Source organism: Protopterus annectens, chromosome 5.part1 (genome assembly GCF_019279795.1).
Source record: "Protopterus annectens isolate FY-2018-M chromosome 5.part1, PAN1.0, whole genome shotgun sequence".
Taxonomy (NCBI): Eukaryota; Metazoa; Chordata; order Ceratodontiformes; family Protopteridae; genus Protopterus; species Protopterus annectens.
Window position 1 is genome coordinate 28926212 of NC_056736.1, and position 72089 is coordinate 28998300.

Genomic DNA, 72089 nt, shown 5'->3' on the forward strand with positions numbered 1-72089 from the left:
TGATGAGCCTGATCTGTAAGGCCATGGAGCGCATCATTATGGACCTCATAAACAGGGATATAGGAAAACATCAAACCTTGGACACCTCACAGTTTAGGTTTGTGAAGGGCAGATCAGGTCTGCTCAACCTGATAGACTTCTTTGAATCTGTCACCACAGCAGTTGTTGAAGGCAAGGTAGTCCATACAGCCTACCACAATCTGGCCAAGGACTTTGACACCATCCCCCCACTCAGGGATAATTGACAGACTCACTAACTTAGGCATTAACCTCTACATCATAAGATGGGTTACCAACTGGCTCACAGACAGAGCCCACATGCTAGAAGTATCTGACTCCAAATCTGACTACCTGGATTCCCACAGGGATCTGTCCTGAGTCCTCTCCTGTTTGGTATCTACTTCTCTGAAGTTCAGGCCAACACCAAGGGACTCTGGTTAACCAACGTCACAGACGACTGCAAACTGGGATCTATTATTGGCTCTCAAGCGGATGTAGACATCCTACAAAAAGGCCTCACAGATACCAATGACTGGGGCCAGAACCATGGTTTTAAGCTCAATGCTAAAAGGTGCATCGTCATCCCCTTTGGGAAAAACATGGTGCCCATTGACTACCACATCAATGGTAGCCCTCTCATCTTCTAAGGTGTGATAAGAGATCTAGGGACACAGGTAGATAGCAACCTCTCCTTCGACAGCCATGTTGCCACTGTAGTTAGAAAGTCCTTCTATGTGGCACACCTCATTACAAAAAGGTTTCTCATCCAGGAAAAAAGAAGTCATAATTCCTCTCTACTCATCCCTCATTAGACTCATTATAGAGACAAAGCCCCATTTGGCATGTATCTCACTAGACACCGACAACAACCAGAGAGGCCACATAAATTCCTCACAAAGGGGATCCTAGGACTCAAACACATGCCCTATACAGACAAAAAACTCCAACTATACTCCATCTCATATCACCTACTTAGAGGTAATCTTTGCTTGGCATGCAAAGCCATGTCTGACCCAGTGTTGCCAGACACGCTTCATCTGAAAAAGTCTCAACCCCTCCACACCACATGCTCCAAAGTCCTCAACCTCATCACCACAATAAAGAGAACCTGCTTGAGGGACAGTTTCCTAACCTGGAGACTTCCCTTACTCTGGAATTAACTCTCCATTCATGTCAAGCAGAGCACTTCACTAGCCCTCTTCACGAAAAATCTTGATGAGTGGAAATTCACCCAGGGGATCACTTCAACAGCCTTGCTTGATAGGGGCACAAGGAACTAACATCTGGCAACAGGATGACAGGGAATATTCTTGGGCTAGGCTTGTGTTGGCTCCAGGGCTATTAGCCTAGTACTCACCTATGAACCTCTGAACCTATGTGTAGTTCTAGGGATATGAACATTTATTTCTACTATGAGGACATAACATGATTTTGTTAAATATCTTATAATGCAGCCATTAAAACTATGACTGCAAACTTATAGAGCTCTGCTGGAGGAAATGAATTGCTCTACCTGTTACATTATTTGGTATGTGTTTTATTTATTATATATATATGTATTAATATTTTTGTTGTTTGGTATTTGTTTTATTTATTAGATTATATGCATTAGTATGTTTGATGTAAAATATTTCCTCTGCCTAACATGTAATAGTTGTTGTAAGATATTAATTGCTGGGGGAAGTATTTTAAAGTCAAAATATAAGTTATGTAAGTATTTAATAATGTTCATATGCACACACACACACACACACACACACACACACACACACACACACACACACACACACACACACACACACACACACACACACACACTTACGTATGCAAACATGGAAAAATGCATATACACATACAGGCACACAAACTGATAAATATAGAGGCACAAAGTCTCTCACACACATAACAGACATTCAGACACGTGGACACAAATGTAAACACACACCCAGACACAAACACACAGGCACAGGGACGCAGACCAAGACACATACACTCATATGGAAATGAAAAAAGTACATAATTATTAGCTATTGTAATACATTTTAGTTCTCTGTTGTCAGGACACGTAGTCAAGCTATTACATCCCCCTCCACCAGGCACTCATGCACACACACACACACACACACACACACACACACACACACACACACACACACCTGGAACTTTTATGGTTGCAGTTATTTGCATAACCAAAGCTCACTTTCCAAAACAACCCCTCATTATGTTCAAATAAATTGAGATATTTAACAAAATTATGTTTTGTTCTCACAGTAGAAACAAATACTCATATCCCTAGAACTATACGTGTTACTGAAGCTGTGTAAATTGCAAATTATACAGCATAAACTGACTTGAACTTTTGACTCAATAAACATTATAACTAACAGCAACGCTAATGTTCTGTCATAGCTCTCACCGGTAAGTGGAAGACTCAGGGACAAAGTAAAAAAAATGGAGAATAAAGGCCAAAAATCAGGGACAGATTTTAAATATTGTAGTTATGTACTTAGGAAGTTGCTAAAATAACAATTTTTGCATTGTCATGCACATTATAATGCATTGTCTCTAGGATATGAATTTCATATTATGAAGTCCAAAACTCAGAAGCCCATCATTATTTAAGCAATCCTCAACAGTTTGCAAGAAAAACACAAAGTACAGAAGCAGAGACCAACAATATTAGGCAACATCAAGAATAATTCATTAATCCATTAAATTCAGAAAAGGCTACAGCCAGTTTTAAGCCCTAATGTGGGCAGCCAAGCAGTCACAGATGCCCCTTCTGCTTCAGAGTCAGGCCCTCCGCAAAGATTGCACATGGTTAGTGGAATAACCGTGATGCATCATTCTCCTCCACTACCCTGCTACATGCAAATGAGGGATTATGGGGTATCCATATGTTCTCTCTGGTAATGACTGCAGTAAGGGATTTATGCAGCTGAATGATTATGAAAATTGCTCCATTACATAAATTAATATGACAAAAATATCACCTTCCCCTATTAGTTCCAAATGATGACTGCCCTGCACTACAAGTAAGTGTTAGGATATTACTAGAGAAGTAGTGTTGGGGGCTGTGAATGCATACTTGTGTGTGGCAGTATGTGTATATGTCTGCAGGTTAATGAATGGCTCAGCCAGTATCATAAACCTCCAATATTGGAGGTCCATTGGATATATGCAATTATACAACGACTCCCCATTAATATTCCAAAATGTGCACGCTGATTGGTCAGTGTGCATGTTGTAAATCAGACTTATACTAATGGAAAAAGGTCCAGTTGCCCAGACTTTTTCCATTAGTATAAGTGTTTTTTTACAGCAACGGAGAATGCAAGATCTCCATTGCATTTTAGACACTGTCTCGCTATGTTAAAGGAGTTTAACATAGCGAGACAGCTTTAAAAAAACGTAACAGAGATCTTCCTTTCTCTGTTGCTTTTTTTAAAGCTGTCTCGCTATGTTAAACTCCTTTAACATAACGAGACACTTTGTAAAAAGCAACGGAGATCTTGCTTTCTCCATTGCTTCCACACACAGCTCTGATGTACTGCGTAAGCATACGCATGCGCAGTACATCAGAACTGCCACAGAATACCAGACAGCTGCAGAAGGGCAGCATGGAGCCATTATACAATGCCATTATTTAAGAAAAGTAAGTTTTTCTTTTCTTAAATAATGTCATTGTATAATAGCAATAACCCACTTCTGGGTGTGGGTAATGCTGGATTTACCCACGGTTGTCTTTGTTTGGCCACTCGGGCTTCGCCCTCAGGACCAAACCACACCAACCATGGGTAAATCCAGCATTACCCACACCCAGGCATGGGTTATTGCTTAATTATACAATAGCACCTCATTAGTATTCAAAAACATGTATGCCGATTAGTCAGCTCAACCAGCATGCCTGTTGTAAATCGAGTATATACGGATAGAAAAAAGTCTGTTCACTAAAGTCCGACCAGACTTTCTTCTATTAATACATACTAAGGCATTGCAGTTTTCTTGAGCTAAGAGGTTGAGAGGTACATACAGAGGGCATAGAAAATACAAGAAAAATCAGGTACATTATGCAAAGCTAAAGAAACATACCTGATTTTCCTTGTAGTTTTCCTTATCTCTCTTGTACCTCTAAACTCTCCTTCCAGATTATTTCCATTCACAATTTGTCTTTTTAAAAAAAAAAAAGAAGAAGAAGAAGAAAAAGCAACAGAGATCTTCCTTTCTCCATTGCTTGTTTTCCAAAGCACTGATGTACTGCATAAGCATGGGAACGTAAGTCCTATATACATGTGCAGTACATCAACAAAGCAGAAGAATGCAGAAACAATGCAGAACACCATGTCATCATTATACAAAGACATTACTTAATGTGGGTATATTAAAGATTTACCCACAGTTGCCTTTATTTAATCACTTGGGCTTCGTTCTTGTTATTAAACCACCCCAGCCATGGATAAATCTTCAACATACCAGATCCACTCATCAGTTATTGCTAAAATAACCCCTTGCAGACATCAAGTCTTTCAGCTATGGTCTAAATCACAGTGTTGAACTTGTATAAGTTTGAACGATGTAATATCGAACCCAAAAGTCCGAAACACAAAAATAGCGAATCCACGCCACATCAATTTTTTCCCCAGGGAAAAAAATCGGTGGGCCGTTTTCGGGCTTTGCTATTTCCTCCACTGTGGTGCGATCTCGGAGTTTATATATTTAAGTAGGGGGGTGTGGGGAGCACAGACCCTCCACATTGGGGGTACATGGGACAAAGCCCCCCATTTTAATTTTAGTTTAAGGTTTATGTTTTTTTTTTTTTTTTTTTGTTAGGGAACAGCCGCTGTTCTGTGTGTTCGTTATTGTGCAGTTTCGGGCTTTTGGGTTCAATATTACATCGTTCGAACTTATACAAGTTAGACGATGTAATATAGACCATTTCAGCTACATGGCTTCTGAATGTCCATGACTGTTTTACATTTTTATGACTTTATGGTTACATTCAGACCAATAAAGCCAAACCCCACTAGCTGTGAACCATAGCTGAAACACTTGATGTCCCTAAGGTTTATTTGCATATATTCCATGATAGCCTCGATTACAGCATATTTAACGTATAACACAGTGAATACTCTAGCTTAGCTGAGTTTTTCTAGTAGTTTTTACTCAATCGTTTGTCTGAGTGACCTTTTTACCCCTTGATTTGCAGGTTTATGAATCGAGTACAGTGTGTGTGTGTGTGTGTGTGTGTGTGTGTGTGTGTGTGTGTGTGTGTGTGTGTGTGTGTGTGTGTGTGTGTGTGTGTGTGTGTGTGTGTGTGTGTGTGTGTGTGTGTGTAGGTATGTAACAACACAAGTTTAGTACCAGGATAGGTACTAGCTCCACTGCATTCCTATAGAGTATAAAGTGTGGATTAAAAAATGTATAATTGATAAAGGAAAATGGATGGAATGTCAACAAGCATGGGGGATAAGATGAAGTGTCAGAGTGAGCACAAGTGAGAAAAACAACTCAGCATTTGTTATATAAGTCAGACATACAAAATAAATAAATAAATAAAACATTATGAGAGAAAATAAAGGAGATTGGTAAATTGCTGTTTTAGGCCACTGTAAATAGATACAGTACTCTAGTTTGAGCAAAATATTTAGATATGCACCTGTATTAGGGAACTGAAAATATATGGGAATTAAAATGCACTGCTTCAATAAAAGAAAAACAACCGGAATGTAAATAAGATAAACAGGCATACTACCTGCCCATCTGAGCAAATTTCCTGCAATCACAATGAAAGTAGGTCTATTCTTATTTGTGTATTCTATGAATGATTCAGTTTCCACTATAACATAATCAACAATGCACAGAAATTAAGAAACAATTACACTTTGCTTCACTGCTTTCTTGCTAAATAAAAATCCCATGCCCTTAGTCATAAGATAGAAATAGTACTCTAGTTTTAACAAAATGTCTAGATATAAAACCTATATTAGAGAACTGAAAAAGTTATGGAAATTAAACTGCACAGCTTCAACAAAAGAAAAACAGACATACTGCAAACAGTGGCATGGTGCTTGCCCATCAGAGCAAATTTCCTGCAATTATAATAAAAGCAGGACCATTATTATTTCTGTATTGCATGAATGATTCAGAGTTTCCACTCTTAACAGAATCAAGAAGGCACAGGAATTAATAAACATTTACACTTTGCCCCAATGTTTTTCTACTAAAGAAAAATTCCTTGCTCAGTACTAAATATGGCTTATTGTTTATCAGGGTTCAATTTATGAAAACGTTTCTCCGCCTCATATTAAATAACCCATCAAACCTATATTTTTAAATTTTTCTGCTTGATGGTCATCTGCAGTGTGATATTGCTAGGCACATTTTTTTTAACATCTTCCTTTCAGAATTATATGTATGTGCCACAGGGCTCAGTGCTGGGAACTCTCCTGTTTGGAATATACTTCTCTGAAGTCAAGGCTAATGTAGAAGGCCTTTGGCTGACTAAGTTTGGTGATGACTGCAAGCTGAGGGCAATCACTGAATCCCCCAGTAGTACACATATCCTTCAGGAGGGTCTGACTCACACAAAAAAGATTGGTGCCAGAGTCATGGCCTAAAACTAAATCCAAAAAACACATAATCATAATCTTTTGGAAGTCAAATACCCCTGCAAATTAAAATATTAATAACACACTCCTAAGAGTGGACTCAAAGGTGAGAGGTTTAGGTACCTTGACAGAGAGTACCCGATATGCATCCACAGTGATGTGGCATTCCACCTATGTGGCACAACATATTAGTAAAGGATGTCATCCAGATCCAAGAAAGTTATAGTCCCACTGTACATGGCAATCATCAGGCCAAGAATCGAGCACAATGAACATGTTGGCATGCACTCGACCATGCATTGGCAGCAGCTGGGTGGCCTCAGAGGTTCCTTACAAAAAAAAAAAAAAATACAGAGTATAAACAACACGTCCTGTGGAGATAGACAAAAATCCATATCTCTTTACTCTGTTTCCAACTATTAAAGGGTGATGTATGCCTAACCTACAAGGAATTTCCAAATCCAGCCATGATAGGACTGTTACACATTTGCAAGACAAATTGCATGAGGGCACACTATCTAGGTATCTAATGAAAACAAAAACATCCTGGAGAGACAGATACAAACATCCAATGCCATTCCGTAACTCTAATCATTGTCATAACACCTAACTATTATACTGTAGCCAAAATAAGTGAATCAGAAATAAATAAATAACTAGTTCATTTCAGTATATTATTCTGTCTAAGACCCAGACACCACTAAGTTTAAAATGTATAAAGTATTAGAAATATGTATATAATAAATATGTATAAAAAGTACTTTTATGTAGGCATGCTTTAAAAAGATTTACATACATATAAATAACAATATATATATATATATATATATATATATATATATATATATATATATATATATATGTGTGTATATATAAAATAAATAAATAGTTATATATTGCATAATAAATCATATACAACCTACAGCGATATATACTTCAAAACATATAGATAAAGACTGTGCGATACTAATGAGTGAAAAAGCAAATCTAATATAAATAAAAAAAATAGGTATAAACCCCAAAATAGGTTGTTGTTGTTGTGTCTTTCGGCTTTTCCCGGTTAGGGGTTGCCACAGCAGAACTCTGGTCCGCTAATGATTGGCAGTAGATTTTTACGTGCCGAGTTGCCAGCCCTGACGCACAACCTTCAGCGAAGGTACGCCCAGTCACGCATGTCTCCACACAGAAGACGCTTTAGCTGAGAATCGAACAGGACAACGTCTTACTGTGAGGCGACAATACTACCGCAGCACCACCACCGTATAAACCCAAAAATATACCCTATCTGGCCCAAGTCTTCACTTTAAGTAGGCAAACAATAAAACATATATCATTAATGCCTGGCCACATATACACATTGAAAGAGATTTGGCAGATTAATCCCTTCTTTCCTACATGCAAAGTCCAGGTCCCACCCCAGAAATTTATAGTCACTGTATCTATTGCTATGTATTTAAATGAATGTCCTGGTAATACATTTTTATACTTAGCAAATGCATCGATCAAATTATTTTTCTTAATATTATATTCATGTTCGTAAAAGCATTCTGTTAATTTCCTTACTTTTTTGCCTACATAAAAGCATGGGCAGGCTTTACATAAGGCAATGTATACTGCTCTTTTAGACTCACAATTGAATGTATTCAGGGGTTTATATTTATTTCATGTAATGTAAAAAAAAATATGTATGTTTTTATGTACCTGACACTTTAATATGCCAAAGGGTGAAGTAAGTGCTGTTTGGTTAAACCAATCATATGTAATGTAATGTATTTTAAAGCTAGTCTTAATATGTCCATTCATCTGCTGAAGTTTCTTATTCAATTTGACAAAAGCGCTTACCAATTTTTTTTTTTTTTCTGTTTCATGTGGAATAAAGTATATATACGTATATCTTTCTGGTGGTAATTTTCCTTCAGCATTCTAGTGTTTTTGAAGTTAGTTTATACCCTCGGTGCTGTATATACAGGTTCTGCATACTGTCAGTGCTGTATGTAGAGGTTCTTTATACTGTCAGTGCTAGTTTGCAGAGGTTTGGGATACTCTCACTGCTGTATGTAGAGGTTCTTCATACTCTCAGTGTTGAATGTAGATGTTTAGCATACTCTCAGTGCTGTATGTAGAGGCTCTGCATACTGTAATTGCTAATATGCAGAGGTTCAGCATATTCTCAGTGCTGTATATGGAGGTTCTGCATACTGTCAGTGCTGTAGGTAGAGGTTCAGCATACTTTCATTGCTGTATATAGAGGTTCTGCATACTGTCAGTGCTAGTTTGCAGAGGTTCGGGACACTCTCAGTGCTCTATGTAGAGGTTCTTCATACTCTCAATGCTGTATGTAGAAGTTTAGCATGCTCTCAGTGCTGTATGTTGAGGTTCTACATACTGTAGGGTTAGTATGTAGAGGTTCAGCATATTCTCAATGCTGTATGTAGAGGTTCTGCATACTCTCAGTGCTGTATGTAGAGGTTCTGCATACCCTCAGTGCTGTATTTAGAGAATCTGAATTGTTGTTCTGTGACAAAAAAAATAAATAAAACTTTCACTTTAAACTTAAACTAAATTGGGGGGCTTTGCCCCCACATCCCCCCTACTTAAATATACCAACTCCGAGATTGCACCACAGTGGAGGAAATAGCAAAGCCCCAAAAACAGCCCACCGATTTTTTTCCCAGGGAAAAAAAATCAGTGTGCCGTGGCTTTGATATTTTCATATTTTGGACTTTTGGCTTTGATATTACAACGTTCAAACTCCTGTGAGTTCGACGTTGTAATATAGACTCATCAGTGCTAGTATGCAGAGGTCTAGAATACTCTCAGTGCCTCATGTATAGGTTCTGCATACTATCAGTGCTAGTATGCAGAGGTTCAGCATATTGTCAGTGCTGTATATAGAGGTTCTGCATACTCTCATTGCTGTATGTAGAGGTTCTGCATACTATCAGTGCTAGTATGCAGAGGTTCAGCATATTCTCAGTGCTGTATATAGAGGTTCTGCATACTCTCAGTGCTGTATGTAGAGGTTCTGCATACTATCAGTGCTAGTATGCAGAGGTTCAGCATATTCTCAGTGCTGTATATAGAGGTTCTGCATACTCTCAGTGCTGTATGTAGAGGTTCTGCATACTCTCAGTGCTAGCTGCACGCCATCATTCTACAGTGGGTAGCATGACCTTTGCCCAGACAGCAAATCAGCCTGTTACAACTTGACACATGGATTTATCACATACAGTATTATTTTGTAGCAGACCGTAATCATACGTCTGTTCTTCCTCAACACCTATCTACATATTATCCTGCTATTTCAAATGATTATCATACTACTATGGGGCAGCTTTATTACATGAGACAAACATGAGTATAGCAAGCTTTAGGTAAGCAAATTTCCCAAATATTAATGAGTTCTTATGAACTGCATTTGAAGAACCAGGATGTTACATGTCTACATCAGCAATGCAGTGCAGAGATTTTTTGGAAATGCTGAGATATATTTTTTCATACACTAAGAAATGCATAAGGTAGGCAGCACTGATATATGTACACTGCACTAGGCAACAAACTCAATACTGTAACTGCCCCAATGCAGGCTGGCATTGTCAAAAACTGATTATTCAATAATCTCAACCTTCATCTATTCAGAGGTGCTACAAAGCTGAAATTGCATTATGAAATACTGAGAAAAAGTTTCTAAGATACTATAATATGTATATTCAGCAAAGTAATAAGCTATGATTAAATTATGTTGGCCTCAAACCAAGTGATACCATAAGAGCTCTGCAACACTAAAGGCATTCATTTCCTTGCGAGACGATCATAAACTCTGCAGAATTTTTGAGCTGGGTACTGTAGAAAGTTGGTGACAATATACTAGGACAGAGTCACAGTGGATATTGGTGGTCAGATTTAAATGCAGTTCACTGTTCTCACTCTGACAGAGTACTGAAACTGTGATTCTACTAATTCAGATTAACCACACTTTAGCTTGTTATCCCATGTGATTTTCTAAAACAAAAGTTAATAAAAACTCAGGATATTCTTGAAAAATTTATAAAGCAAAATCTAATTTTTGCTTTCAAGCTAAACCTAATTGCAGAATTTGGGCAAGAAGTGCTGCGGTTTCCACATTTTTTGTATATTTGTCACATACTATTTTACATATGTATATATATATATATATATATATATATATATATATATATATATATATATATATATATATACATACATATAGGCGTGAGTGTGTGTGTGTGTGTGTGTGTGTGTGTGTGTGTGTGTGTGTGTGTGTGTGTGTGTGTGTGTGTGTGTGTGTGTGTGTGTGTGTGTGTGTGTGTGTGTGTGTGCATACACACACCCACACACACTCACATGCACAAACGTATGTACACACAAAAATATAAATAATTATATATTTCAGCTGTGTGACCATCTATCATATGTTGTAGTGGTCAAAAATGATTGTGATCACATCAAAAAGTGTCAGCAAGTATTGTTGCAGATAGGTAATGCTGACTGTCAGGCAGGATATTCCAGCTTTTACTTTGCTTAAGATCATAGTCAAATGTGGATAGGGAATATGCCCTATTCCAGTCGCTGTGTGAACTCAGAGTTGATATATATGTGTGAGTGCCCGCGTGTGTGTGTGTGTGTGTGTGTGTGTGTGTGTGTGTGTGTGTGTGTGTATTCATATATATATATATATATATATATATATATATATATATATATATATATATATAAAATCTCTTCCCACTCTCTCCCCTCCAACTTTTTTCCTTCCCTACCTCTTTCTCCTTCTTTCTTCCTCCTTCCCCTCAATTAGTTTCCCTATTATAACTTTATTATATTGATAGCTTTCTGTACTTTATCTGCCATCGTGTTCTTCCTATCCTCCTCTGCACTGTCTACTTAACTAAATTGCCTCTTTTACTGAAACCTCACACTGCCAGTGTAATAGACATCTGCAAATCCTCTAACTGTACAAACTTCTGTTGTGCTTTTTGTATTTTAGTCTGATAAGCCTCACATGCAATTACCTTATTCAGATACTACAACTGACATCTGCATTTACTGTACAAAGTTGTACAGTTCTTTTTTTTTATGTTACTACGTATGTTGAACTTTTTTATCTAGTTAGCTTGTACTGTGAATATTTTCATTTTTTACTTGTTAAACTTATACTGTGAATATTTCACTTGTATCTCTTCTGGCTGTGGAACTTTTCTCACTGACCTCAGTCGGACTATCCCAGTCAACAAAATGTCAAATAAATAAATATAGATAGATAGATAGATAGATAGATAGATAGATAGATAGATAGATAGATAGATAGATAGATATAGATATATATTTAGATATATATATAGATGATATATATATAAGCAGGGGTCCGTTACATTTGTTTTTGAGAGTTAATTAAAAATAAATGCAATTACTGATTAATCTTATGGTTTTGCACACACACACACACACACACACACACACACACACACACACACACACACACACACACACACACACACAAAACATACATACACATTAATTTTTTTGCAAAATGTGAACACAAAAATCTTAAGGTCATCAAATCAATACATCCATTATATCATTTAAGTAATAACACACACAAGAAAGTTGGGGCATTTAGGACAGCTAAGCTGTTTGGAATGCCTCTGGGGAAGAATATGGACAGTTTGCTGTGATATGGTTATAATGATACAAAACAGATAGTGGTACAGAGCACAGAGGGCAAGATGTTAATGTGTTGTCCTCCTGGAGAAAAATACTTATGGTCCCATCCCAGCACATATAGGCTGGTCGTCCTGGATCACTGGAAAAATAAGGAGACAATGCAGATGAAGCCTGTGGGTTTCCTTATATCATAAACTTATCAGTATAAGAGGCATGGGCCTAAGAGATAAGGGCCAATGGAAGAAGTTGTAAAATGGTTATATTAGCTGGGGTGGTGGGTTCTTTAACCACCTTTTCAGGTTTATGTTCCCCTTTTTATTGTCGTATGTGTTCCTGATTACCTGACTAATGGGGCTTTCATTTATCCACTGCCTGAGCCTTTGAAATCAGTTAGGCATTGATTAAGGGCAGCTGCTTCCTATTCACAGTATATACTGTATGGTAATTCAGCATCATTAAAGTGAGATATTGACGGGTTTTGTCATGTTTGTTCTTTATATGTAGCAATTCTGATATTCTGCATAGCATGATTATACGGTTTACCTTTGAAAGCATGAAAATCATAAGTTTGAACGCTATTTAGTTGGAAGTATGTTTTCAAGATCACATAATGTCAGGTAGAAATTGTGCGGACCTCATTATAGGCGAAAACCCCATGGAATTCGTCCAATTAGTTTTCGAACAACTGAATGCGATGTATGCTGCCATTATGATAATAAAAATGGGAATGAGCTATTGTACTGCCTTTGTGTTGAACCACTGTTCTGGTACGCCAACAGGTCTGAACTGTCATGCAGGTGAGAAACATAACTCAAAACCTTATAAATGCGAAGTAAATTGCCCCAGCAGTGTGTAAATGATTGTATTTTGTGTTTTTTTAGGAAGATGCAGGTACAGTGCCGTACAAGCCCAGTGTGTTGAATGCTGTTTACAGTATGAGCACTACGCAAAAAGGGAGACAGCTGTTAGTTGTGGAAAATTATCAGTATTACAAAGAGAACGCAGTGCATGACAAGCAGTACTGGTGTTGCATTAAAAAGAGTAGAGATAAATGTAAGGGCAGGTGTGTCACTGAAGTTGACGCTGAGGGCTTCAAGCTACTAAAGAGCACAGAACACTACCATGCCCCTGCTGTGCTGAAGACAGAGGAGTGTAGGGTACGGGATGAGCTGAAGAGGAGGGCAGAGCACTCTATTCAGGACCCCTGTAAGGTGGTCTTAGAGGTACTGGCCACCACTTCCTCAGATGTTGTCCATGAACTGCCTAATACAACTGCTTTGAAGCAGAGCATCATGAGGCATAGGTACAACAGAAAGCCAGAGACTTTTAAGGCCATGAAGTCATTAAGGGACCTTAGCCCTGACATGATTCCCATAAAGTCAGAGTCCTTTATAGTGCATCACAGTAGTGTTGATGAGGTAAATCAGGTGTACGTTGTAGTAATAACCACACCTGAGAACCTGAAATGTTGTGCATTTCAGAGTACATCATGGCAGATGGCACATTCCCCATAAGTACATCTGAATGCCGCCAAATTTATAGTATCCATTGTGCTCTTGACAGTGCAAACAGCAGGAAGGTCTGCCAGTGATGTATGGCATATTGCACAGCAAGACAGAGCAGTGTTACAATCTGCTCTGGAGCACAGTGCTGCAATTGGTGGATCACAATCTAAACCTGATGCCAAATATGGTGCTTACCAACTTCGAGAGGGCCCCATTAAATTGTATTAAGAGACATCTCCCTAATTCATCAGCTAAAGGTTGCTGGTTTCATCTTTGCCAAATAGTCTGGTGACAGATCCAGAAGGTGCACTTGGCAGTGACATTTGGTAGTGATATAAGCTTTGCTATGCTCTGTAACGAGATTCCAGCATTTCCAAATTTAGTGAAACTGAGTCAAACATGCCTGAAAATGGCATGGCTCTATGCACTTTCTTTAGGGAAAGCTATATACTTGGCAGGCTGAGACGATATGGGATGAGAGGAATAGCATCTGAGAGATTGCCCCTCACATTTGAAATAACATTTTGGAACCAGTTCGATACATGCACCATGGGCTATCCACATAGCCAAAATGCAGTGGAGGGTGTCACAGGAGACTGAGAAGTTTGATGGGGAAGATGCATCTGTATTTGCTGGATGTATTGCATGCCATTCAACTTGAACAAAACCATGTGGATGCCAAGCATGTACAGCATGAATTGTGTGTTCCAGCATCACCACAGAGGAAGAGGCTAATGGACAAGGAAGCAGCCTTCGAAAGTCTGCTATGCAATAGGGCACAGTTCACTTCATGGGGCTTCATGCACTTAGTTGCCAAGCATTGCTCATTTTGAATGTACAGGGACATGGAAGGATGTACGGCTAAATCTATCTCCTTACACTTTGCTTGGATACGGACATGGTAAATGTACATCTGGGATGCATTCTACGTGATTATTTACAGCAACGGTGTTATTATACTGATGTATGTTGTTTGGAACTAAAATTACATGTTCTACTCTATGGAAATTACACAGTGGTATGTCACAGACTCATCTTAACACTTTACTGCATGATAGGGAGGGCATTTTCACACGTGTTCGAAAAACAGCAAATTCTGGATTCCGCTATGTCAATTTCGACATTTTTGGCATGCATGCACGCGGTTTTTCAGACATAAGGGTTGCTTAAATGCATGTTCATACAATTAATTTTTATTCAATCAAAGGTAAAATGATTATACATTTTTATTAGGTATGGTAATGACTTGTTGACATCTATTTACAAATGAACATGTGGCTGGATCTGCAGATAGTTTAGTTTAACTGTTTACCATGTCATGATCTTGTATGAGGTCTTGCTAAACAGTGAGGCATGATAGATATAACCTGAGAGCAGTAAAATGTTAATCATGCTTTCCACAGAATGATAATTAAGGAATGTCTCTCAAAAAATGGTGTCTATCATTATTCCACAATGAGAATAATATAACATATGCAGGTCTATATAACGTGAATGGCATTTATCTGTCCAAAATTGGTGTGATTTTATTCAGTCAGGGTTTATGAGAATTATTATTGCCATAAACAAAATATTTGAAAAATACCAAAGCCAAATGAATGGCTTGTTAGATCCCTATTGAAATTTTGGGACTTGTAATTCCAAGTCACAAAACACCAAAAATATATTACTAATAATACTACTACTAATAATAATAGCAATAATAATGGGGATACTGAAGAAGAGAGAATATGGAGCATCACTCTTCGCCTTTAAACTTTTTTTGGGGGGGAGGATTCCCCTCTGCTCATCTGACATGACAAGCAAGCCCCCAACACCCCCCAACCATAAATACCAACTCTAAGATCACCATACCTAAGACAAAATGGAATATTCTGAGAAGTTGCAGTCTCAGTCTTAGTGTGTGTGTGTGTGTGTGTGTGTGTGTATATATATATATATATATATATATATATATATATATATATATATATATATATATATATATATATAATTCCTGATTTTCAATCACATACTCTCCACATTGTGAGACACAGCATTAAAAGTCCCAACATCTTAAATGGTTACCTGTCTGGCACGTTCCAAGAAATATCATACGTTTCAAAGAAGGAACAAAAATAGAGCAATTATTTTATAGCACATCTAAAATTATATAAAAAAAATTGCAGGTGGATAAGTTACTCTGAACCCCCACCCCCCTCCCCTGCTAATAATGTATGCCAACTCCAAGATCACACAACAGCAGATAAGAAAAAATTCCCAGGCACTGCCGTAACACAATCCTGCATGAAAAGCAGCCACTAGGCTAAAAACCAAGTGAAAAAAAAAAAGGTGTTCACTATTATAGACTGCAACCATCTAGTATGTATATACAATATATTTGTGACTCAGTCTTGTTTTGTATGAGGAAGCCTTCTGTCATGGGCCTGACAAGGCTTCACTAAAGATAACTAATATACTAGAAGACCACAGGTTAACAGAAAGAGAGATAGAAATGGGATACTGGGTTAGATATGCAAAGTAAGTCATTGATAGCATACAAGTTTGTGTGACATAAAAGTAAAGCTGAGTAGATATTCCTATAGTCAATATCTGACTGGTTAATTGAAAGGCAAGAGATAATCAAACCATACATTAACATGGCAAATTATCAGATTGCAATCATGCCTAGGGTTATGTATCCTAATAGTTATGTCCCTTATTTTATGGAAGCAGGAGACATTTATATCCATGTAAAATGCATTTACCAATTTCCTTATCTTGCCTTCTCTTCTATTCTTCACCATCTAGAGATGTCCAAAGGCTCATTCACTGAAGTAAACAATTGGCCAGTTTCAATAAAGCCTACATGGTCCATTTACACAGTGTGCTTGTTGCGGCATGATACACATGTGGTAGTGCACTGTTCTGGATTTAATAAGTGACTCTACATGGTGTGTAGAGCCTTGCACAGCCAGTCAAACAAGGTAAATACTGTGGCATACAAATTACAGCATAAATAGCTGAATTGTATGCTATTCAACCAATCCAAGATGGAGGAGCTATTTAACAAGCTATAAAGTGATTATGTAGACTCAGTGCTGGTTTTACCTGTGAATTCCATAACCTATTGGAATAGAGCCACAGGAAGGAATCTGCCCAGAAACAATGTTAGCGCTGTTGTTGCTTTAATTCTTGCATATATGCAACAGGCTGAAGCCTATGCTGCTTCTGCTGCTAAAACCAAGGCCAAAAAGGTGAAGGGTTTTCAGACCCTGGGTAACTTAGCACACTCTACATGATACGGAAATTGTAGAGCACAACAGAGTGGCTAGAGACACACTACAGCAACTCTGTAACCTCTGTCATCTTCAACTCAGGGCAAGGGCAAACCAAGGGAAACCCACCCCAGTGGACACAGACATATGTGTAGCACTTAGACCATTAGCTACAGGAACCTTTCAGAGACCAACAGGAGCCATGCTGGGGGTATCACAGGCATCAGCATCCAGGATTGTCCATCAATCTCTGAATGTTATGCTTCAACATTCTAGTCACCACATATATTTTCCCCGTACTCCTGAGGATAGGGCCAAAAATATGCAGGAGTTCTACCCTGTAGCACACTACCCTGAAGTACTGGGTGCCATAGATTGCACACATGTAGAAATTACGGCACCACTTGGGGAACAGGGAATGCTCTACATTAATAGAAAGAGCTTCCACTCTATTAGCTGTCAAGTTGTGTGTAATGCCAAGGGAATCATCTTGAACGAGTGTGCTGGCAACCAAGGCAGTTACCATGGCTCACATATCTGGCACACCTCCCAACTGTATCTGATATTCACTAGGGGAGATATCACACAGGCTTATTTACTGGGAGATGCAGGTTATGCTCTGCAACCATACCTGATGACACCCATCAAAAATGCACACACACCTGCTGAAGAATGCCATAATAAGGAATGCACTCAAACCAAAAATATCATAGATCATGTGTTTGAGCTGCTGAAGTTGTGGTTCCAGTGCCTAGATACATTTGGGGGAGCCCTGCATTACAATCCATGTTTATATACTGAAATATTCACAGTATGGTCCATGCTACACAACATTATCCTGAAAAAACAGCTTCAGCAGGATCGACAAGGGGAAGGGGCACACATGCTACCACCAATGGCAAGTTCACCATAGCCACACACAGGTGGGGACTCAGACGGTGTAGTAGCAGCTGCTGTGGGTGTAGGAAGAATAGACGTGCTGAATATGCCCTTGCATTGGCTAAGAGACAAATCATAGCACACTCACCACCTTAATGGCCTAAACCTTCCTCCTACTCATATACATATAGTAACACTGATGCCAGGCAACTCTCACAAACTTTACCTAGCCATGTATTGGCTGTATACTGCTTGCATCAGACAGAGTTAGCCTTGAATTAAATCTGCTCGATTTACAAGTTAAGTCCTGAACCTGGAGTGTATTTTTTAATAATATGAATGACTGGCATATCCTTGCATGTTGTTACTTGGTAGTGTAAACAAGTAAATGGTGGGAGATTTGTACAGAAATGACCTTAACATATGACAGCAGAGACTTATTGGGCTTATATGTGTCCATTATTAAGTAGTAGGCCTCAGGCATCAATGATTCACACAGTCATACCTCTCAAAAGTAGAGATGGTCACTGCATGTTCTCAGTTTAGCACCATACGTTTGTGCTGGAGAAGTTAGAAAAGTAATGATACACATTTCAGTTTCAGACTTCACAACCCTGACAAGATCATTAACAATAAAGATGGAAACATGTTGATGCTATCAACTTTCTAACTTTCTGCCAGAAAGCGTATGTATCCCTGAATCCAAAGGATAGAAATGGCACAGTTATCATCACTTGCACAGAGTGTTTTGTAAGAAGGGGTGTCAACATAAAGATTGGTGAGTGTGAGTGAGTAAGAAAGAGAAGCAGGCAGACATCTGGATAAAGCAACAAATGGCCAGTGAGACAAAATGAGTTTTAAGCTTCACTGCTGAACCATGTAACTGTTGTATGTGTGTCTGTGTGGGTCTTCCAGGTGAAATTGGTGTGTGAGTGTCTGCATGAACACAGACAATCTCTGTGCTAGCTTTACATCTTGGTATGTTAGACAGGTGTGAGCCATGAATGGTAGAGGTGGCAGTTCATTGTTGTCATACCTGACAACAATTAGAACTGTCTCTGCCAGGAGATGCACTGGCATGTCCATGCCCACGGTCAGATGCACTGCTGCTACCTGAATGTAAATGACGTCTGCTGGATGAGCTCCCTTAATGAGGATGCCCAAGACCATGACTCCATGGCCTGCCACTTCTGGGCATAGACAGTCCAACCACTGACAGAGCAGTAGAACTACTGACACATAATCCAGCATGGCCATGCTGGCTAAATGCAGATAATATGGCTGATCTATGCTATGAGGATACCGTCCCCCTAACAACAGACATTCCATGACAGACACCACCCATTTCAACATATAATTCATCCAATCCATTTAATTAGCAACATGATGGAGGCAGTCAGATATGTCAGACTTTGCCACATCTACAAAAAAATTAAGTATTTCTCTGCAGGACCTATGGGAACATGCCTGTGTCTCCATGATGGCCCTAAATGTACATTGAGTGGCACGGGAAGAGACACCTGTATCAGGTGGAAAATTGACAGCAGGCACCCCTAACAACTCTCCTGTGTGATACCTCATCCAAACTTTGGCTATGGCCAGAGTCAACAGGCATTGAAGCCGCAGTAACCACACTTCCCCTTATCAATTGTCTTGCCCTCCAGCTGTCCAATATCTGAGGACTGACTGGAATGGGTAGGTGAAGGCCTACTGTCTGTGTCTAATGGAATTTCAGGGGTGGCTGTGTGTCAACCTCAGTATCAGATTCAACCTCTGCACTCCCGACTGTGCCTCTGTTTGGCCACTATCATCATCAGATTCTGCTGATACACTGACTTCAAGTTGTAGATGTGCCAGAGTTCCAACTTCAGGATCACCTGTGATAATAAGGAGCAAACACAGGAAAAAAAATGAATACCTATACTACTATATCCCAATATATGCTAACAAAATAACACTGGGGCCACTATTAGACAGTACAGCAATACAAGCAACAGTCCTGACATCAACATTGCACACTAAAATATTTCTTTGAAATGCTCATTAGTACTGACGTAAAAATGATTGCTTTACCATGTGCAGATGATGGTATGCTCCCTATGCTGGATGGTCCTGGAAGAAATTAAGGAAAAGGTAAGGCCATTATCACAATTAACAGTAACACAGTGGGTAAACATTTTGCCTTTTATATGTCCATTAACTATACTTTCAACAAGAACTTGGATAACAAGCCCAGCCTAAGCCCCATGTGTAATGAATTAGAATGTGTTGGTAACTGTAGCAATCTTCTCCCACCCCCCCACCCCCCAAACAATTTCTTGTTAAACAGAATTAATGTACTGATGTAAACATTTTAATGTATAACAGTATTTAACAACTGAGATACAAAAGCCTACGTGAAAGCTCATCCTGGGACATACTTACTGTCCCTGAAACAGTAACACCAATGTCAAGGACATGCTGTGCTGCACTTTTCTGGGAGCTGTCTGGAGCTTTAACAGTGGACAGGAACTCTTCATTTGCTGTTAGTGGAGGCTGTGTAGCAGGCCCTCAGGGTACTCATCTGATCACAGGCTACTGCAGCTGCTCTCCTCTATGCAGATGAAATCATGTCAGTGGCCCTATGGCACACTTGTTCATATGTCTTGTTATGTACCAACTATCTGCTGCCAAATTTGCATTCTGCCTGATATATCTCTACATCCCCTCTCCAGGAGAAAGCGCCATGTTGAATAAAAGCTTCCACAATTATCTTCTGCACTTTTGATTTAATACCTCTGTAATCTGTACAACTGTTTTTACTGTCCTTTTTGTTGTGTTATAGAGCTTAATATCTGTTACTGTTACCCTCAGTTTGCAGTGAAATCTTTTGTCTAGAGGCCTATCTGTTTTTTCTGGGGGAGAGAGTGATCAGGACTGGTTTAATCTAGCTAGGGACATTCCTGCAAAACTGTTATTGTTGACTGGATAGGTTTCTCTTCCTCTACCTTTAATAGCCAGTGTTTTAAATCAGATATACCTGTTTGCTGAAGCTGTTCTAAGCTGCAGAGAGACTGACCTACTGCCTACTGTGATATTGGGAAAAGATAATTATTTATTCTCAATTATCTTCTGCACTTTTGATTTAATATCTCTGTAATCTGTACAACTGCCCTCCCCAGCCAGTTCTTGTGGCAGTCTAAAGTCTTGGTGGCTTTGAGTTGCCCACCTCTGGTATAAAGTTGATACTGGACACCCCCTGCACCCAATCACATTACATCAGCACATTCTACTGTTTATAGTGAGAACTTAGCAATGGCCCACCACTTTAGCTTCTGAATATTGAATTATCTCTCTTCACTTTCTACTAAAAAAAAAAAAAAAACAATTTCCTGGCTTTCCTGGAACTAGTGTAGTCCAGATACAGGTTTGCCGTATCCAGGACTGTTTGTAAGCTTCTGAGCAGTGCCAAAAAGTCTGCTCTTCATTTTTTTCCCTTAGATCTGCTAGTTCACTCCTCTACTGTACTTTTACTAGCTTATTCGTCTAGCACTTTACCAAACTTCTTGTAACAATTATTGTAGCACACAAAAGTGCTACCAGCACTAAACGTTCTACAAGGAAACAGCTCCAGTACTTACTGTTAATGCCCACCCCTCCAGGCATGTTTAAAGGTTAGTTCCCTGTGCTTTCTCCTATTAACCTGGTGAGCTTGGGCATCCTGAGTTAATGTAGCAACTGCCTTGTGTACTCTGACAACCCTTTTCTCTTACATCCCAACACTCAGACTTGCGAGAGATGCACTTATATATCCAAATTGTAAGCCACACACTCTTCAGCCAAGATTGGAATAGCTGATCAAAAGAAAAATGTCAATACTTGCACCACACTACATGGAACACATAACCCTCCAGAACACACACCAGCACTGCCTTCACATAAAAACACAAACCACACACCCACCTTCGCGGAGGCTCTCAATAAAAATCTACCCAAACAGCAGAGACCTCCAAGGCAGAAACGCACTTTACCACCACAGCACAACACTAATCATGAGACATGTAACTCTCCTAAACAGTGTGCCACTCAATCAAAGCCCTTAAGGCAAAACAGCATGCCCAATGCACTAGAAATAGGTGACTTGATAGTGAGGCACACTGATGTCCCATTCACTAGGTTGAATAAGGAGAAAGTAACAGACAGCTGCCTGTCATGTGCCAGGTTCCACCACATAACGTATGCACTAAGGTCCCTCAACAACAGGTACAAATAGACTCTGTTATTGTACATGGAGATGTGAATGACCTGAGACATACCACCCTGGACTACATAAAAAGAGACATGGAAGAGCTCTTGGATTATGTAACCCAGTTGAGTATGAACCTAGCCCTGAGCAGCCTCCTATCATCACCCAGAACGATACCACAGTACAAGCAGAAAATGATTGATTTCAACAATTGGCTAATTTTCTGGGGTCATTCTAAGGGGTTCCAGCATCTGTCTGCCTTGGATAACATGCTTGACAGACCTTGATGCTTTGATAGAGATGGCCTATATTTGTAACCCCTGGGCTTCTGGATATTGGCTAAGGCTCTTGCCATGCCACTCCTATAGTGTCTTTTTTAGGCGGTGTTCCAAAGATCAAATCACCACTGTAACAGCTACAAGCAAATGCAATCTGAGGGTCATGCTGCTCAATGCTAGAAGTCTAAATCTCAAAATGCATGCACTCAAAGCACTCCTTAAAGTTAGAACATCGACCTGGTTCAAGCTAGCAGAAAGCACCCCTGTACTACCAGGCTATAACTCATTCCACACCTTTCGGCCCCAGAACTTGGACCGAAGCTCCAAAGGTGGTGGCATTTCCATAGTCATAAAGGATGCACACACCTTCAGAATGGTAGCCTAACATAATGCAACAGAGATACTTCAGGTGCTGCTAACATTGGATAAGACAGAAATTCAGGTCATAGTCTGCTATAGGTCCCCAACCATGACCCAAGACTCACACTCCATGTTCCTAATCACCCTGGAGAATATTAGGGTCCAACCCAACACTATCATACTGGGAAACTTCAACTACCCCTCCATTAACTGGGAAAACTACTCATGTACCAATACATTTGCCCAACGTTTCCTGGAATTCATTAATTCCAATGCACTGGACCAGCTTGTTCTTACCCACAATAGAGGTAGCAACATCCTTGACCTGTTCATTACTAACATGGGTGACCGTTGCTGTATATCAATAGTCAAGTCCTCCCTGGTTAGATCCGACCACAAACTAATCACCTTGGAAATCCACATCCCTCCCACCACCCTCCCTGCATAGGTAACCGCCATAAAAAACTACTCCAAATCTAACTTTGGGCTCCTAAAAACAGAGGTGGCTAACTTGACAGCACCCATGCAATTGTACAACAGTTGCATGACTGACAAAACATACACTAATGCCCTGTACGAACACGCACACGAATGTATGGATCTCACCATACCCAATAGAACCAAGATGCTCTCCTCCAAAAAAAGGAAGTCAATCTGGTGGTCCCCTGCCATAAACAAACTCTACAACAGAAAAATGAGACTGAAGCACAATAAGGTGAAGTCACAAGACTGGAAAACTCCCTTATCTACCTCAACAAAAACTTCAGATCCCTCATCAAATCCTTTAAAGCTAGCTATGAAAAGAGAATTGCAGCAGATAGTAAAGACAACCACAAGGCCTTTTATAGTTAAGTAAAGAATCGCCATGTCAATACCCTGATTTGCTCAGAGCTGTTGCACAATGGCACTTCATATACTGAGCCAACAGATATTGTCAGTATACTGGCCAACAGATTCAGTGCCAACTTTACCCCTCCACCCCCCCAAAGGACCAATCACAATACCAGTAGATTGCCTGGTGCCCAGTATTACTGCTGCACAGTTTAAAACAGCACTGTCAAAGGCCAAGAATACAGCTTCTATGGGACCTGACAATACCCCTGGCTGTGTTCTACATGAACTACAGAGTGAATTGGCACCTCACCTGTGAGCCCTGTTCAAACGCACCCTCACCTCAGGCTTTGTACTTACCAAATGGCACACTGCTATAGTCATCCCTCTCCACAAAGGAGGAGCGATTACAGACCCTGGGAACTATCACCCCATTAGCCTGATAAGTCTGATATGCAAAGCTATGGAACACATCATCATGGACCTAATAAATAAGGATATAGGGAATCTCCAAACTCTGGATCCCACACAGTTTGGTTTTGTGAAGAGTAGATCATGCCTGCTCAACCTGGTCGACTTCTTTGAGTCAGTCACCAGAGCTGCGGATGAAGGCAAGGTAGTTCATACAGCCTACCTTGATCTGGTCAAGGCCTTTGAAACCATTCCCCACTCAGGAATCATAGAAAAACTCACTAATCTAGGCATCAACCCCTATATCACTAGGTGGGTTGCAAACTGGCTCACAGATAGAACCCACAGTGTGAAAGTAGCTGACTCCAAGTCATACTGCCGACCAGTCACAAGTGGAGTCCCTCAGGGTTTGGTCCTGAGTCCTCTCCTGTTTGGTATCTACTTCTCTGATATCCCGGCCAACACAAATCAACTGTGGCTGACAAAGTTCACAGACAATTGCAAGTTGGGAGCCATAATTAACTCCCCAAGTGATGTTGACATCCTACAGAAAGGCCTCACTGAGACCAACAACTGGTGTCAGAACCATGGCCTTAAGCTCAATGCCAAAAAATGTGTCATCATCCCCTTTGGGAAAAACCTAGTTCCCGTAAATTACCACATCAATGGTAGTCCACTAAACACAGAAGGCGTCATAAGAGATCTGGGAACACAGGTTGACAGCAACTTCTCTTTTGACCACCACATTTGCACTGTGGTCATAAAGTCCTTCAATGTGGCACATCTCATTAGTAAGGGTTTTGCATCCAGGAAGAAGGAGGTCATTGTCTCCCTCTACTCTTCCCTCATTAGGCCAATCATTGAGTACAATGTCCCATTTGGCATGTTCCTCACTAGACACCTGCAACAACTGGAAAGGCCTCAAATGTACCTCACAAACAGGATCATAGGCCTTACACACTTGTCCTATATGGACAGACTCAAAAAACTGCAACTATTCTCTGTCTCAAATTGCCTTCTTAGAGGCGATCTCTGCTTGACTTACAAAGCCATGTCTGACCTAGTTCTGTTAGAAATGCTACATCTAAAGAAATCACAATCCCTCCACACTACACACTCCGGAGACCTCACTCTCATTACCACAATCAACAGAACAAGCTGGAGGGACAGGTTCATAACCCAGACACTGCCCATCCTATGGAATAGACTTCCCATACATGTCAACCAGATTGCCTCACTGGCCCTCTTCAAGAGAAATCTTGATGAGTGGATGGGAAATAGAAAATTCACCCCAGGGATCACTCCAGCAGCTCTACTCAACAGAGGCACTGGACACTAAGGTCAGGTGGCATGATTCCAGGGTAATCATATGTGCTAGGCTTGTAGAGGCTCCAGGGCCATTAGACTAGTACAAACCTATGAACTTATGAACAATGACCTGATTTTCAGGGTCACTGAATGGTTGTTTTTAGGGATTGAGATGCCTAAGTGGCATAGTCCTAGCTGCTCTAAAACAGGTCTATGTCAGATGATCAAGTTTTCAGAAGCTCGAAATTCATATGGGTGAGACCATGTGATCAAGTTTCCAAAAACCTGGACATCAAAAAAATTGACTTTTTTTACATTTATGCAGGAGGCAAGCCCCCTGCACCCTCCACACCCCCTACACATAATATATAACAAATCCAAGCTCACACTACAGTGAAGAAAAGGGTAATTTTCTCAATTCTTGCTGTGTCACAATCTGCATTCAAGATCATTGAGTTTACAAAAACGTGATCATATGATCTCAATCATACAACTTTTGAGATTCTGAAAGCTCACTCAACTGATAGGGATCTCTTAAAATGCAGTAGAAAGATAATACACATAAGTATCACATAACTACAAAATAACTGCTCCCAAATAAGACAGAACAGGTAGCATTTCAGTATTACCCACTAGAGAAACAAAAAAAGTCTAGAAATTTCTAATACTAACAGCAGGCTGGATGCCAAAAAAGGGAGAGTAAAAATAGCAATATATCCTTGTTTGTGTCATAATAGAAATTAAGCTTTGCTCCCACCACACACCAAAAAAAAAACAGAGATATGTCACATTTTGCTAACAAACCATCATTGAAATGTTAAAAGTGCTATCAAATGAAATGTCCCTGAAACATATCTACAGATTTTACACAGAGAATTTCATTTTAAGTTATTGCCAATTATGTAGAAATGCCATAACAAACATGCCCATGCCATCAGTGCACCTCTAACTAATGCATACAGATAAAAGTATAGCATTTGCTAATCAAAAAAAAAAAAAAAAAAAATATATATACATATATATATATATATATATATATATATATATATATATATATATATATATATATATATATATATATATATAAGATTTCGAAAAGTGTAACCTAACACTGTATTTTACCAGCAAGAGTTGATTTTTTTCCAGTAAGACTATTTTTAGTTAACTACATTTTTTTTAGCTAATTTTAGCTAATGTCCAAACTTTACTATTGTAGGTTTAGAGTGATTCTATTAACCACGTATGAGCTGGTTAACCATGTATGAGTATGGCTCAGGGTATCTAACCTATCAGATTGTAAGGTGTGATGTCATGTTGTCGTGCCCAATCACAATAAAGGTTTTTTCACCCACACTTGATTGGCTCCCACTGACACACCCCCAGGTACTCTTATAAAAGGAATTCCTCAGGATCACTCTTTCCATTAAGGAACTACGCTTCGATGGTGATTGTACTTCTGGTACTTTTTACTTCAATGAAGTATGACCTTCTAGAATCTGAACTTTGACTACGTTGACTTATTGCCACCACGGCGAGCAGAGCTCTTTAGCTGAGCAAAATTTATGTTGTTTTGCCTGTTTTTTCTGTGTGTTTCATCTTTGATTTCTAGCTGCCACATTAGCGGTTCCTCTCACCAGGCAACCTGACCAGCTGGAACTACAACCTGTATATGAAGCCTTTCTAAAGGCTTTACTCAGCCTTCAACCACAAGCGCTCAGGTACACACAACCTTTCTCAAGGCTTTACCGGTAGCCCAGCTTCTTCACCGACATCCCACCGTACCTTTATTAAGGCAGCCTACCTGGTCATCCATTTGTTCTTGGCTTCCCTAGGGTATTTTATTCGTGGACATATAAATATATAAATATATATATATATATATATATATATATATATATATATATATATATATATATATATATATATATATATATATCAGCATATGCAGTGTATATAGCTAAAAAGGCAACCATACCTTCTCAAATTCAGTAAACTTCTGTGCAGATATATCTCAAAGTAATAGCCTCTTTTCTGTGTTCTCCTCACCTTCAGGTTTCCTATCTATATGATTACCTTTTTATTATGTAGATTCATGGCTGTCAGTATACTGAAGATGCAAATGAGGTGTGAACTCATTAGAATTGCTGAATTCCAAATACATGGATCCATGTAGGAGATGTAAAAATAGTGCAGGCATTCCCTCAGTGTTTACTGCTAATGGATTGCAACTGTGAATGATTACTGGTAGGGAGAAAGAAAGCAAAACAGCATTGCAGACTGCTGTACCTCCAGTGAGGATGTCTGGTTACACTTACAACATGTAGAGAAGTCATTTTATTAAGTTTGGAGATGTAAGTAAGTAGCACACAATTCACAGGTTCTGTTCATTAACATCTAACCTCTCCTTCATTTGCTGACAACTGTATACTATTGCTATGTAATCTTTTCACACATTTTAAGGACAAGGGTACAGAATGACTTACAGACTGCATAACTCAGATTACTGGTTAGATAAAACAAGCATGCGCAACAAACACAGAGAGATAAGATAGTACTGCACTTTTGCAACCAATAGTCATAAATAGTTGTGTGATCAAGTAGTGCACAACAAACAAAATTAATACATGTACAAATAGCTGTTGTATGGTTTGCTAGTACTGCGGATGATGTTGCAGTTGGTTGTATGCAGAATGATTTCAGTTCCTTGCTGCAAAGCTGCTTGTGTGGCAAAGAGAGTTGAGGCACTGTGTTCTGAAGGTTCATTAGAGTGAGAGTTCAAATCCAGACATATGTAGAAATATTTCCTATGTGCTATCAGACATTTTGTAGTGTTCATTTCATAGATTGCTGTTCTTCATTTGAATTACCTTCCCCTTTGAAGTTTCAGTTCCCTGCTGCAAAGCTGTTTGTGTGGCAAAGAGGGGTAAGGTACCCTTACTGTGTTCTGAAGACTCATTAGAGTGAGAGTTAAAATCCAGACCTGTGTTGAAATATGTCATGTGTATGTGTACTAACACACGTTGTATAGTGTTTATTTGATAGATTGCATTTTTTTCATTTCAACTACTTTTCCCTTTTATTAATTTTTTACTGCCATTATTTGCATGGTGTATGTTGTAGTGCAAACAAAGAAAATGGAAAAAAATTAATTTCAGGTATGGCTGTGCTTATCTCATTTGTGTGAACTTTAGGAGTAAGCAAACTGGACTAGTGGGCCACACAGGAAGCAGACAGAACACCTGCAGACAGGGTGTCTGTTAAAGTTCAAAGGTCAAAAACAATACATTGTTTTAATTCTTGATCTCCATCGCACAAAGCCACTGCACAGTGGTTAGCAAGGTTTCCCAACACCTGCTGTCATAGAACACCTGTCTACAGCCTATAACTAAAAATGGGTGCATTCAATTAATTCTGTGGGCACTGGGCAAACATGCTAAGTGTTATTATGCTATGGTTAATGCTGGGAACTTAAGAATGAGTAAGACATTATGGAAATGTCATGTAACTAGTCCTGTGGTAGCAGGTGTAAGTGTAAGCTGAAGTACAGATGGTCCTGGGTTCTATTATAGGCAGTGAAACCTATTTTTACTGTAGTGACAGTGAAGTTAACTACAATGAGCATAAAAACAGACAGGTGTTATTTCAACAGTCTTGTGGCAACAGGTGTAAATGTAGAGCTGCCATACACATGGTCCTGGGTCTATTTAAAGGATATTCCAGACATGTTTACTTTTGTTCCACTTTCCATTATATTCCTCCTTACTTATAACACTTTAGATAGTGGAGCTGATATGAATTACAGTATATATATATATATATATATATATATATATATATATATATATATATATATATATGGGGTAATACAATACACCCTCATTGTGTTTTCAGATGTATGACTGAAGGTATACTGTCAACTATGGTTATGTGAGTATACTTCTGCTATATGGAGTTGCATGGCATTCACAATTGCAAAAGACACATACACAACTAGATGTATATGCAAGAATGTTGTCATGTCACACACATACATGTGTAACACCTCAAAATGTCAGATGTATTTATGAATGATCCCTGATTGTGTCTGAGTAGCACTTCTTCTGTGGCAAAAATGGAAAATCAACACTGTGAAAGAAAATGTTTTGTCCCTTCTGTTTAGGTTGAATCCCCCACTTTAAAAAATCAATTTTATCAGTGTATAAAGCCAAAAACAAATGTGTCAGGTTATGACATTCATTTACCCAGTGCATGTCTGCAAACATATTTCTTCTAACAGTTACCAAACAAGTTTCAATATATATTTCCAAACTACAGCAGCAGACATCCCTCATACTAAGGCCAACTGTCAGATTAACCTTCCTGTTTCAAATATTGATGTCATCTCTGATTGGCACTACTGCTGTCCACTTAAGACAGCACAAACATGGTTGGCATTAATGCTCAGGTTTCCTCACTACCAGTAAATGCAATAACTGGAATTGGTGGTAAAGCATAATTTTCCATTGCTCTAGGTCAAATGTTAGACATGGCTGGAGTTACTGTGGAAACTGCCAAGTTTAAGGCACAGAGGTGGGGTGTCCAGGAGTCCAGGACATTTATTGGACTCCTGTTATAATGCTAAAGGCTTCTGCAGGGGGACTATTCTGGTTCCAGTACAAATCTGAGGCATGGAGCAGTTTCGCTCAGGCTGTAGCCAGTGCTACTGGCATCCCTTGCACTGGATAGTAGTGCAGGCATCACTTTAATGACCTACATAGGCACAAAAGGGATTCCCCCAACTCTTGGTTGAATTAATTTGAGACTGCTAACATCCTATAGCTATGTAAGTATGATAATGAAAGAGAATTTGTAATACTTAGAAAGCTAAATGTAGGCAAGACTGGCATGCATAATGCTCTTATACTTTTTTCTGTTCTTTTCACAGCTAATGCTGACACAGATTTCAACAGACTGGCTCATGTTGCTCAATTGGAGTGACTGAGGGAAACAAGTGCTATGTATGCAGCCCAAAAGAAGTATTATTGTGGCTTTAAAAGTTAAAGATACATTAGTCTCTAGCACAAACCGACTTTAGGAGACCAATAAAATACAGTAGTCACAGGTTCTGAGTTCTAATAACATGAGTAAAAAATATACAGTATTGGATTTTTTAATAAATATTTATATTAAATTAAACTCTATACAAGCAGAATAAATGCCCTGCTGTTAACTGTAATCTGTATAATCGGAACACCCGTACATGCAATATATGCACATTTCAAAGATTATGTTCAATAATCTGTAGTTATAGTTTGGATTTTTTAGGATGTATTCTTAAATGTAATACTTTTGATAAAATAGTTGTATACTACTGTTAATGCATTGTAAGTCACATGTGAGGGTATTAATTTTATCTCTTTTTTCTCTCACCCTAACCCTTGTCTTTCTTCTTTTTTTTTTATATTATGTGTCATCAAAATGTCTCTATATCATCTATCTGTACCAAATCACTAAATGCTACACAGCACAGCAAGGTAGGCCAGTCCCCATGAATCAGCCTGCCCCCACTATACTGGCTCCAGTACCAATGCCCAGCATATCTGGGAGCCAGTCTGGCAGCACTGCCTCTGCTGCCCCTGCACTACATACGCCCTCAGGTAGTACGGCCCTGGCAGCTGGTGCAGTGGTGCCATCCAAGAGCAGTGGTGGAGGTGGTGATTTCATCACCCACCAGGAGATGCCAGGGTTGGTGTGCAGGGTTATGCATGGTACCATTGATGTATGCCTATGCCAGATAGAGAAGTGCTCTCCCTCATGGTCTATAGTCAGAGAAGACATGAATTTCTCCAGCCACCAGTGGAGTAAGCTGACAGTGATGATAGTCCAGTGGGTGAGGACTCAATTCTCATATCTCCATGTTTGATGGGCATGAGCCTGTTATGTCCCCTCCCTCACACCAATCATGGTGTCACCCAACCATTTGTGTCCCTCACCATGTTTGTCTCTTGTTTTGTTTGTTTGCATTTGCTTCTTCACCTACCCAACTTACCTGACCCAGACTACCTATGTCCCTTACCCAGAATTCGTCTCTTACAGAATTTAAGAAGAGAAAAATAGGCACCTGTCCCACAGAAAAAAAAAAAAAAATATATATATATATATAGCATCCCGTACATAGCACTCCATTTTGTGCATGTGTCTTCTTGACACATTTGATTCAGTCCAATTGGCTATTCAACATGTTTACATTGTTGTCACCCCATCCCTTTTGAGGTGACAGTCCAAATTTAGCTAATATTCTGCACATATTACCAGTTTTTACTGCAGAAGAAATGGGTACCTATGGTTCTTACCTACCTTCCTCGTGCACATTCTTGTATTGCTTTCCCTTTGTTCTTCCCTCTGCTTGCTCCCCATTTCATCACTTTCCCATGTACCCTATTTTAACACCTATAATCTGGTAAAAAAAATAGAATCACACACAACACACATACGGAGCAGAAAAAGCAATGGATCCCTTCACTTTTTGACCTCTGTACTTGAGCAGAGTTTGGCATCATGCACCAATGCCCCAATGCCAAGAGATGGTGAGGGGCTCTGTAGTGCTGCAGTTATGTCAGTGCAATGCCTGCTAACCCTGCTGTGCTATGGCAACACACAGTACTACATGCTGAATGTACTACATAGAATAATGTCATTGTATTTTCACTATTTATTTAAAAATATTAGATACACCAGGATTTGAACCCACTATCATCTGGGATAAAAAAAAAACAATGTCAATGCATTTCCACTTGCTGCCACAGAGTCAGCTAAGCAGCAGGTGTGTTTCATAATAATAGCTGTCAGACTTTTTGTAATGCAGCTCACATTTGTGCACTGCTTAACTATATGCAAACAGGAAAAAATAATGGAAAAGTGTATTTTGCATCCACAAAGACTTTCCCAACAGTTGCATAAACTTACTGCTCCCCACCTTGCTATATCAAGACACATTTAGCATGTATTAGAGCTGTTTACTGTCTATTTTACTCTTTATGCCATGGAACTACATGTGGGAACTTGACAAACTGAACAATCTGTCACATATTTACAATGCAGCCATGTGTTGCCTCCCCCCAAGCACTACAACCCTGGTGTCACCAATACTGTTTCATAAATATATCAGCTGCACTACATACATTAACATCAAATGTTGTGTGAAATGCAATGTACGTCAATCTGGTAAAATGCAGAACTACAACTATCTTCACAGTTGAGCATGAATACACATCCATCAGATGACCCTGGGAACTATTGATCCATAAGCCTAACCAGCATTTTCTGCAACACTATGGAAAGATTCATCATGGACCTTATCCACAGAGACATAGGTGACCGTCAACACTCTTGACCCAACCCATACTGGTTTTGTCAAGGCTAGATCATGCTTATGAAACCTAGTGTACTTCTTTGATAATGTCCCCAAAACCCTGGATGAGGGAGAACTGGACATACTGCCTATCTTGATTTAGCCAAGCCCTTTTACATAATCTCCCATTCAGGTATCATAGAGAAACTCTCCTATCTGGTGATTAACCCATACATTACTAGATGGGTAACAACAAGGTCACAGACAGAACAGACACTGTCAAAGGTGGGAAGTCCACCTCCACTAATATGCCAGTTACCAGTGGAATACCACAAGGATCTGTGTTGGGCCATCTACTGTTTGGAACTATTTATCTGAAGTCCAGGCAAATGTAGATGGCCTGTGGCCTACCAAATTTACAGATGTCTGTCAACTGGGCGGAATCATTTAGAGCCCCTCAGTGATGTTAATATATTACAGAAAAGCCTGACTCAGACAAATGGTTGGTGCCAAACTCATGGACTGAAACTTAATGCAAGAAAATGCCTAATTGCACAATAAGGCAAAAAAGTAGCCCTGTTAATTATGTTATACATAGCACCCTTCTAAGTCAGTGGTGCGAGACTTGAGAACACAGGTTGATAGTAATCTAAACTTCAATCACTATATGTCCACAGTGGTAAGACACACATTCTACATTGCCCACCTCATAACAAGGGCATGATATCTAAGACCAGTGAGGTCATAGCTCCGCTGCACACAACCCTTATCACACCACTAACTGAGTACAATTCTCCCTTCTCTATCTACCTCATCAGACACCTGCAGCAACTGGAAAGGCCAGAGAGGTTTCTGACCAAGAGAATCCAGGGCCTCCATAACATGACATATATGGAAAGACTGAAAAGCCCTGTCACTTTACTTAATGTCATACAGGCTGCTGAAAGGCAACATGTGCCTGGCCTACAGGGCAGTCTGGGACCCTGACCTAATGTAGATGCTGGACATCCACAAATCAAATGGGGCAAGAATAACTTGCTTCAGGTATCTCAACCTAGCCTGTGATATAAACCAAAGTTGATGGAGAGACAGATATATGTCCCAGTGATTGGCCCTCCTCTGTATTAGGCTCCTACTGCATGTGAAGCAGTGATCCTCAATGATCCTATTCAAGCACACATTTGACAATTGGATGGGTGAATAAAAATTCATCCAGGGGTGGCACCAATCTTTCTAATGGACAGGGGCATTTTGTGCTGATCAGAAAATCACTCTTCTAACAATGAACATCTAACTGTGTTCAATAAGGGTAATTGGGTTTTTACATAGCTAGCCTTTTATTGGCCTTAGGGCCATTAGCCTAGTAACCTCCCAGGAAACTATGAAGCTACGAACCTAGCAGGCCTCACGTCATGTTCTCTCTTATGTCCAGTGCTAATGCCATGCACTATGAGTTGTCCTGCAGCCTTGTAAAAATCTGACTTGAGCCGTGGCATTTGCATAAATTACTGAGTTCTGCAGTCTATGTACTTAGATCGGTATGGGATTTTCTGTCACTGCAGTTACGTGTGTGTGTGTGTGTGTGTGTGTGTGTGTGTGTGTGTGTGTGTGTGTGTGTGTGTGTGTGTGTGTGTGTGTGTGTGTGTGTGTGCATGTGTGTGTGTGTCTAGCCAGAAGAGCAAAAGTGTGAATTCTATAGTTACTGCTCCAATCCCATGGACTGACATTATTTTGATACTTGCACATGCCGACAAATCCATTTCATGTAGGCCTCCCAATATCTTCTCTCCAACATGCCCTGCTGATGTCATGCACTATAAATTGACCTGAAGTCTTGTAAAAGTCAGATTTTTGCCATGCTGTTTGCATAAAGTATTGAGTTCTGTAGTCTTTTTATTTAGATAGGTAGGGGGTTTTGTTCTCATTGCAGTCAAATTGAGTGTGTGTGTGTGTGTGTGTGTGTGTGTGTGTGTGTGTGTGTGTGTGTGTGTGTGTGTGTGTGTGTGTGTGTGTGTGTGTGTGCACGTGCACCACTTGCTTGACATAACATGGAGCCTTTTACACTAGCATGTGGGACACAACATGTGACACAAATCCACACAGAGGTATTCACTCAGCCTTAGATGTGGCATATACACCTATATCACCTAGTGGACAGGCCACTGTGTCTCATACGTGGCATCTAAATATGTTGAAATGTGTGAAGTGACCTATATCTCAGGTCTATTGATCAGGTCTGTACATCATCCTATGTCCAAACAGCTGTCTGAAGGAAGTCTAAATATTGAAAGGGTGCCCATACGTGTAACACTATCGCACTACACCCCCCCCCCAAACAACAATGTATTCAACCGTGTGTACGGTGTGTATTTAATATTTTAATATTTTCTAATAATTTAGATATATTATACATAACTGTAGCCCTGTTCAGTACTTCACATACAGGCACTGACAACACATTCAACATTAGCATTTGTATGTTTTCATATGTTAATGCTCGTTGATATAACATCCTGGTTTGTACTAATACACATATACACTTCTCGCTTTTGAGAAGTAGAGTGTAAAATAACTAGAATGTAATGCATGAAACACATTGGACCACTGTGTTTAACTCAAATTACTTGTTGTTAGGTTTTCTTGATTTTTGCATATTGTCTTTTTCTTTAAAAGGTGAAAAGCAAGTCAGCACTGCTCTGACTCTGAAAGAGTTAACTTTAAGTAACATCTGTCATGTGACTATTTGTGCTGCATTTAAATTCCCTTTGACTTACAGAGTGCATTTCTCTGAAGAAGTCTGTTTATATTAACACACGAAAAGCGCTTTACACTTGGATTTGTTGATTCTAGTTTTTTTGGCTTATTTTGGACTTTTTTCCATCACAACATTGGTTTTTAAAGGACATTGATTTTATTAAATACTTGTTTGTGGATCTGGCATTTTTCCTGAGCCATTTTTCTTGTTTTTCACATCAGTTTTTTGTTCTTAGTGGTCGAAAAATATATATATATATGGATTCACTTCATAACATTGAAATATCAAAATACCGAAACTCAAAACACTGAAATCAAAATAATGAAAGCTCAAAATACTGAATACTCAAAATACTGAAACTCAAAATACTGAAAACACATATTATGCGTAAACTCAGCTTAAACAACATAAATCATAACAATTTCTACCAAATATATGCAGGGGCAAGCCCCTGCACCCCATGTGGGGGCTGCTTCCCACCCCTCTAATTAAATATATCAACTCCAAGATTGCACATAGTGTAGTTAAGTGCAATCTTGGAGTAGATATATATAATTAGCAGGGGGTTGAAGTGCAGAGGCTTGCCCCCTGCATATATTTGGTAGAAGTTGCTATGATTTATGTTGTTTAGGCTGAGTTTACGCATAATATGTGTTTTCAGTATTTTGAGTTTTAGTATTTTGAGTATTCAGTATTTTGAGCTTTCAATATTTTGGTCTTCAGTATTATGAAGTTTTGTCATTTTCAGTATTATGAAGTTTCAGTGTTATGAAGTGAATCCATATATATATATATATATATATATATATATATATATATATATATATATATACACATATATATATATATATATATATATATATACACATATATATATATATATATATATACATATATATATATATATATATATATATACATATATATATGTATGGGTCTACCTGATAATGCCAAAACTGCAAAACGCCAACGATGAGAGCACCGACACCGGAAGATCAACAACGGAGATGATCGACAGTTGAAAATCCCGACGCTGAGAACACCGACATGTTAAGGTAAGTGTGGGGTTAGGGTTAGGGGCGGATTAAGTAGTTAGGGTTAGGGCGTGGGTCAGGTGAGTGTGCGATAGTGACAGACTGTAGGGTTAGGGGCAGGTTAAGTGAGTTAGGGTTAGGGCGCAGGTTAGGTGAGTGTGCGATAGTGGCAGACCTTAGGGTTAGTGTTTGGGTTAAGGTTAATGCGTAGATAGTTCTGTATGTAAGGTTAAGTGTAGGTTTGTAAGATTTTTGATGTGCTTGTGTTGTTTGTGTGCTTTTTGGACAGGGAATTTGTTTTGTTTGTTGATTGCCGGGATTTTTTGTAGTGTCGGAGATTTCGTTGTCGGTGTTGGTGTTATCGGGTAGACCCATATGTGTGTATATATATATATATATATATATATATATATATATATATATAGATAGATATATTTAACATTTGTTAACAGGGAAAGTCCAACTTGGAATGAGGCCAATTTTCAGCAGAGGCATGGGGAGAAACACTCCAGACACATGTCTTTGTAAAATGGGAGGAAATCTGGCACCCAGAGAAAACCCACACAAATGCAGGGAGGACATGCAGACTCCAAACAGAAGGCACCCCCCCCCCCCAATGCTACCACTGCAGATATATATATATATATATATATATATATATATATATATATATATATATATACATATATATATTTAATGCAAGTGGGACAGAGCTTTAGCAACTGAATTTTCTGTTTTGTGCAACACATCCATTTGGTGCCTTCAACATTGTATACAAATCACAACTGTCATCAACTGTAATGACCTGTAAACTGCTTAACTTTTATAGAACTGTTTACAGGCTATTGGTAAGCAATCACAAAAACTTAACAGACAGTTTTTTTTTTTTTAACTGACAAACTTCTTCTAATTTTCAGTTTAACTACCCTAATAAATGGCAAACCTAAATGGTTGCACCATATGCAAGTATGAAATCAAACAAAAAATGGAGTAGCCAACCATTGTTTTGAATGATTTTTCAAAATCACTTTATTAACACAGTAACAAAAAGTGCTCTCATTTCACAGCAGAGGATTACAGGTGTATTCTAGGCTATCAGAGCTTTTCTAAACAATCATATCTTGTTTTGTGATTTACTGTGAAGTTGACTGGTAAGAGACATTTTATTTGAATTTGCATTTTATTTTTTACAACTATTTTTCATTGTTTGTAGAAAGGAAAGGATAGATTGTAGACAAGAAGATTTACTTTGATTTATATTTTGTTGTTTTGCCTTTAATTTTCATTGTTGGTTGTTAGAAAGGGATAGGTTATAGACAGGTAAGCTCTAGACATCCCAAGGGGCCTGGTCAGCTATAAATTCACATGGACTACAGGACAGGACAATCCAGAGTTTATCTAAACAATCCTACCTTGGCTTTTGATTTGTTGATCTTAACTGTTAAAAAGAAGTGCAACTGCGACCAATAGTGAGCAGAAGCTACTGTGTGCATTCACGCATGATGTAAAGGTTTTGTATAGCTTATGTCTGATCTTCAGAACGTAACCATTTTCCAATGTATTTACTTAGGATATGAGCTAACCCATCTAAAAAAAAAACTACATTTAGACTGATAAGAAACAAAAACCACCTGAACCCCAACTACCTTATAGATATACTTAAACATTGTAACTGGACACCACTGAACTTCTACCCCTACAGGAAGCAATTGATTACTTCAGCTCTACCTTCCTGCCTATACTAAACTCTCAAGCCCCTAGCCGAGAAATAAGTGTGAAATCAAACTATGCCCCATGGCTAACAAAGGAAACATAATCACTACTTAAATCTAGAGACAAGACTTGGGCAACCTGGAACAAAACAAAGTCAACCACTCGACAAACCTACCAGGAACTTAGAAATAAATCAAAGTGGCAAATTAAGCAAGACAAAATATATTACTACTCAGAAATCCAAATACAACACCGCAATAGTCCACTGAAATTGTGGACAGCTATAAACAATATACTTCTTGTAGGCAAAGTCAGTACACCCCCACCACCACCACCACTATTAATAATTCAGGCAACATTGCTACTCAATTTAATAAATACTTCACTGAAACTATCTTAGCTCTATTGAACAATGAAACCCCCTACTATCAGAATTAACATAACACTGCCTCCTCCAATACTAAAACCCCCTTCTCCCTGCAAGCTGTAGCTGCAGAGATGATCAAAAAATGTCTTAAAAAATAAAACCCATCTCTTTATCCGCAAACAACTTACCTGCCGACTTCCTCAACTAACAGCAGATGACATAGCCTATCCTTTATCAGTTCTTATCAATAGATCCATAGCAGAACAACAAGTCCTCCCATTTGGAAAACTTCTTATGTAATATTCCTACATAAAGGTGACTCATCAACAGATCTTTCCAACTACTGCCCAATCACAATATTGTCACCACTGTCTAAAATACTGGACAGGGTTATTCACATGCAAGTTACTATTTACATACATACTAACAAACTTCTAATCAACACTCCGCATGGCTTTCAATCATACCATAGTACATCAACCACTCTAATGTCATTTACCAACACAGTCACAGGAACAACAGTAATTATGCATCCTCTGTCTTCCTGGACTTATCAAAAGTCTTTGGTGTGGTTTCTCATAGTAAACTACTAAATGTTCTCTCGGAACTAAATTTCTGCCAATCTACCCTCACCTGCTTCAAGGATTACCTTACTGGATGCCAGCAAGCAGTTTCTTGGCAGCAAACTTTATCACCCCTTCTACCAGTGATTATAGGTGTCTCTCAAGGCTCAGTCTTAGATCCACTACTATTTTCAATATTTACAAATAACCTCAAAACCTCAACCCCACAAGCCTCCCTTATTCAATATGCAGATCATTTGACAGTGACACATGCTGCTTCCTCTATTCAAAAACTTCAAAACCTAACACAGCAATCCTTTCTAGCAGTTGAGACTTGGCTTACAAACTCTAAATTAATTTTAAACTCCCTAAAAAACAAACATATGATTTTCCAACCTACTAAATCAACCCCACCCACTTACACTTTCAACAGTGTATCACTATATAACACCATCATCTCCCCATCAGCACACGCCAACTTTTAAGGAGTTGAAATTGATTGCGACTTAAAATTTGATCTTCATATTTTCCAAACAGTAAAAAAGTACTACACAAAAACTCAGAACATTGCTTAGGAACAGACACTACTTCACTAAAAACATTAAAACTACCATTGCCCAATCTTACTTAATCTCCACATTGCTGTACGCAGTTCCCTTACTCATAAATCTATAAGTATCTGAGCTAGCAAAACTTGAATCTTGTTATAACAAAATTGCCAGATATACTACAAATCTACCAGCAAGAGCTCATCCATTGAATAGCCCTCAGGTAACTCAAGTGGCTAGAGCTCCCCCATCTCCTTCACTACATCCAATTATACCATGACCCCCCATTAATATTCCAAAACGTGCACACTGATTGGCCAGCGTGCACATTGTAAATCGACTTATACTAATGGAAAAAGGTCCGGTCATCCAGACTTTTTCCATTAGTATAAGTCTTTTTTAAAACACTGTCTCGCTATGTTAAAGGAGTTTAACATAGCAACACACGTTTAAAAAAATCAACATAGATCTCCGTTGATTTTTTTAAATCTGTCTCGCTATGGTAAACTCCTTTAACATAGCGACAGTGTGTAAAAAGCAACGGAGATCTTGCTTTCTCCGTTGCTTTTTTTTTAAACCTGTCTCACTATGTTAAGTGAGTTTAACATAGCGAGACAGCTTTAAAATAAGCAACGAAGATCTCCGTTGCTTATTTTAAAGCTGTGTCACTATGTTAAACCCATTTAACATAGCGAAACAGTTTGTAAAAAGCAACGGAGATCCTGCTTTCTCCATTGCTTTTTTCAAAACTGTCTTACTATGTTAAATGGGTTTAACATAGCGAGACAGCTTTAAAATAAGCAACGGAGATTCTCTGTTGCTTTTTTTAAAGCTGTCTCGCTATGTTAAACCCATTTAATATAGTGAAACAGTAAAAATCAATGGAGCTCTTGCTTTCTCCATTGCTTTTGCCCACAGCTCTGATGTACTGCGTAGGCATACGCATGCGCAGTACATCAGAACTGCCGCGGAATACCAGACAGCTGCGGAAGGGCAGTAAGGAGGCATTATACAATGCCATTATTTAAGAAAAGTAATTATTTTTTTTCTTAAATAATGTCATTGTATAATAGCAATAACCCACTTGTGGTTGTGGGTTATGCTGGATTTACCCATGGCTAGCTTTGGGTAAATCCAGCATTACCCACACCCAGGTGTGGGTTATTGCTATATTAACCATGGCCCATAAAATACTCTATGAACCTGAGAAAACACCTGCCCTGCAAGTATTTCTTCAACCATATGCCACTAACAGAACCCCAAGTTCCTCTAACAAACATCACATAAAAAAAAAAATCAGTATATCCAAAAACAAGCTGGAAATTCTTCTTAAGTTATAAAATTAACATCTAGAATGCACTACCGGAGAACATTACAATGGTTACATCACTAGCCCAGTTTGAAACAATACTAAAAAGATACTTATTCAATAAATGGATGTGTCCTTGCTCTGCACCAGACTAACCTCTCCCTCTGATTATGCTACTTCACTTACTGACAAATCCATCCCCTCTGTCTATTCTGATGACCATGTCTCTCTGTAAACTAATATTTCATAGTACTATAACATTGTAGAGCTGATGGCATATTAAGACATGACAATTTAATTTCTTAGTAAACTGTGTTTAGAATTTGTGTAACTGTCATATTGGTCTCTCTATCTTCTTATTCAGAAAGGTTTAATGATGCAACGTCTCTCTACTTATTGTTTAGTCTTCTGAGTCTATCGATTAGGTTAAGAATTATTGTGTATTAGCTAAACTTTGATATACTTTAACAACTAGTCTGTATGATAACTGCCAAACTGTCCAAACTGTATATAGATAGTATTTTAACTTCTGTGCCCTATATATTCTACTTATATATTGTATTTATGTATGTTTCAATATGGGGCTTTTCTCTCCAGGCCTCCACTGAGAAAGGACATGTGTCTAGTCAGACTTTCCCGGTAAACAAATGTAAAATAAATAAATAAAATAAATAAATTGTACAGTCAGAACAACAGCTTGATTTTTGTCATAGAAGTTGATTTAAGTTCTGTATGAATTCTGTGGTCAGTGATTCTGATTATTCTTTTCTTTTATAATATTTTATTTAATTGAAGCTGGATATGGATTCCTTAAATGAGTATGGAACTAACAATTTGCTAATGCACAAATATCTTGTACAGTGTAATAAATGCTATGCAGATTTAAAGGTAACACCTGATAACACTGGGAATCTGTGTTCCTCATATCCAAAGGTAGATGATTTTTTTACCATCATTAGAAGCAAATCTAGACTTACTGATGATAATAACACTTGTGCAATCCCTACATCTTGGAGAACTGTTGTTATATATATTAATAACCAGACTGGGGAGATAAATAATGTTAGGCAAAGAGCAAATCGAGTACATTTAGGAAATGATGTGTCTATTGTCTGTAAAGCTCATTCAAGCCCTATGAAACAAGACAGTGTCCCTGACAGCTTTGAAATTCTGGATGCAAGTATTCAGCAAAATGATGATTCAGTGTGTTTAGAAGGAAACAAAAAAAGAAAGAAAGGAAGAAGTTCCCAACAAATAACAAGGAAGAAAAAGAAACTGATAAATGTCAATAAAGTAAAGAGAATATGTACAGATTACAGGGAATGGTAACATTTTTCTATCAGACAGCCTTCAGTCTACAGAAAAAGGGATAATTTTTCCTAAAGAGAAGGTAGAGAAAAGAGGCAAGCAACAGGTGAAAAGGAAGATATCAAAACTGAACAAGGAAGGATTGAAGAACATTACATTAAGAAAAAAGAAGAGAAAGTCAGATGTTGAATACATGGCTCAAGCTGTGGAATTACAAAGCCTGATGGGCAAGAATTCTATGCTTGCACATTTAATACACAATGAAAACAGTGGGATTAATAAGACTAATGATGATGAAGATCATTCCTTTCTAACAATTAATAGAGCAGATATTATTGTATTAGACGTTGAAGATTCTTCAGATCTGGTCAGAAAAGATATTCTTGTAATTGGAAATTCAGTTAATAGAAGAACTGACAATTGCAGAGAAGATAATGAACTTCGACTAGTGCTATGCTTACCAGAAGCAAAAATAAAAGATGTGAGACAAGCCTTGGAATGCCTTAATGTAAGGAATTACAAATCTGTTTTTATTCATGTCAGTACAAATTATCTCAGCTGCAAGGACACTCTGACTGTTACTAGGGAACTTATAGCCCTCTTAGATAGTATGGCTTTTACTGATGTTAGAACGTATTTTTCACAAATTACATATAGAAATTATAGGTCATCGTAAATGAAAATATTTTTTGGGCAAATACCTAAATGGAAAAATGTCCTGTTTTAAACAATGGAAATGTGTACAGCATGCAAACTTAGTTTTCAGCACACTATGTTCAGACAGGACGGTGTGCATTTGTCAAGATCAGGGAAGAGAATTTTTGCAGCAGATATTTTCAATATTTGACAAATACTAGGCAGGATTTTTGCCTGCTCGAAAATTTTACAGTTCACATTTAGCAACATTTGATGCATCTCTGATGGCTGTTAATGCTATGAGCATTAATAATATATTTCTTTTATTGGAGAATTTGCAACATTTTCACAAGATTGATGTTGTTATTATTTGTGAAACATGGTTAAAGAACAAAGACGGGAAACCAGTTCTGCCAGGATATAAATGTTTTTACTGTACAGACGTTCTAACAGAAAATCAGGTGGAGGTGTTATGACAGGCATTAAAGATACTTATGAGACCTGTGATTATTACATGTTCAGTGATAACAACAATACTTAAAACTGTGTAACCATGACAATAAATACAACCCTGGAACATATAACAATTGTTGGAGTGTATTGACCACCAAAGTCAAGTGCAAATGACCTAAAGGAATTCATACATTTCTTACACGAATCACAGAAGGGATGAATAATACTAGCTGGGGACTTAAATTTACCAGAAACAGACTGGAATAATACTAATTCAACAATATTAGTAAGGACATTATTCACAACGTAAGTTAATGAACATCAATTGCTATAGGTTGTAAAAAGAACTACTAGGAAATGGAACATACTAGACATTCTGTTCCTAAAGACATTACTGTTACTTTATGTCAGGTTTTACCACTGTTGTTGTGTGATCATGGGGTTATAAAGGTTAATTTGTTGCTAGATAATTCTGCAAAACTGAAATCTAAGCCAATGCACAGATGATTAGCTACAGATTGTATGGAAGCAAAACAGTCACTATGTAAAACTAACTGGAGTGATGTGTTCAGTGGAAAACCTGCAGATGGAATGTGAAAAGTTATGAAAGACAAATTGTGCAAAAAGTGAAAAAAAAAGTTAACGTCAGGATTTAGGTATACAATGTCAGGGGGATACATTCCCATAAGAACTAGATACCTGATTAAGGTGAGAGACAAAAAAATATAAGAAATGGAAGAGAGGTTAACTACAACTTTGAAAACTTAAATAAACAAGATGAACTGGCAAATTAAGCATAATGTGAGACAAGATCAAGAAAAATTTGAAGAAAATGTATATAAATATATTAAACATAATAGGAAACCTTTTTATAGATACATAGAATGTGGAAGGAGTAAAGAGATACAAACTGATAAATTGTGTGTAGATTCTAAAATTTATTCTCAGACACAACAGATTATAGATATATTTATAAAATTTTATGCAAAACAGTTTCACTCCACAAAGCTGGTGATAAGTCATCCTAGTGATATTCAAGTAAATTCAGACATTAGAATCAAATTAGATTATATGTAAAAAAAAAAAACTAAACAATCTGGATCCAAATAAAGCACAGGGAGGAGACAGAATTAGTAAGTGACCTGAGAACACTTCAGCAAGATCTTATAGTACCATTATATTGGGGTCCGAATGAAGAGATGATAAGTCAGCAAGCAAAGGAGAGTTGTATCGCTGAAATGGAAGTCTTGGTGAGTACCTTCATTAGGTGGACCCTGTTTTTCACAAAATCTCACGAAGATGACACTGATATACACACGTATTTTATATAACCTATATCATGGACAGAAGTAGGTTGTTTGTCTTTCGGCTTTTCCCGGTAAGGGGTTGCCACAGCGGAACTCCGGTCCGCTAATGATTGGCAGTTGATTTTTATGAAACACTGAGGTGCCAGCTTGACCCCCAACCTTCAATGAAAGCATGCCCATTTATGCACGCATGTCTTTCGAACGCTACCCAACCGCAGGGAGGACATGCAGACTCCACACAGAAGGCACTCCCAAGCCAAGCCGAGAATCAATCAGGAGAACCTCTTGCTGTGAGGTAACAACACTACCGCTGTACTACCGTGTCATAGGTAAAAAATTAAAAAAAGATAGCTGGGTGCACAAGACCCAGGATAAAACGGTGCACAATCCTGGTAGGCACACTGGTGCCAGGACTGGAAAAAAATGGCAGTGTAGAATCCCCAAAATATGGAAACATTCCTACAATGGGGCTAGGCTAGTTCCCTATTTTAGAAGAAAGTAGCAGTCCACAAAAATCACAAAAACTGATAGGCCAAAAAAAAAAAAAAAACATAAAGACCATAGATTGGACTATTGAGGATTAGAAAAAAATTATGTATAGTTACTATTATGCAAAAAGCCCAGAATTTCCAGATACAAGAACACAAAAAGAATAAGAGAAAAATTAGAGGAAAAAAATCTTCCATAAAAGAAACTGCCAAAAGCCTCAAATAAAAATGTGTGTTCATTAATACAACATATTTGTGAAAAATATTATATAGACCAAGAAACTTTTATCTATTTGGAAAAATAAGCATCTGTGGAAGTATACAAATATAAACAACAAAACCTACAGATTTTTGAAAAGTATAAAAAAGGAATATGGACATGGGAAAGAGGGATTTGATATGGTGCAATATTTATGCAAAGGAGAAAGTCAAATTAATCAATACAAAAAAAGGCAGCCACAAAGATATTCAAAAAGAAATATAGGCAAAGGCATTCAGCTATGGAAAATGTCACAGTAAAGAAAATGATATCACAAAGTGGGAATGTAGAAAAGAAGATTAATAAAGAAGTTAAAACAATAGAAGCTGAAGTTACAGAATGCCTGCGAATTGAAGGATTTGATGTTGAAGGTCTAATACAGGTTACATCACAGCATGATGGAACGAGTCCCCAAAGTAAGGAGAGGAGAAACAGGAAGATCAGGAGACATCTGAAGAAGAAATATGGACATGGGAAAGAAAAAGGGATTTAATATGGTGTAATATTTATGCAAAGGAGAAAGCAAAACTAATCAATAAAAAAAGACCAGCACCAAAGATATTTGAAGAGAAATACAGGCAAAGAAATCTGGACATGGAAAACTTTACAATACAAAAAATAAGAAGAAAAGAGACAAAGTAGAAAAGAAGATTAGCAATAGAGAAGTTAAAGAAATAGAAACAGAGGTTCTGGAGTACCTGCAAAGTGAAGGATTCAGTGTTAAAAATCTAACTCAGAAAGCACCACAGCAGGATAGAGCAACAAACATCCAAATTCAGAAGAAACCAGTGGAATGGGGAGCAACTGCTTAATTGCCAAATGAAGATATTTTGGAGCCTTCCACAGGAAACCATTATAAATGTTCACTTGAAGGTGGACACCAAGGGAAGGAATAGGAAACTGTGGCAACTCTAGAGCAGTCAATGTTGAGGAGTGATAGGCCAATGAGTTACCATATGACAAAGTAACGGATGACACAGGATGAAATTGAATAGCATGTGCCACAGGAAGATGTTATAGAACAAAAAATGTGCCCTCAGTTTAGAAGAAAATAAACTAACAGAAGAGTTGCTTGATTTAATAGAGATTGATTGACCTATTAAGATCTATGAAAAATAGGCTGAAGAAGGTCACTAAAACCCAAAAAGTCAGAAGTCTGATAAAACGGGTCTATGACACTGGATCGAAAACTGATTTCACTGAATGGCTTTTACACTGAAAATTATGTTGATAGAAGCAGGTTTTCCGAGATCACGTTACAGTGAAGATCGGAAAATTTGGCCTTTCCTCACTCTAGCATGATCTTGGATATATATTTAGCGTGGGGTGTAAGGGGTGCAGCCCCTACAAAACTGATTTTTATCAATGGCATTTTTGATGTAAAAGCTGTTCGATGAAATCAGTTTTCGATCCAGTGTCATAGACCCTGATAAAACAAATGAGCACAGTAATTAGGACTGTCTATAGAGACCCATGCAGTATAACAGACATAAGCAGGATATATTACTGTGCAGCTAAATTAATAACAGATAAAATTCTACCACAAGAACATAGGGTTGCAAGGGAAAGGAAACGGAGAAATTGAATACCATTATGGAAGTATCGGATAGAGAAAACTATAAAGCAGTTAAGACATGAAGTGTCACTGTTAGAGAAGTATAGAAAAGGGAGCAGATCAACAAAAATACTTAGAAATATAGAAGTGATAAAAGCAACGTGCAATAATATAACAGATCAGGAGCTATCATGCACTATCACAAATAATAAACTAAAAATGTCAGCACAGGCAGAAAAACTTAGAAGATATACAGATAAATATAAAGGAAAAGTACAAAATGAGCAATTTATTGATGACCCAAATGTAGAGAATTGGGAAGCAAGGTAAAATGAATTGAAGTAGCACCTAAAAAAAAGAAATAGATACATTTTGGAGAAGTATTTATGAAGATCCTGTGGAACATAACAAAGATGCTAAATGGATAGAAGTAGTAAAAAAAGGTATAAGAAGTTCAAAGGTACGGGATATGAAATGGGATGAAGTAACTGCCAGAGAGAGTGAAACAAAGCTAAAGCTTCTAATTGGAAAACACCAGAGCAAGATGCACTAATGTCTGGTTAAAAGTATTAACATCTTTGCATGAAGAATTAGCCATGAATAAGAATTATTTATAGGCACACCCTGAACAGACACTAACCTTGGCTAACAACAGAGAAAAACAATGCTCCTACTTAATATTAAGCATGCAAGCTGCACTAAAAATTATAGACCATTAACTTGCCTTCCAACTACATATAAACTATAAACCAGAATTGATGTTGACAGAGTTTATATTCATTTAGAAGAAAACTTAATCATGGCAATAGAACAAAAGGGCAATAAAAGAAAGTCATATGGAACAAAGTATCATCTGTTGCTAATCATAATGGAGAACTGTAAAAGGGGGAAGAATCTAAGTATGGCATGGACTGACTACAAAAAAGCATTTTCATGGATAAAAAGAGTGCATACAAATGTATAAGATACATCATACACTGATCAACTACATTGCAGTGACCATGAAACAGTACTAGACTATTTTGTAATTAAGCCATGATAAAGGACAAATCACTATTCCAGGGATAAAAATCCAATGGCAGATATTTCAGAGTGACTCCCTGTCAACCTCTACTATTCTGTCTTGGCCTTTACCCATTAAGCTGTCTACTTAACAGATTAGGCCATGGCTATAATTTGGTTCCAAGAAAACAACAAACTGTAAAAACTTTTCTACTATTTGTTGATGATTTAAAATTGTATAATTCATCAGATGAGGAACTGAAAGCATAACTACAAGTAGTCAAAACTTTTTCAGATGATATAAGAATGTCATTTGGTCTTGATAACTGTGCAAAAGCAACCTTTAAAACAGGAAAACTGCAGCACCAAGAAAACATCAGTTTGGGACAAGAATGTGATATAAAAGAACTTGAGCAAGAGGGAGTGTATAAATATTTGGGAATTTAAGAAGGATCAACAATAAAACATGAACAAATGCAAATAAAACTTATTAAGGAATATTTTGAAAGACTTAAGTTAATCATGAAAACAGTGTTGACATCTAAGAACAAAATTTAAGCTATAAACTGATTTGCTCATCCTGTTCTAACTTACAGTTTTGGAGTGATTGATTGGCCCCAAAACATGTTGGACAAATTAGATAGGAAATCAAGAAGGATGCTTCATGCTCACCAAATGGTTTATAAAGGTCGGTGCATACCAATATTATATATTTCCTGTACTGAATGAGGTATGGGCCTCCTTGAAATTGATTACATGTATAGATCTGCAATCATGGGACTGCACACATATCTGCTGACCTCACAGGACCCAAACGTAGTGAAAGTTTTCAAATATGAGGAGAATAAATCTAAGATCACTTCCCTGCTTAGCCTAGCAGAAGCATATCAATGTCAAGCAAGAATGGAAATCAAACCAAAAGTAGATAAAACTCAGGTAGCAATTGAATGTGCCAAAAAACAAAAAAAGAATATAAGGTGAATGATCAGATGAAAAGGCAACAAATGTGGAAAATGCATAAATGTAGTTGCAAGTCTAGAAAACTTCTAGAAGAACCTCATGTTGATCAAGATCGAATGCAGGAATGGTTAAGGAGAGGTGAATTCAAACCAAAAGATGAAAAGTTAAAATTGGTGGCCCAAGAAAGTGGGCTGTGCACACGTTGATTTACAAAGTCCATTGAACATGTGAGAGAAACAGACAAATGTAGGTTTTGAAAAATAGAACTGGAAATGGTTGCACATCATTGCTAGTTGTGACATTCGAATGGCAGAAGGATTCTACACTAAAAGGCATAATAATATGGCAAGACTGTTGAACTGGGGATTGTATAAACATTATGGTATTGAAGTAGCTGAAAAACACTAAAAAAATGAGCCTCACAGCATCATAGAAAATGATGAAGTTTTCATCAGATGGGTTCACCCATTACCAACTCCTCAAAAGATAGATGCGAAAGAACTAGATATAGTGGTCCATGAAAAGAAGACAAAAGTAGCATTTATCATTGAAATTGCTACAACCAGTGACTAAAGTATCTTGCTTATCGAAAGACACAAAGCCGTAAAATATCAGGGTTTGCAGGCAGAAACGAGAGCAATGTGGACAAAATATTCCCATACAGTTCCAGTAGTAACAATGGATCTTATAAGAAAGAATCTACAATCGAATTTAGATATGTTACCAGTACATGTAACTCCATACGAATTGCAGAAGGAGTCATTACTGGGCACATTACGGGTTCTGCAAAGACCACTTCTGGCTGACATCAAAGATTGAAACAATACTAATTTCATGAACTTTAATCGTACTTTGACTTAGGAATAGGATCCATTCCCATCATGGTAATAGAAACCCAAAAGACTTGGAAAAATTAAAAAAGGGATATACCGTTATATCTATTATTTACTAGGTCATATAAATATGGGGCGATTCCTCACGGTTAGAGACATGCACTTAAACCTGTCTTTAAGTGGAAAGGGGACTAGGACAAATTCAGAGTCATATAGACACATAAGTCTTCTTTCATGTTGTGGAAAAATAACGGTGAAGGTAATATAGGATAAATTATTGTCAGAATTGGATAGGCTGGGACTTGAAGCCACATATCAGCATGCATATGTTGAAAATACATCTATTGCCACCTGTAACATGATGTTCTATAAAAATATAATAACAGCTATGAATGAAAAATTGCATTGTGATGTCATTTACATAGATTTTACTTCAGTATTTGACAGGGTCATACACAAAACTCCGATATTGATGCACTCTTGATAAGGTGGATAGCTGCATGGCTTACAAATAGGACATGTTAAGTATCATACAGCACTTGGACGGGTGAAGTTCTTGGTTTCAGTCAGGGTGTCCCACAGGTCTCTATCCTAGGCCCTTATTTGTTTGGATTGTATTGTTCAGACCACACTTTTTCATCTCTGGTGTTTTACAGTCTATTTGCAGATGTCCTGAAATTGGGTAAACTGATTACATTTGTTATAGATAAGACGTGTCTGCAAAAGAACTTGGCTAAACTGAACATTTGGGCACAGGAGAACAATATGCTAATAAATATTTCAAAAATCAAGCATATGAGATTTGGGAAACATAAATTGAAAGGTGAATATTTAATACAACATACAGTGATTGAAACTGTAGATTAATTTAAGGCCCATTATATAAGGGTAGATCCAACTTTGAGTTTTTCTAATTATATCAACCAATTGGTTAATGATAGTTATAGAAAAATAGGCTGTGAAAAGATTTATAAAGTCTAGGAAATCAGAAATGATGAAGTCAGTGTTTGTTAGTTACATTAGAACCAAACTTGAGTATGGAATAACAGTATGGAAGCCTTATAAGAAAACAAGCATGAGTATAATGGAAAGAATACAGCGGAAATATACCAAGAGCATCCATGGATGTGAAAATGTAAGTTATTATGAAAGACTACAATATCTGAACTTATACAGTGTCTCTTATAGATATCTAAGAGGAGATCTAATTTGGGTATACAGGGCTTTTACAGAAAAGTACCTCTGGGAATGTTTGGGGTTATCAAAAAGTACTAGAGAATCATCAGACAACTTATGTAGAAGATTCTATAGGAATGAGAAGTGTACTAATTGGTTCTCTAAGAGAGCAGCTTATGCATGGAACAGACTACCAAATTATATTAAAGCATGTATTAGTTTAGATATTTTTAAGAACAGCCTAGACACTTTTTATGGAAACACATTTTTTTTGGTATATTGGCAGGTTTGATGGGCATTAATGCTAGTGCTTGAAATATTTGCATGCAAGTATTGATAAATACATAATAATTGAGTAATTCATTAGGAGCATAGCCACTGCATTTCCCACTACTTTCTCCCACTTTCCATGATGCTCTGCAGAGAGAGACCATGGGTAACTTTATGTACCTGCATCCACCTATCCAGGTTGATTTTAAATGGATCCCCTTCTAAATCCTGAAGCCCATAACACCGATGTTCAGAATGTCGAGATGACATTACTGAAAACTAACAATCAGGAACAGTCAATGTTTCCCAGCATAATGTGGAAATATGTGCTTTTCTCCACTATAGTGCAATCCTGGAGTTGGTATATATCATTCGGGGGTGTGAGGGTATAGTCCCCTACATAGGTGGTTTATATATAGCCCGGTTTGTGTATGTTAGGTGTTGGGCAAGTATTTACTTGCCCTGGGAGACATCAGCCGTTCATGATTGTCAGCTTTTGGTAATGTTGTCTCGACATTCTGAACATTGGTGTTATGGAGTTCAGGATTTGAAAGGTAATCCATTTAAAGAGTTAAGGAGCTAATTTGCTTGTTATAAAAAAGAGAATATATCAGGTGGGGGATCCTTTGGGAATGTATTTATCCTGCCATCATGATCTGTTAATTTTCATAGATTTAGATTCCTGGAATTGATATTGATGGTGCCACCTGCTCTATCAAGAAGTAAAAAGGATCAAGCAGGACAGGGTCATTTATATCCATGTAAGCTAAGGAGAAGTTACCAAATAGAAGTCTGCTGGAAATGAAGTGCAGTGCTAGGGGCTTTAGATGTACTGTTTTACTTATGCATTTCATACCTAAGAATTTCTTGATAAGAAGACATTCCTGAGGATTCGATAAACTTTGTGTAGGCTTCGTGTGAAACACAAAGTTTATGTATTAGTGGGATGAGCAGGAGTAACGCTAATCACATATTTATACTGCTCATCACACTTCCACAAATACAAATAAGGTTTTGTGGTCAGCAACAGTGCTGCCAGCCAGGAAACTGTGCAGAGCAGCACTAGCACAGAAAAAGAAGTATTCAAGTTTGCCTATGGACAAACCTGCTCTGTTAAATCATGTAGACAACCACAATGACTACTGGGGTGAAAATACTGCAACAACAGCTGTAATAACACAGGAAATAAAAGGTGCATTGACTGAAATGTCCACCAAAACAATTATTTGCAGAACAAAATAATGGATGGGGGTAAATGGCAAAGGTAGCTACAAGGAAGGGTACAATGGGCATGGAAAATGTGCTGATGAAAATATGCAGTGACACGAATGATAGGAATGAATAAAGAGGAAAAGTGTATGGTAAATATGGAAATTTACCCAGGATAAGATTTGTCAATGTGTGTACACTACCAAGTCAAGTCAGTAGCATAACATTATGCACATATGTAAATAGAGCAGTGCATTCTGCTGTGTACATCTCTTAAGCAAGTGTATTATGATATGAACACTCATGATATTATACATGTGACAGTCTCAAATGGTTACATGTCAATGGAGGTGAATGGCTATGATATAAATATCACTGATATATGCGGTGGGTGGACACTTTGCAAGGGTGGTATATCCAATAGGGGATCAGTGCATAGGCTGAAGACCTGTAAAATGTGAAAAATGACTTGACTGAATATGACTGACATGTCACATAGCTCCCACCGAGTCAGGAGCACATAGCAACTGGCTCCTGGACAAATATTGAAAGAAACATGGACACATAAAATATTATGACCATTAACCTGCATCATTGTCAGAATATGTGACTGTAACTTATTATACATGTTCTACAGTAACAGGAGTGTACAACTGTAATGATTATCAGCATTTTATAAAGCAAATTCACCACCCCTTCCCCAAAAGTGTCCATTTTTTAGAGTGGTGGACAGTGTTACACCTGGAGTTGAAATCAGGGGCAATCCTTGTAAGTTGAGATGTTTCCATGACACATAATCCACCCCCCCCACTGCAAGAATCAAACCCATTTCATCAATGTTGTTACTGAGTTGTGAATTTACTGGGTACAACAGAGAAAGATGTATCACACATGCATCAGGTAGAACACCTTGGAGGAAAGTCTGCCCTGTTAAATCCTAATGGGCATGCATCCCACAAAATATTTCTGTATGACCTACCAGATAAGGGATCTCACTGTGCTAAAAGTGATAGACTTGACTAAAGCATCCTTGCCTGACGTAGGTATCAGCCTTACAGATAACAACACATACAAACCCCACACTGTTATGAGTGGATTCCTACATAAAGCTGGGTATTGCATGCATCTGCCACATGCCATAACAATAGATATTGGCTGAAGCATCTACAACTACAACTGATGTGTGAATTAAAATGTTATCCATGATAATGACTGACACAGCAGTATGTGAGATTAATGGAAGTGCATCAACTATGCCCATGTGCATAGAAATTACCGCAGTGCAAACTCAAGTGTCAGTGATCAATGATGCAGTCACTTTAATATTGTACACATATGAAAGAATACATGGAGCACACCGTATAGGTACATGTTAAACCTCAACACATGCCATGCAATAACTGTCCCCCTGACATTGCCAGTGAAAATGTTATACTGACATGAAATCCTAACATACATCCATATGTGTTCATACAAACATACATACAAACTATTAAGTGATAATACTGACGTGATGTAGCGGTACATCTGTGAAGCAGTACAGACACACTATAATTGAACTTGTGGTAGAACTGGACTTCAGGCTGTACATCACCAAATAAAACCCTGGGTATGAATAACATGTGACACAATGAAACTGTTAACACAGTCATACAGCTCTACATATTTCACATCATTGCATCAGTTGTAGATCATATGCCTATATGTTTATTAGTGGGAATGTGTGGGTGCAGGCCCTTTCACCACATGTGGGCACATTACAACTGTGGAGCATACAGTTCATGCAGAAAACTTAATGACACAAATGCTGACAATCACACAATGCTGCTGGGAAACACCTGTATAAGCCTTGGGAATACCAATACAATGTGAATCTCAAAATGTCATATGTTTATGAGTATAATAGCATTACATGTTGATAAACCCAGGAGAATGCGTCATGCAATCACTATGATGTAATATTGCTGTATGACAGATAACATTTCCAGACCTGTGCCATCCCGCTTCTGTCACTGTGCTGGGTGAGTGAGAACTGTGGAGAATGTGGATATACGCTGTTATCAGAGCATATACCTTAGTATGGCAACAATTTGCATAGCATCATCCCATGCTCCCAGGTCTCACGAGGTATATTACTACAGATATCATAGAAGAAAAATTGTAAACAAATGGCAGCAGTAGGCATCAAAACAGTAGCTTAAATCCCAGATTGGAATATGCTATTGCAGGACTACAGTACATCCACATCTTAACATTGCACATGTGGATGACAAGAGCACTGACGTGTACAATGTTTATACGGTCATAGGAGATTATTACACTAGAGGCCACAGTGGTGCAGTGGTTAGCATTGTCGTCTCACAGCAAGAGGTTCTCCTGTTCAATTCTCAACTGGAGCGCCTTCTGTGTGGAGTCTGCATGTCCACACTATGGTCGAGTGACATTAAAAGACATGCAGGTAGGTGCATGAATGGGTGTGCCTTCTTTGAAGGTTGGGCATCGGGCTGGCAACTCGGCACCATAAAAATACACTGCCAGTCATTAGCGGACCGGAATTCTGCTGTGGAGATACCTAACTGGGAAAAGCCGAAAGACATTACTAGGAGATTATTACACTAATGACCAAGAGCCCGTACAAGCCTAACCATTATTATCCCATTTAACCCAAATTGCAATCTGTAGGTGAGGGAAGATAGAAGGGGTATGTGCTTATGTGTCTGATTTTATTACAGATTGTCTCTGTCCATATGAAACATAGTCATTACCCAATGAGTGAATTAGCAATCACACATTCAGTGGTCTGGAGATGTCTTGTAGAGGGTCATGGAGGCACTCCACTTCATGATATTTGCATGCCTTGTTGAGGTGATGACATACTCAGTGTTCCACAGAAAGGATATTATGCTGACAGTGGAAAAAAGGAGATGTTAGATTCAGGGGGCTATGTAAAAGATTTTCCTGAGCAGGAGTCAAATAAGAACAGATTCAAAATGTCACACAATGGCCATCACATACTGTGATGCCTGTGCACTGGCCCAGTAATCAAGGAGCCTCAATCCTCACCACTAGCACTAGTGAGGGGTGTCCACATTGGAAGGATAACAAGTACACACACAGTAAAGCACAATTTCCCTTAAGAGCACACACAGAGATCACAGTCAGTCTGGGGCTGGTTTCTCCCCAGATCCCCAGTAATAATCCCCACTGGCACAGTTATAGGGTTCAGATCTCAGCCTAGTGGTCAAGCCAAAACCTCCAGCACACTCTCTGTTCAATCAGTGCATCATGTCCCTGCCCAAGTAGCTCACACACACACACACACACACACACACACACACACACACACACACACACACACACACACACACACACACACACACACACACACACACACACACACACACTTTGAGATTTGATTTATATGAGTTCTCTGAGCCTTGTCCTGAGGTTTAGGACATGTGTCACAACAGACTACTTGTGAGATTCACACTCACCTTCCCACTCATCTCATATTAAATCTAGAGGCCCCCCTCACCATATGCCCATACAATAATTCAAAGGCTGAAAAACCTGTGGATTCCTGGGGAACCTCTCTGTAAGCAAACAACAGATAGGGCAAATATTTGTCCCACTCCCTCTTAAACTGGTCTACAAATGCCCATAGCATGGATTTGAGTTTAGAGTTTAAACTCTCAAAAAGATCATTAGTCTGGGGATGGTAGGGGGTGGTTTTAGGTGCTCCACCTCACAGGACTTCCACAGACAAGCCAACAGGTCTGACATGAAATTAGCACCTCTGTGAGTCAGTATTTCTTTTGGGAAACCTACCCTACTGAAAATCACTAACAGCATTTGCCACCTTTTCTTCCTCAATGGAGGACAAAGCCACTGCCTCAGGGTATCTTGTAGTATAATCTACTACCACTAGGATATACGTTTTCCCTGTGAAAATTGGGGTACTTAGATGGCCCACATTATCCATAGATACCCTCTGAAATGGCTCCTCCATCTCAGGCAAAGCCATCAAAGGAGCTTTCAACTTGTTTCCTGCCTTGCCTACCTTTTGGCTCTGCTCACAGGTCCTGCAGTACCCCATTACATCTCTGGAAATTCCAGGCCAGTACAAGTTCTGCATAATACGTCTCTTTGCATGTTTTATGCCCATATGACCTGCAATGGGAATATCATGGGCTATGGCTAGAAGTGCCAGATGGTAGGCTCTAGGCATTGCCAACTACTGTATTCTTTCACCTTCTAGCCCACCCTCAGGGGTGCACTCTCTGTACAGTAACCCTTTGTCCCAGTATACAGATTCCCCCTTCCCTTGACAATCAGGTGCCTCACTAGCTACCTGCTTGAGGCTTTGTAATGTAGGGTCTGAGAGCTGAGCCTGTCTCAACTCTCTCTTTGTAACCCTTCCCAGCTCCCCTTCCACAGGAAGTCTGGTATCCTCTGACAGCGGTGCCTCACTGTGAGCCTGGGTACTACTACTCATCTCTGCCATTGCAGTCACTCTGTCCAAGGGAACATCAGTACACACAAGCAGCTGTGGTTCACATTCAGTCTAACTGTTACAGGGTAGCTCCCTCCCTGAAGTAACCACCTCACCAGTCCTGACTGCAAGTGTGCAGTCTGTCTGGGTCTCCCCCAGGCTACCAAGCCCACATGCTTGTCTCCCAACCTGACTGTGTGTAACTGCATGAATACATGGTACTGCATTATCAAAGTCATTCACTATCAGGACATCTGCAGGGATATCCTCAAACACACCTACTTGCTGGCTTCATTTTCCTCCCTAAGTCAAAACAAAAAAGAATTCCACTGCAGCAGACTATGTTCGATAAGGAACCAAGTATAAATCAAAGAATTAAAAACGCAAATGTTCACCTTTTTAATAAAACAAAAACAAATTCAAAAGAGCAAAGCTTCCGGGTTTCCCCTTCCTCAGTGCTTACTTAGAACATGTAGATGTATATATAATAAGTGAAAGTTTCCGTTGTTCGTTTTTTTATATGTACTTGGTTCCTTATCAAACACAGTTTGCTGCAGTGGAATTCTTTTTGTTTTGGCTTATTTGTGGTTGGATAAAGCTGCAGGTGTTCTTAAGGACAATATGACACAGCTTTTATCTCAGAATGAGACATCCTATGCAGTAGTAAATAGTGACTGTGGACTAAATTGTGGTTTTACACTAAAAAAATGACTTATATAAGAATGACAGTCCCTTGCCGGCATTTATGAATCATCTCAATCTGGCAATATGGGAGCCATTTCTCAAGAGTAAGAGGAATTGAACAAAATGATAACATCACTGGAAAAGAAGGTACAAATCTTTAAACGGCTCCAGTGGCAATGGGTAAGCTTTTTAGCTTATCTGGAACTGGGGATAATGCCTAGAGGCTTGCAAGTTCTGAAAATGCCCAGCTATATGAATTTGTATCCAGAATTACTTGTTAAATGACAACAATTAAACCTCAAACTGAGCTCCAGTTATATGGTGTTCATGAATGACTTCTTTTGTAAAATAGAGACTACATTAATGCAGGTGATCGCCTGCTTAGAAAATTCTGTTGCCTCTAACTCTCTATTTAATGTAGCAGTCACTGTATCAGCACATGATTGACAGACTGGTGGCTTTTGATAATAACCTGGAAGCTGCCAAGAGGTGTAAATTAATCAGCAACATTAATAATTTCAAATTAGATCAAATTTTTTTCTTGACCCAAGAATCATGTAAAAACTGATAATCTCAAATGTAAACGGGAGTCCTTAGACCAACTAGACACTTTTAATAGTGAGGAAGTGACTCTGAGAAAAGCAGCCAATGAGGAGGGAGAAACTAACAGAATAAATGAGTCATTAGTAAATAATTCAGACATCTCCATTGGCAACAGTTTAACCAACCAGAATTCACAAGGCATCAAACAGAACTTACAAGGTACTGACAGGCTGTCGCAAATGGCTCATTCCCAGCAGATACAGGTAGTGGAAGAAATGGCCCAATAAGTGCAAACACACAACTGAAAGAGGATTTTTTGAAATTATTCAAACCTATGGTTGTGAAGCTGCCAGAGAAGATAGAGATAAAACCGAGGTCAGCTTCCAGAGGGAGACCGGGACAGCGTTCAGACTCAGTGAAAAGAAAGAACAACAGTCCACAAGTTCAGAACAAAATGACATGCCAGAAATAGGTACTGTAAATACAAGCAATAACAGTATTGTAAATCTATCCAGTTATACAGGTCTCCAATTTATACCGAGTAGAAGTGATAATATATCCAATGCCTTAACTGATTTAAAGCTATGTACTACAAATTTCAATTTAAAAATGTTTTTTAAGGACTCTGCTGTGGTTTATAATAAAACATGTAAGAGGCCGAGTTCCTTTATTCTGTATAGTTGTCCTATTGTAACAGTATTTTGTGATTTATGTGAGGCTGAGATTAGGCATTTATATGAGGTTGAGAAACCATGTAAATTTTGCAATTTGACTGCTGATGAGTATAATGCTTTAAAAGAGTTGGAAAATAAGCATGATTTGGTTATTAAGCAGGCTGACAAAGGTGGGGCCACTGCTTTATTTGATAAGAACAACTATATGGAACTCACACAAGAATTTTTAATGAATGAAAAAAACGTTTTTGGAAATTGATCATAGCTATGTGAAAAGAAGTATTTCAATTGTAAATATGTTGACATGTGATATGCAGATACAGAATGATATTTCCTTGGATTTGTTTCCTTGAAGTTTTCACAGTGCCTTGTCCTGTGATACCCTTTATATATGGTCTCCCCAAGATACACAAATCTTTGCCCAACCCTCCACTGAGACCTATAGCACCTATAGGATGGATAACTGACCCTCTTTCTATGTATGTGCAACAAACTTTAAGCAAATACCTACAGATTTGTAGGAGTTACATAAAAGATTCATCTGACTTTTTATGCAAATTGTATCGGTGGCATGGACAATATAAAGATACTAAAGTCTTATTTGCATGTTTAGATATAAATTCTCTATTTACAATCATTCCCAATCAATATGGGTTAGAAACCATAAGGGAATGTTTAAATATGGAAACTGATATGACCCATAGAGAAATTGAGAATTTATGTCAAATAATTGATATATTTTTATTTGATGAGAAACCATACTTGCAGATAGCAGCTGTTGCCATGGGTACCCCCATGGCAAACACCTATGCCATGTATTGAGTCAGTGGGAGAACAAATGCATATTTAAAAAAGAAGATTTCATTGATCCCAAAATATTATTTTATAAGAGGTTTGTGGATGATTATTTTTTATATGGACAGAGGATGAAGATATGCTAAGGAAATTTGTAGGCTACTTAGAAAGTACTACTGAATTTTTAAAGTTCAAGATAGAATGTTCATTAGAAACAATTATGTACCTAGATATTCAATCAGAAAAAAATAAAAGATGATATAAAATATTACTGTCTTTAAGAAATCTGTTCATGCTAATAGATACACACATAGATGCAGCATGCACACTCCACATACATTCAGGGGCATAATAAAAAGTCAGTTTAGTAGGGTCAGTAGACTCAATTGCAATGAACAAACAAATACAAAACAGATGTTAGAGATAGCTTTAGAATTTATTGAGAGGGGATATATAGGTTATAAAAACAAGGGCACATGAAATATTAGTCCTAAAGGTGAGTCTGTACAACATCAAAACTCTAATTCAAGTCATAATAATAAATTGAGATATATTACATTTAATAATATAACACATGATGTGGAGAGAAGTATTAGAAAAAATGGAACATACTTTTAACTATGCCTGAATTAAAACAGGTTATTAATGAACAACCAGCCTTTGCATATAGGAAAGGAGACTATGCTATAAAGATTTAGCTGTTAATAAGTATAAAAATAACTCAAAGAAAGGTATATAGCCTCGTCTAAATTGTAGCTGTTGTAAAGACATCCTGACTGACATATATTTTATTCATCCCACTAGTAAGAAAAAATATATATTTGACTGCTATGCTTGTTGTAATACTACCAAATTATATATTTAGCTACTTGTGTACAATGTCCATCATTTTATGTAGGAAAGTGCAGCAGAAAATTAAAAGAATGTATAACTGAGCATAAGTCAGAAATGAAAAGAAATATCAAAACTAATGCATTAGCTAGGCATGTGCTAGATAAAGGCATGGGACATTTCTTTAAGTTTAGAGTCATTAGAGTAATATATAAAAGCAGTAGAGGTGGAGATATAAATAATATGGTAGAATTTATAGAATTTTCATGGATTCTAAGACTAAAGGCAGATGCATACCCTGAATTGAATAATGCAATAAGCTTAAAACCAGTACTACAAAAGAAACAAACAATGCTACATTAATGCTTTTACTGCTGATTGTTTAATTTATAGTCTGTTTTTATTGGTTGGCTGTGTTATGTGGTCTATATGTTTTAATTATTTAAATGTAGTTTATGAGATTGTTCTAAGTAAGCACTGAGGAAGGGGAAAACCGAAAACTTTGCTCTTTTGAATTTGTTTTTGTTTTATTAAATAAGTGAACATTTCCATTATTCGTTTTTTGACTTCTTCCATTTCTACCCTCCCAGTCAAGGTGAACCCTAGCCAAATGTATTTGGAATAGGGTCCCTCCTAAAGCTCTGACATGAGTAGAAAGCCCAGGCAAGTAGTGCTCCTGTGTAACCATTGCAGACTTCACAATGGTTAGGTCAGAGGCTGTGTCTCTCTTAGCAACGGTCTCTTTGCCATTTACTACGATAGGATATAACCTCTTTTAGAGTTTGGTACCCTTGTTGTCTCAAGGCAACCTACTGTTGGCATCTTGTCTTTCCCACTTACTGGCTCTCTCATCTTTTATTCCCCACCTTGCCTCCATTGACATCAATATGCCACATGGCCCAACTGGTTACATTCAAAACATTTCACCCTAGATCCTGGAAATGTACCTGGACTAGTGGCTTCTCCTGCTACTGGCAGATTCTGTTGAGGCAGTCTGGGGTGCCCACCATGGGTTCCTTTAGACCCATGGGCAGCACTAGGTGTCCCTTTCCTGTGCAGTGATGCCCTGCTTGCTAGGAATAGATCTACCTTCTTCTCCAACTCATCTGAAGTTGCACATTGTCTATCAGCTAACCAGATCCTCATGTCCTTCAGCAAAGTGCTAAGGGCTTGTTCCCTCACTAAAAGGTCTGCCAGCCTTTCAAAAAAGATGACCTGACATTCACTCACTCACCTATGAAAATAAGTGCTTAGTTCAGCAACATATTGACACACACTTTCATTTGCCTTGTGTGTATGCTCACAACATCTTTTCCTATAAGCTTCAGGTGTTAGCTTAAAAAAAAATCTAGCAAACAATTCTTTACAACATTATAGTTTAAAAAGTCATGATCAGATAACTTGGACAACATAGTTACAGCTTTATCATGGAGTAAGGGAATCAGGAACCCTACTCAGAGTCTTTGGTCAACATCATACTGTTTGCATACCCTCTCAAACATATGTATGAAACTATCAAAATTATCCTTCTCTGTAAACTATGGAAGAAATTTACTGACCTTTGTTGCTTCTGGGTTCGCTTACTCCCTTCCCCATTGACTCCATAACTGGCAATGAGTCAACATCTCCTTTTCATGCTACCTCTGACTCCCCTTCTCCTCAGCTTCCAGACATAGCAGTTTCTCATTATCCTCAGCGTAAAGACATCTCAGTCTCTCTGCTGCTTCTTTTTATAAATGCCTGGCCTCCAGCTCAAGCCTCTTTAGCTCCAGATGGATTTTTAAGTCCTCAGAAGAAAGGTTTAGCTGTCCATTCTATGAGTGTTGTACATCTCCTTGGCCAGTCTGATTGTTCTCCTGGTTGCTATTTTCTGATGCAGCTGTGACCAAAGATGCAATCATGTCTTCTTTAGTCAGGTTTCCATGCTCCATTCCTTTAGCCTGGCACATCTCAGCTGACTGGCTCCTTGTCAGTTTGCCATACTCCTCTGCTGACATGATTGCCTGCTCTCCCTGACTAACTAAGCTAACAAAAGAAATATAACAATTGTGATCTAAACTCTGAATGTTCACTTGATGGGTGATTTAGAGTACAAAAACACCTTCAGTGATCACTGTACAAAAGCTACAGGAAATTACTATCCACACCACTACAAGCCAATAAATATGTAATGTGGCTAACCGACCACTATCAAACAATTATTAGCTGATGTGAATATCCCACCACTGCCAAACAATTAATATTTGATGCCCAGTAATCAAGGAGCCTCAATCCTCACCGCTAGCACCAGTGAGGGGCGTCCACATTGGAAGGATAACAAGTACACACAGTAAAGTACAATTTCCCTTAAGAGCACACAGAGACCACAGTCAGTCTGGGGCTGGTTTCTCCCTTTCTTTCCATATCCCCAATAAGATTCCCTACTGGCACAGATATAGCGTTCACATCTCAGCCTAGTGGTCAAGCCAATACCTCCAGAACCCTCTCTGTTCAACCAGAGCTTTGTGTCCCTACCCAAGTAGCTGACACACACACACTTTGAGATTTGATTTATATACAAAAATGCAGACACTCCTGGGGAAGGCTGGTACAGGTTCTCTGGCCATGCCCCCTTTCTACCCAGACTATAAGGTAGTACCAAGTGCCCCCAACCACTACTCAGCTACTATAAAAGCTCTTACCAAAGGGTGTCCAATTTTACTGTGCACTATTATAGTCATCTAATTAGTAAGTGCGATGAACAGCAAGGCTATTGGAATGTTTTTGTACAGTATCATCAAATACATGCAAGTATCACCAAATACATGCAAGTACTCTAGAGCTTAAATTATCTCTACACAAAATAGCAACAGTTGAAAGTTTAAAAATATTTAATAATAAATAATAAAAACAAAAGACAATACTTATTACTTCAACACAATGACATTACATAGCTCAGAAATCACAGGAAATACTTTAAAACAATATTGAATGATAGTCTGACAAATATAGAAAACAGCTAGACTAATCTGGCTAAATCCCTATCTATCTCTAAGAGAAATCACTGTTCCAAATACTATTTACATATAGAGCAAGCAAGTGCTGGTGAGTGGATGTTCTTACTAGATCCAAGACAAGATACAAAATGCTGTTCTTTCTTTCTGAGATAGCCCTTAAATTGATAATGCACCTTACTGCTGAGTCATTTCAGATTACATCATTCTTGCCAACTCTGCTTAAGTTTCCCAGGCTCACAGAAATCAACATTTACCATAGTAATCTTGCACCTGTCGGGAAACCACAGCAATAAATGACACTTTACATGTAAAATCTAGTAATTATCTCTGTCTTTAAAACAATAGAAAGAATTTCCTAGCCCAGACATCCTGTCTCCGAGCTTGAGATCAAACACAGTTCTAAAATTCTTTACTTAACAGCTTTCTTCCAGCAGGGTGCAATGTGGTTACATTTCTGAAGTTCAGTACAACATATAGTTTAATCATAACATATAGTTCTCTTTACATTTGTAGAACAAACCTGTGGATTATATTAATATTTACAAATGACAGAATTATTTACAAAATTCTATCTAGCTAGGCTGGTAGCCTTTCAGTTTATCACACATACCACTAACCCAAACGCACCAGTTGCGTGAGGTCAGATTCAAACACCATACCTGTCTAGGTATATAAGCCATATGCCATACAACATAAGATTAATGCCAATGTGCACTTTATAGAGAATGACATCATCAGTGTATGGTGAGAAGAATATGTTTAAAGGTGGGTCAGAGAGCTGTGGGCTCGCATCATGAGTAAATTGACTCCATGACTAATATTGGAAGGAAGAGAAGCACACACACACACACACACACACACACACACACACACACACACACACACACACACACACACACACACACATACACACACACAGATATACGCACATTGACTGTTATGAGATTAGAACACCTACCAATCTAGTTACACAAGCAAGAAAGTACAACACTTAATGCTAGCACCACAAAAGAAGTCTGAATTTAGTAGTGGTCAGAGTGCAGTTTATAGAGGATAACATCATTAGTGTATGGCAAGAAGATGATGTTGGTAGGGCTGTATGAAGTAGAGTCATATAGCATTGTAAAAGTACCTTCTGAATGCTACTCGACTGAGGTCTGCAAAACCTGGACTTATGCTCATCTGACTTCGCATACAATTCTGTGAGGTTACATCCCCTACCTATCTAGTTACGCAAACTAAAGAACACAGTATTAATGCTCATATTAACACAGTACTATGGCTTTAACAGTGTCATGACGCACTTTATAGAGGATGATATCATCACACATGCACACACACTCACACACACACACACACACACACACACACACACACACACACACACACACACACACACACACACACACACTTGGGAAACAATGTGCATAGGATGAAAGATGTACTCCTTAGGTGGTTAGCATTTGCGCTATCCATTGTCTCTTGGCCAGAATGAGGGCATATTGTGCATGTCTGCATCTACTTACACCCACAGCAGTTATGGCTTCCTCTCTGACTCCTCACTTTCATATTGATGTGGTGACCCTGCCAGTGATGGTGGAATGTATGTTCCTACCCCCTAATGTTCCTGCTGCAGCTGCTTTTGCAGGATGATATTATGATGGATAGCACAGACTGTAATAATTTTGGCAAAAGTTCTGGTATTGTAATACAGCATCCACCCACATGTACCTAGTCATTGAAACCGTGACTTCAGCAGCCCAAACACATGCTCTATGATGTTTCTTGTTTGAGCATGTTCCTCATTATAGCATTCCTCCATGAGTGTGTGTGCATTTTTGATAGACATCATCAGCCATGGTTCCAATGCATACCTTGCATCCCCCAGTGAATGGACTTGTGGTACATCACCCTGGAAAAGCTATGGCAGAGCTGTGAGGTGTGCCAGATATAGGAGTCATGGTAACTGCTGGTATTGCAAACACACACATTCAGGATGATTCCCAGATCATTACACATGACATGACAATTAAAGGAGTGTAACACTTTTCTCTTGATGTAGACACTTTCCAGTTCCCAGGTGGTAATTTGATCTCAATATCAGTGCAGTTTATTGCATCCAAAACTTCAAGGAAGTGTGTTATGGGGCAGAACTGCAGAATGGAATGCATGTGCTGTATCTTTAAGAAGCATTCCAAAGACTGAACGTGCATATAAATAGACAGCACGTGTTAGGTTCAGTGGCATTTTGTGAGTGCAGCCAGAGAGTGAGCATGTATGAGTGTAATAACTAGTTTGTTTACAAGTTTACCTAAGTTAATGTTATTAAGCCACAATCCTGATGTGTTTGTACATAATAAAGCTGCTTGAACAGAACTCACAAAGTCTTGTCAATTGTATCCTGACTAGACAAGTGACATGGTGTCAGAACCAGGATTCCAGAGACTGATATTCAGAGCTATGAGGTGCAGAGAAAACAGTGAAGGTAAACTAAGAGAAATGAGCATGAAAAAGAGCCAGAAAAAAACAAAGGTAATGAAAACTTGCACAAAAAGTTTATTTTATAAAAAAGATAAAGCAGAGCATTATGATGGTACAAACCACATTATTAAACAAGTGAGAGACACGATATTTGATAAAACTATTGTCAGAAAAGCACAAAAGAGGTAAGAAATTACTTCAGAATTGCAAAATAAATATAGTAGACAGTCAATTATCTGAACGCCAATTATCTGAATGCAGTAGGAAACAAAATCATAAAATCTGAATATGTAAATATGTAAACATTATATGCATTCATTTGTGCATGTTTTTTGAGCTTGTAGTCTGCTAATGTGTGAAAAATATTCTTTATTGTTCACTGGAACTGCTCAGTGGTTAAAAAGTCTATTCCTTGCATGCAGAAGAAAACAAGATTTTAGAAGCTTTTTATCTGGTTCAATGTATGTTTGATTATCTGAACAGTTTGATTATCTGAACTACCCTAGTTTGGATAATCGATACTCTACTGTATGTTCAAAGCAAAACAAGTGTGTTTAAAGTAAAATGTACATGTTTAAATCAAAATGGGCATGTTTAGAATAAAACAAGCACAAGAAAAGTACATTGGGCATGTAATTAGATCAAATGAACAAAACAAATATACTAAGGGAAAAAGGGCACATTAAGCATAAATAAAGCAAGGCGACTTCATGTTTTGGCAAAGTGCTGTGTTATGGCATAACTAGTACTTTGTATTGTATTCAAAGCATAACTAGAGTTATTTGAGGTATCTAAAAGTGTGCAAAAGTGCTTACAGTGTGTGCTTATTACTTTGCATTTATTCCAAAGAGTTTATTTGTGTGCAAAGTGCAACTATTTTGTAAAGTACAGTCAAATACAGCCATTTCAAAATGTTTCTTGTGCCCAATGTGTCCATTCGCAAAGTGCCACCAAAACAATGTTTCTTGCACTGTAAAAAGTTATTTAGCAAAAATACTGCCATTTTGGGGAAGTTTCAGTGTGCTGTGTGCTGTTTATTCACAAAGTGCAATTACTTTGAAATGTTTCTTACTCTGAGCTTCTTCTGCCCAGTCCATTCGCACAGTGCAATTATTTCAAAATGCTTCTTACACTGATAAGAGCTGATTTCTTACAGTACAGTAATTTCAAGAGTATTACAGTGCCCGAGAGACTTATTTCACAAAGTTCAGTTATTTGGAGGCTTTTTGTGCTATTGGGCAAAGTTACAAGTACTGGTATACATTTCTGGCATATGTGTATGTGTATGGTTGTGCATATTTACAAAAGCCTTTACTGGTATGTGTTAATATGGCAGATGGATTTTGAAAGCCCTCACCACTTGTGTTTGATCAGAATAGTACAAAGAATTGGAGAGTATTTGAGCAAGACTATGATATTTGTATATTGGCAGCTTATTCTGACAAATATGCATGTACCAGAGCATTCATTTTGCTAAACCAAGCTGGGTCAGAGGCCATTGAAAGAGAGTACTCATTTGTGTATGCACCATCAGTATATGAGGGAGAAGGTAAAAATCATCATATTGTTGTACAGGCTGAATCAAAGGAAGCCCCCAAATGTTTGAAGCGCAAATTCAGAGAAATGTGTAACCCCCAGACAAATATTACATTAGAGACACATTTGTTTTACACAAGAGATCAGAAGCCAGGGGAAACATTTGCAGCTTATATAACTGACCTGAGAGACAAAGCTAAAATGTGTTGGTTTGATGTTTAAAAAATGAGCAGATAAAGGACAGGCGTATGTGAGGTATTAATAGTGCTGCAGCGAGAAAGATTTTGCTTCATGACAGTGATTTGATGTTGAGTAAAGCTATTGAGATTTGCCAGATTCATGAACTTACAGAAAGGGGGTCTGTATTAGAACATCAATGTTTCAGAACTTCGAATGTTCTAATATTGACCCCTATTAAGCGAAAACTGATAACATTTAAAATTCAGAACAGCAGATTTTTTTCCTAGGGAAAAAATTTGCTGTTCAAAAACACATACACACAACACAAACACACCAAACAAACAGCAATCCACACACATACACCTAAAATCTTACATCTAACCCTACACTAAACTGTACATACACCACTATCTGCCTATGCCTTTAAACCAAACTTAACCCTAAGGTCCCGCACTACACACACACACACCTCACCTACTCCTACTAACTAACCCCCACCTGCCTCCTCCTCACCCTCACGTCCCACCACTTGCACACCTTACACCCCAACCACCACCTAACCCCCCCTAACCCCCCTCTAACACCTAACCACCACAATTACACACACACTAAATTGATGAACTGTCAGAAACTTCTTCCTTGAAAAATAGCTAATACAGAAATGGATTTTTGATTTTTTCCTACTCTTCCCTTTCCTATTTTTCAACTCGCTATTAGAATAAATTAGATATTAGAACATTCATTTTTCAAAGTTTGAAAAGGTCATTATATAGAAACTATACAAGTATATAATGTCAACAAGCATCAAGGGTCAAGTGCAAGAGCAGGGGAAATGCAGACTAGATGCAACACATGGCAATGCAAATCATGCCTACAGCACATGGCAAAATCAGGCCTGCTGGGTCCACCAAGGAAACAAATAGTTTCCACCACCAAGACAAGTAGTTTTCCAGCCAGTTGTAAGAAAGGAAGGAGGTCCAAAACCCAAATCCATTGGTCAGCAAAACCCAAAAACCAAAAATTATGAATCTTGTCAAAAATTAGAAATGCTTAGCATTTGGTAAAAGAGAGAATCAAGAAGAATTTGTCATCAATTAAACCAAAAGTGTAAAAAAAGAACCTCATACATTTTGTGTAACCAATCAAGTGAAAACAACATTAAGTGAAGGGGTCATAGCAAAAGTAAAAATTGATGCACACCAGTAGTTTACCCAAGTTTCCAAGTGTATAAAATACCAGGGTATAATGAATTGGTTGAGTGTGTAAAGTTTGTGAAAGTAAAATGGTGTTTCCACAAGTTCAGTTGCCATGTAAATCCACCGGTTAATATTTGAAGTTGACATCAAAGTGTAATATAATGAACAGTAATTTTAAGTAAAGTAAAAAGTAATGTGACTGTTTTCATGTTACTTGGCAAGGAACTGTTACAGCTTGTTATTCTATGTAGTTCAAGGACTTGTGCAGTTATTATTGCATCTCAGAGACAGTTTGAGAATAAACTTGCTTTCTTTTACCAAAGAAGTTCATCATATAAGCACATCTCCTGGTTTCAATTTTACTGAAGCTATTTTCTCAGAGTATGCTGATGTTTTCAATGACAGGTTGGGCAAACATCCAGTTGTGTATACTATGAAGTTAGACCCAGAGGTCAATCCAGTGGTCAGGCCAGCAAGAAGAATTCCGATAACTATGCAGGATAAAGTCAAGGCTCAGCTGGATAAAATGGTGCAGCAAGGTGTGATTTGTCCAGTCACAGAACCAACTGAATGTGAATGGGTGTCATCCATGGTAGCAGTCAACAAAAAAGGCTCAGATGTAATAAGAATATTGAACTAAGAGATTAAAACAAAGCATTAAAGAGACCACATCATCCAATGCTTACAGTCAAGAAGCTCATAGCTCTAATATGGAATGCCACTGTTTTTTCTGTCTAAGATGCAAAAAGTTCATTTTGATCACAAGTACTCATTACTGACTACTTTCAGTACCCCGTTTGGTAGATATATATTTCTCAGGATGCCATTTTGAATAAATTCTGCAAGTGAAGTCTGCAATGGAGAATTTTTTTTTCAGGTTATCCTTGTGCTATAATAGTAGATGATATGTTGGCTGGAGGCAATGGTGAAGCTGAGCATGACAGAAAACTTTAGATAATTCTAGACATACAGCATGAAGTTAGCTTAAAGCTCAGTACTCTGAAGTACAAATTCAGACTACCAGAAGTTACATATGTAGGTCATTTATTTCCTAACACTGGCTTGTAACCAGACCCATTCAATCTAGAAGCCATTCCAGACATGCCAGCACGAGATAATGCTCAAGCTCTGCAATGTTTTCTTGGTATGGTCAACTATTTAGGCAAGTTTATATAGACTTCAGTGAGTTGACAGCACCTTTGAGAGAGCTAACCCACAAAAATGTTACATGGTTTTGGTTGGAACAGCAGCAGAAAGCATTTGAAGATCTTATGCAAAAAATTGCCACCCCACCTACATTAAGATACAATTATGTCAATAAACCAGTAACATTTTCCTGTGATGCTTCAAAATTTGGTCTTGGTGCAGTCATTCTTCAAGTAGGCAGACCAGCAGCCTATGCATCCAGAACTCTTACCAAACTAAAATGCAACATGCTCAAATCGAGAAAGAACTTTTGGCAATAGTATTTGCATGTTCAAAGTTTCATTATATTTATGGTCAAGCTATTCAGATTGAAACTGGTCACCAACATTTAGTTACTATTTTAAAGAAGCCTATGCATTCAGCTTCAGTGAGATTACAAAGAATGATGCTCAAATAGCAAAAGTATATCTACAAAATTGCGTAGGCAAAAGGCAAACTTTTTCATCTGGCTGATACATTATTCAGGCCACCCAGAAATACCACAGATCAGCTTCATGCAGAGAATTTCAACTCATGGAGGTGCATAACTTTTATATCACAAGACTTGGTGAACTGAGAGATCATGCAAAGACTGACCCAATTTTGTAAAATCTCAATCATTACATTAATGTTGGATGGCTGTCAAAGCAATCTAGTCTACCACTTGAAGTAAAAACATATTTTCCTTATGGAGATGAGATATTGATGGAAGATGGCATTATTTTCAAAGGTTCTAGAATTGTTGTTCCTGCTTCCTTATAACATGAATATATCCAGATTTTGCATCATGGTCACCCAGTTTCTGAATATACCGAAAGAAGAGTGAGAGGACTAGACATTGACAAAGTGCGATCTTCTTGTCCAGTATGCAATAGTACTAAACCGCATTTGCAAAGAGAACCACTTCAGTTAACTCGGGTAACTACTTTGGTTAACAGTAGCCACTGATATATTCGAGTGGAACAATCAGCATTACTTGGTATCAGTTTGAATCTTATTTAGACTGGTTTGAGATTGATTTACTACCTAACTTAATTCCACTGCTGTTATTACTAAGTTGAAATGCCATTTCTATGTCCATGGTACTCCACACAAACTTATTTCTGACAATGGTATTCAATTTACTAGTCAGTTGTTTCAGAAATTTGCAAAAGAATAGGACTTTGTACATGTTACTAGTGGTCTAGAAAGTTGGCTAGCTGAACATGCAGTGTAGAGTGCAAAGCAATTACTTGAGAGGTCAAAGCAGGACAATACTGATGTATTTTTGAATTTACTTAATCTCAGAAACATACCCTGTGATGATATACTTGGCTCGCCTGCTCATCGACTTCTTTCTAGGCAAACCAGACCAACGTTGCCTATCAGTTCCAGTTTGTTGAGGCCTAAAGCTTATAACAACAGGACAATTAGAGCTCAACTATTCAGAAAGCATTCTTTCCAGAAGTCCAGTTATGATAAATCGAGCAGATTTCTTCATCTATTGAAAGGAGAGACTGTGAGGATAGAAATGGCGAAAGGTTTCGAGCGGATTGGTCAAGTAACAGGTAAATACAGAGAGCTGCGATCCTACTTTGTAGAATCTCAGGGTGCGGTGTACAGGAGAAATAGCAGACATATTCTTCCTGTATCAGAATTGATATCGCAGCATTGTTTCTGTGATACAGGCTTTAGATCTCATAGCAATCCAGACAGTGTTCCTGTTGCAGAATGTTGTCTTAACTTCTACTTCCAGTCCTAATGATATTCTTGATGTCCCAAAAATTGAACATTCAGCAGACACAGCCCCAGTTGCTACACCTGATTCCAATTTCTGTCATATGATTTGGTCGTATTTCCAGTCCTAGTGTGAAATACACAGCAACCTGGACAGAATTGTGTATATGTATTTAGTTCTGTATAACTGCATGACAAAGAATGATTTATATTGGTTGCATGTCGATTAACGCCATCAACAATGCATGATTTATTTCTCAAAGAGGGAGGATGTAACATGTAATACATGTGCTGTATCTTTAAGAAGCATTCCAAAGACTGAACGTGCATATAAATAGTCAGCACGTGCTAGGATATG